The following is a 70751-nucleotide window of genomic DNA, read 5'->3' on the forward strand; positions in this document are numbered from 1 at the left end:
CCTGTTGCTGTTATCTCTGGGCAAAGAATTTCTTGATTATTCCATCCCTTTCTTGAGCTAGTTAAAAAAGTATCTTACATCGCATAGCTTCTATTTTACATAATGTTATAACCTAAAACTATATTTACCACTGAAATAATTACCAATATTTTTTTATTTGGAGGTACTTAGGAATAAAAAGAGGATGTATCAGCATTGGAAGGAGGGTCAGGTCTCTAAGGAAGTATTCAAGAAGGCTGCTGGAGCATGCAGAAAAAAAATAGGGAGGCCAAAGCTCATTTTGAACTTAGAATGGCAACTTCTGTAAAGGATAATAAAAACTGTTTTTACAAATACCTTAATGCTAGAAGGAAGGGTAAGACCAGCCTTTGTTCTTTATTGGACAAGGGAGGGAACTTAGCATCTGCAGATGAGGAGAAGGCAGAAGTGCTTAATGCCTACTTTGCCTCAGTTTTTAGTGGGAAGATGACTTGCCCTCAAGACACCGGCCCGCCTGGAATGGTTGATGGTGTCAGGGAGCAGAATGGTCCCCCCATTATCCAAGAAGAGGCAGTCAAAGAACCACTGAAATGCTTGGATGTTCATAAATCTATGGGACCAGACGGGATCCAGCCCAGGGTAATGAGAGAGTTGGCAAATGAGCTTGCCAAGCCAGTCTCCATCATTTACCAGCAGTCCTGGCTCACTGGTGAGGTTCCGGATGACTGGAAGCTGCCCAATGTGACACCCATTCACAACAAGGGTGCAGAGGAGGATCCTGGTAATTATAGACCAGTCAGCCTGACCTCAGTACCTGGCAAGATAATGGAACAGTTTCTATTAAGTGCCATCACACAGAATTTACAGCATGGCCAGGGTATCAGACCCAGTCAGCATGGCTTTAGGAGGGGTAGGTGATGTTTGACCAACCTGGTCACCTTTTATGACCAGGTAACCCGCCTAGTGGATGCAGGGAAGGCAGTAGATGTTGTTTGTTTGGATTTCAGCAAGGCCTTTGGCACTGTCTCCCACAGCATACTCCTAGACAAGCTGGCAGCCCGTGGCTTGGACAGGAGCACTCTTTGCTGGGTTAGGAACTGGCTGGATGGCCGGGCCCAGAGAGTGGTGGTGAATGGTGCTGCATCCAGCTGGCGGCCAGTCACCAGTGGTGTCCCTCAGGGCTCTGTGCTGGGGCCAGTTCTGTTTAATATTTTTATTGATGACATGGATGAGGGCTTAGAGTCATTCATTAGCAAATTTGCAGATGACACTAAGCTGGGAGCATGTGTCGATCTGTTAGAGGGACAGAGGGCTTTGCCGAGGGACTTGGAATGGTTGGATGGATGGGCAGAATCCAATGGGATGAAGTTCAAAGAGTCCAAGTGCCGAGTCCTGCACTTAGGCCACAATAACCCCCTGTAATATTATAGGCTGGGGATGGTGTGGCTGGACAGTGCTCAGGAGGAAAGGGACCTGGGCGTGCTGGTTGACAGTCGGCTGAACATGAGCCAGCAGTGTGCCCTGGTGGCCAAGAAGGCCAATGGCATCCTGGCTAGTATCAGGAATAGTGTGGCCAGCAGGAGCAGGGAGGTCATTCTTCCCCTGTACTCGGCACTGGTGAGGCCACACCTTGAGTATTGCGTCCAGTTCTGGGCCCCTCAGTTTAGGAGGGATGTTGAGATGCTTGAGCGTGTCCAAAGGAGAGCAACGAGGCTGCTGAGGGGCTTGGAACACAAGCCGTGTGAAGAACGACTGAGGCAGCTGGGGTTGTTCAGCCTGGAGAAAAGGAGACTCAGAGGTGACCTCATCACTCTCTTCAGCGTCCTGAAGGGTGACTGTGGTGAGCTGGGGGTCGGTCTCTTTCTCCGGGCAACAACAGACAGAACAAGAGGACACAGTCTCAAGCTGCACCAAGGGAGATACAGGCTAGAATTAAGGAGGAAGTTTTTCACAGAAAGAGTGATCAAATACTGGAATCATCTACCCAGGGAGGTGGTGGAGTCACCATCCCTCGATGTGTTTAAAAAAAGACTGGATGTGGACTTGGTGCCATGATCTAGTTGAGGTGTTAGAACATGGGTTGGACTCGATGATCTTGAAGGTCTCTTCCAACCTAGAAATTCTGTGATTCTGTGAATATAGCCGGACGGGACGTACATGAGCTTGTCTGGCCTTTGCTGCTTGACCAAAGAGCAGCAACTGTGGAATTTTACCCCAGAGACACTTTTGGCTGGCTGGATGCTGCAGCTGGGCGCTTGGAGGCAAGTCCAGGCATGCAGGAGTTCAGGTTTACCTTTGGTGGAGAAGCTTTAAGGCGAGGTGAAGGAAAGGAGTTGGTTCTGATGGAGGGTTTCGATCCAGAGCTTTATTCCTGGCCCACAGGCCTCTGAATCCATCAACGGCTCCAGGAGAACTCCCAACCGCATGGTTTGCTCGCCCTTTTAGCCGGGGGAGAGGGCGAGGGAAGGAACACGGGGGACCACCAGCCAGGTACGGGGCGGGGAAGTCTCAAGGGACTGAGGACACCTGGATGGCCCAATGTCCTTCCAGGAGGGGAGGGCATCTTTTGAATTCTGCCAATCACTCGCCGCCCTTCTGGAATGCCAGGATTGACAGACAGTGCTCAGCAGGGGTCAGGGTGTGGAAAGGAGGGATGATTGACACACCTGGCAGGGAATTATCAGGGAGGAACCTGGGGTTTCGGAGGCAAACCATGACATCACACCGCAACATACCACACTACTGAAAAAAATACAGTACTACTGACTAAGATAACATAACACATATAGTATATTAATTTATATATATATATATGTTCATTTTAATATCTGTGAAGAGCCTATCCTGTAATATGTACTTTTCATAACACCAAAGAAGCCATTTGCACCTTTAATAGACAGCTGAACACTCAGAAGGAAAGGCTCAGCTTGTTCACAGGGTGAGAAAGAAAGGATTCTTCCAGATGAGTTAAAGTTTCAGAAACTTTATTTCTTTACAATCCTACTCTATAATCCTGTAGGGTGGTATTTGCAGAAAAATGGACAGGCACTAAATGAACCAGCCTAACCTCTGGAGCTAACTAAACTAACTAACCTTCTAGAACTAGGTCAGGTTTTTAATAAAGCTGCATTCAACTTTGTGGATAAAAAGGTGAAGCAGAAGAGTTGCTGACAGACAAAGGGGTAGCAACCCAAATAAAATGACCCTTACAGCATCTACCAATTAGATTAAGGAAAAGATGCGTGCTTGCCTCAGGACAAAATAGAGCTACCAGTCAAGAGATGCTGGACAAAGTGCAGCAACCAACCAAACAATGCATGTCTATAGAAACCTTTAGGATAGGAACCAATTATAAACTATGTTTAGAAGCACAATAAACGGCTTGTCCTTGATTCACATTGAATTGTGCAGTCTTTTGTCTTTTCTCCACATACTCCTACTCTAAATCCTACTCTACAGTCCTACTCTAAATCCTACTCTAAGATGGCTATGGAGAACATGGTCCTGATATGATTATAGCACTGTTTGCTTCTCCATCCTCCTCTTCATTGAGATGATGAGTGGTCTCAGGGTGGATGCAGCCTCGGCTGATGTTACAAATGGATGCTGTTCACAAAAAAACCCCAAAAACCAAAAACAAATACAAAAAAAAAAAAAAAAAGAAAAAAGAAAAAAGAAAAAAGAAAACAAACAAAACCCCCCAAAAAAACCCAAAAGAAAATAAAACAAACAAACAAACAAACAAACAAACAAAAATACAAAAAGACAAAGAACAGTGAAGAGTGAACCATTACTTTCCAAGCTCAGTGCTTCACAGGCTCAATCGGGATTGCTCTGGGTCCTAAAAAGACCCAGAAAGAGGAGCAATGGCACCATCTGCTACCCAGCAGTCATGTGCAGGACCCTGCCATCACAGGCAAACCTGGCCCAGAATCCCACTCATCCATTTATTCAGGTTTCTTTATCTTGTTGGGATCTTTGCCCTGCCAGTGCTCTAGAAATGGTGCTTTCTGTCCCTGGGTTATCTTCCTTTCAGGAAACTCCAATGACTCACATAGGTCCCTGTCTTTGAAAGACAGGCACTGCGCTAATTCCCACAGGGACAGAAAGCAATGTCTACCTTTCCACGCCCTTCCCCTCGTGTGCTGGATGGCACCTTCCTTCCCAGCAGGGCCAGCCCAGTGGCACTGGGTCCTGCAGTTCCCTCTCTGCCACACAACCTGGCAGTAACCCTGGCGCAGTTCCCGTCTGCTTGAGCGTGCCAGGCAGCAGATGGGGCTGGGACAAGTCCCTCCCAGCTGTCCCTGTTTGTGTGCCAGAAACCTCCAAGGGTGGGCTGGGGGGCACAAACCAGGGCCCCTCAGAGGTCACAGTGAGCCCCCACAGCCCCTCCTGCCACAGCCAAATCTCTGACTGCTCAGCTGGGACTGGCTTCCTTGGGTTCCTCCACCACCATTTCATGTCTCTGTACCCTGCATTGCTCTGCTTCAATTCTTTTGCCATTGGATAAAACTGAACACTCCACCAAATTACAAAAGACGGCAACAGAAACAGTCAGAGGACAGAGCACCTCTCCGCTCAGGAAATGCGGAGAAGAGGTGGAGTTATTCAGTTTTGTGAAGAATAGGCCCCAGGGAGACTTTATTGCCACTTTCCAAGACTTCAGAGTAGCTTTGAAGAAAGTGGGGGACATCTTTAACAGGGTCGGTTACAATAGGATATGGACAAATATTTTTAAACACAAAGGGCATCTAATCAGAGTAGGTCTAAGGAAGAACTTGTTTACTCGGAGCATGGTGCCACCCTGGCACAGCTTGCCCCAAGAGCTTGTAGGTGCCCCATCCCTGCAACCATTCCGGCTCCAGTGGCAAAGGGCTCTGAGCAACCTGATCTCTTTAAAGATGTCCCTGCTCATTGCAGGACACTTGCACCACAGGACCTTTACAGGGCCCTGCCAGCCCAGCCCAGTCTAGGATTCCTCACTGTTTTCATTTGAAGAGCACCAAGAGTGGAGGTGAGGAGGAAGGGGGCTCATCTGATGCCTTGGACTTGAGTGGAGGAGGAGCCCGGCCCTCAGACCCTGTTTCACCTGCAGCCCCTTCACATTTTACCTGCAGGAGCTCCTTGGCAGACCAGCGCCGCGCCTCGTCTCTCTGCAGGCAGCAGCTCAGGAAGTCACGCAGGCAAGATGAGAATAGGTTGGGCTGCTGCAGCTTTTGTCTTCCTCCTGTGGCTATCAGGAGTTGAGGCTGGGGAAAAAGGAGACACCAGGCTACACCTGCTTCTTTCCTATCTGTAACTGCTCTCCTGGGTCCCATTGATTAAGCTCCACTCTGCAGTGGCAGTTTCTGCCCTGGCAGAGACCCAGAGATGACTTTCCTTTACCAACCAAAAACCCAAACTCCGATGCAGCCACAGCTTTTCCAACATCCCACAGATCTTGCCTTGGCAGCTGATTTCATTGACTGACCTAGTTAGTGGGAACTACATCACCACAAGCACATTTCCTTCCCTGAAGATTCATACCAGCTTGAGAGGCTTTTTGGAAGAAGGACTTTGCTATACTAACTCTACTATATCCAAGGGTTAGTACATGGAAAAGTATCTCTGCAGTGCTTCTTGGTCCCTTAAGAGTAGCTGCCATAAAACAAAACTAATCAAGCTTTTTGCTTTGTTCTTGAAAACAATGGGAATTGGAAGGAAAGAAAGGAAATCCACCAGGTGTTCCTCAGGTAAGGAAACAAACATTTGGAATCTCATCTTCAACACAGACACATTAAGATGCATGCACAAATGTACTGGGATGAAAACACCTGCTTGGACACACAGGAGCCACCTGCAGCTCTGTCTCTCAGCAGCCTGAAAATTTCTGCTTTCCTTACATGGAAAAGAAAAACTTTTCATGGTCAAATCAGAAGGAGAGGTTCCATCCCTACGGTCACCCTCTACTCATTTGGCTACTCAAGTCAATGCATTAATGGTAGGCCCATCCCAGAAAGTGCCAGGAAACAAATGGGAGGTTTTGGCAGGCTCTCCACATCACCAGGCTCTGGCTTGGTGACATGCAGAATATGGCTTGGGCTAGGAGAGAAACACGATCACTGAGTGTTTCAGCAGCACTGCACAAGAAGCAGAAGAGACTCTGTGGCCTTTACACCCTCATGCCCCAGTTTGAAGCATGTTTCCCAGTGAGAAGAAACTGCACAGTGGGGTAAGTTCCTCTCTAAAAACCAGGCCTTAGCAACTTTCTTGTGTTTGGGCTTCTTTTCTTCATTTCTGGAAATGTAACACCAGTTCTGAGAGGCTTGCCTTGTGGTTTTAGGGGCATCTTCACAGACAGACAAGTGGGAACAACTTGAAACCCAAAGCAAATGTTGCCTGAGAAGAGCTGGGGAGTGTTTGCCTGTGGTGAGGCTTGAGCTGTCTGGCAATCCCTTTCCATGATGTGCAGAAACATCCAGCTGCTCCCCAGAGCTCAGTCCCTCTGGGCACGCCGGCCTCTGGAAACACCTGACGATTCCAGCCTTTCTCCTGCTCAAGAGCATCTAACCTAAGCTGAGCTCCAGTTTCTTCAGCAAGGCCAAGGATGCTCACTTCCATGCAGCTGACAGTGTCCATGGAGCTCAGCAGGTCTTTCTGATACTCCTCAGGCCAAGGAATTACAGTGTAGATTGGCAAGACATTGGCTGATCGTTATCCAGTGTGGTTCGTGTGGAACCAAGCTCTAACATGCTGACAAGTCAGAGGGACAGAGCTCATTCTGCTTTTGCAAGATGGTATTTAGAAACATAGGACATCAACTTGGAACTATTCAAACCTCAACTTGCAGAATCCATCTCAAATAGACAAAAATATGAATGGCAAGAGGCCTTGGAGTCTCCATAAAAATGCCCACCACTGTAACGATAACTCTGTGCTTGTGGCACTGAAATAGATGGTGACCAAAGAGACTTTGCTATTATCCTCTTTAACCCAAAGGAGAATTTCAAATCCAGAAATGGCAATGCACTCCCCTTGTGTACAAATAATTTTTGCGGCTTTCTTTCCTTTTCCCACATCACCAGAGGTGACAAAGAGGGTTTTATCCTGACTCTCAGCTGAGCTCAGCCACTGGCCATGGTGGGGAGCTGGAGTCCTCCCTGTCATTAGAACTGTGCAGGCCAGGGATGGCCCTGCTCCTGTGGTAAAGAAACACAGCACCGGTGTCAACTGCCCACGTTGGATCCCAGCCCAGGCACCTGCCTGCAAGCTCATCAACTTGTTAAAGTACCAAGAAACAGCCAAGGGTTTGGCAAACAATTCTAACTGCAGTCGGAGAAAAACACATCCTAAACTTATCCAGGCCACCCACACACATGACTGAACCATGTACAGATGACTTGAAAGCCTGAAAGTTTCGAAGACCCACAGCATTTGGAAAAGATGCTACAGAATGGAAGAGAAGAGCTGTGTTTCAAAAATGAGAAAGCAAGCAGAACTGCTTGGGCATTGCTTTGGTAGTAGGTTTTTTCTCTTTTTCTTTTTTGTTTACTTTTCTTTTTCCTTTTTTCTTATGTTTTCTATAAAATTGAAACTCGGAAGGTCTAACCTCCATTTCTCAGGATATTTATCACATGTCTACCCTCTCCACTGAAAAATTCTTGTCCTTCAGAAACAGAGTTCCAACATTGTTCAAAAAACAAGTGAGAAATGTCAGGCATGGCTGGAGGCCAAAATGGCAGGTTTCTGAACTGGTTAGGTTTCTGAACTGCCACTTCCCTTTCTGATACAACCAAAGCTACAGCAGATGCTGATGTGTTGCAGGGGCATTTTTAGAAGGAGACCTTGGTGGAAGTGGTGCCAGCAGATGGCAATGGGATTTTGTCCAATGGCACACAGAACATGGGACAGGTGAGAAAGACAGTGGGATCAGTGAGTATTTGCACCTTACCAAGACAGGAGTTGCATTCCAGTGAGGAACTTCTCGTTCCACCATTTCGATGCCCACGATTCCCAAAGACCATATGTCCACTTTGGGGCCATATGGTTGACCTGTCACCACTTCAGGCGCCAGCCACCCAGGAGTGCCGGCCACGCAGCTCCACCTGCCCTGCTCAGGGGTGAGCTGAGCAAAGAGGCCAAAGTCAGCTGCGGAGAAAACAACAAACCATGAAAGCCAGCTCCAATTAGGAAACCAAGCAAAAGAATTCCCCACTCTCAGGCTAAGAATGTGCTGTTGAATCTCCTGGAGAACTGTGCACGCTCGATTTCCTTGGGGCTTTAGCCAAGGGAGTATGGAATTGGCCACTTCCAAAAAAACCCAGGTTTCTTAAGGCTGCTCACAGCAGTGGACTTTATGCCCCTGAAGCTTTAGATTGTAGCTCCCTCTGTCTGGAAGGGACACACACAGAGCAACGCCACTCTTGACTGCTTGTGGTTCCTTATACCTCTGTGCACGTTGCAACTGCGCCTTCAGCTCGCAGCAGGGGTCCCTGCACTGCCACCAGCACCATTTCTGGGGAGCTGGCAGTCACTCCAAGCAGCCCCACACCCACATCCCTGGAATGCTGCACCTGACCAAGAATATACTGACCCAGCTTGACAGAGCCGTCGGTTTTGAGAAGGATGTTGCAGCTCTTCACATCTTGGTGGATGATGCGGTTTGAGTGCAGAAAATGCAGTCCTTGCAGGCACTGAGCGAGAAAACAGAAACAGGAGGGCAAAAATGAGTGATGTGATTTCATCACACAAGAAAGGAAACAAAGAATCTAAAAGATTCCCTCTCCAGGGGAATGGGGAGTAATGGCAGAACAGTAATGGCCACTGAGAGGAAGAGCTTGCTGCTCCAACACTTGCAGAGCAGGACCTTTCTAAGGAAAGGCACGTCAGCTTTTGAAAGAGCAACAGCACCTGCTGTTGTAGGCTGTGCCCTGCAAACCAGCCAGGATGACTCCTGCTGCAGTGGATGTGCTTTTTCCATGCAGAGGACAAAGGAGGGGTTTTGAAAGGAAAAGTCCCTCCCTTTGGTGTGAAGCGGATCACTTTTGGGTGGGAGGCTGCATGACAAAGATTTTCTTGCTGGCCTCAGCACAGGCTTGGAAGTATCCCACCAGTCACTTTCTGGGAGCAAAGAGCATTTTGGCTGCACTACTATTCTTTTCAGCTGAGGACTGTGAGACATGAGTCTTTTTTCTTTGCTGATCATTTCAAATCCTGCCACCAGCACCTTTGCTTTTACAGGCAAGGAATGCAGTGAAGACAGACTCCAGGCAAACATTTAGAGAGGCAAGATGGAGAACAGCAAATACAAATACAAGAGACAGAGCGAGAATACAACAGCAGGAGATAAGAGTACTGGCACTGAGTACAGGGAGTGCAGGGGCACTGGCAGGCCTTTCACTTGAGATGCTTTTACTTGCCCATAGAATAGCAGCAACACAGAAACAAAGCTTGGCACAGGAAATCACTCCAGCTCTGAGCCCCTGTTTCCCAGACAATCCTGCCCAAGCCCTTGGAAACACGGATGGGATTGCTGACCTCCCGACTGATGGCTGCCATCTCATCTTCAGACAGGTAGGTCTTGCTGATGACATTGCTCAGAGTGCCTCCATCCATGTACTCCATAACCAGCCAGAGCTCCTCACCCACAAGGTAGCTGAAAGAAGGAAACAAGGGCGTGGAGATGAATGTACATGGCTAAGTTGCTGTTTGGAAAAGGTGGGTTGATTCTTCTTTTCAGGTCCCTTTGAGACAAAGACAAAATAAAGGAATAGACATTCCCTCTTGGCTGAGCATTGTTTGCCATCTGTGCAGTCTCAAGGAGAAAGGCACAGCTGTGAAAAAGGAGATGTCTTAGATGGGCAGCAAGCAAAATGTGCAGTTTAGTAACAGCCCAGATAAAAAACCTGTCACGCATGGTGTTTCTGGAAAAAAGCACCTAGTCTTCCTGGCATGCATAGCAATGGAAAACAGTGGCAACAATCCAAGGGAAATCCTTGTTAGTTTACCTGGACCTAAGAAGACACTTGAAAAAAATCAAGCTCCAAAACAAAGTGGTGGCTGTGAATATAGAGATCATTGATTTAGTAAGACACGACTCATCCGGGTTTTTGAACAATTTTCAAATACCATGTGCCAGCGAAGACTCATGCAGACAAAATGCAATCTCTTCCCATCCACTGGAGATGAAAAGAGCAATAATAATTAGCCAATAATTACAGCTCTATTTTCTGCCAGTGACCAAAGTGGGATTTTACCTTGCATGTTTGCAATATGTGAACAAACATTCATGGGACAAAAGCACAACTCACCTGTCTAAACAATTGACCAGGTTGGGATTCCTATTCACCTTCATGACCATGAGTTCATTGACTTTTAGTTCCTTCTTCCTCAGTCCTTGAAGATGTATTTTCTTTATGGCCACCTAAAATGACATTGAAAATCAGTAACTTGAGAGGTTGGTGGCACAAGACCACAAGGCACATGGAGCGAGTGATTTTGCAACGACACAGCTGAGCTGTGCCAAACTGCCTTGTGATTAGGCACTGCAGTAATTAGGAACTGACGTTCCAACAGCCCATTTCTCTGCTCCCTTGGGAGCCAGTTACAGGACACGTGGGGCCACTGACATTTTGCCTTGACCACTTGGTAACAGCGGTGTCTCAGTTATCACCCACAAAGCTCTGACCACACTCTCTGCTGCTTTGTTTGCGACTCAGAAGAAGCAATCCATGCCTTAAAACTCTGTGGATACATCTTGGGCTATGGGCAGGGCTTAGGGCTTTCAGGGACGCCTTGCAGATCTCTCCCTGTGTGCAGTTCCCAAGTGCAGCAGGTGGCTAAGGAACCACCAGTAACTTTCAGATGTATTTGCTGGCAGCCAGAAATGAGAATTCAGGACTCTGAAGCTGTGCCCCAAAGAGCAGTGAGGTGCTCGAAGGCACCACCTTTGTTTCAGCAATGGAGAGCGAGTGAGCGCGTCCTTCTCTGAAAGGAGCCGCTGCCCTCCGTGCCTTCCTTCTGGCAGCTGAGGAGGACAAAGTCCCAAATGCATTTTGTGGGCTGGCACCAGTCTGTGCTTCTTGTGCCTTTTCAGCACAGCTCTGCCCAAAGCTCCAGCCACAGCTCACACCAGAAGGGAAGGCCCTCGAGTGCAGCAGAATCTGCAGGTGCTGTTGACAGTTACCTCTCCTCCTGTGGCAGTGTCGAGTGCTTTACAAACATCTCCAAAAGTCCTAGAAACAAAAGAGAAGCAGAGAAAGGAGAAGCCATTTAGATCTTGCAGTGAAAGCCAGCCCACGCAGGAGATCTGTGCTGTAAATGCCTAAGACCTGCAGGACACTGGAAGCATGGAGATGTCTTTGACAATGCCTTCTGAGCACACTTAGAAATTCTGATCAGCACTGACAATCTAAGCCCAGTGCCTGAACACATTTGCAGCTTGTCTGACTTCACACTTGATACCTATTCCACCAGCAAAACACCTGATGCATAGTTTGGTAAAATTAACATTGCTTGGACTCACCCACTGCCAATATTTTCCAGTTCAATGTATTTTATAATAGGATTTTCCATCTTCGCCATTCTCCCTGAGGGAAACAAAATGCAAGATGTTCACTTTAAAGCAGAGATCCCAGCTTCTAGGAGATACAAAAGGCAGCCCCACTGTCTGGGGCTCTGAGCCCTCCCTTTGTGGACAGCTGGCTAAGAACAACAGGAACAGGAACTGGAACAACAAGAAAAGAACAGCAGGTCCACAGCACAAGTGGCTGGCACAGAGACTGATTTCTAGCATCCTTTGAAGTGAGAGACCTCTTGACAGCAGACACACAGGGAAGCACAGGGAGATACATTCATAGACCAGAAGAGAACACCTACCAAGGCAAGTAAGTTTGTCATCTAGAAACATTAAGGAGAGCTGGAACTAACAGTGCCTTTGTTTTCTTGGGAATAAACACTGTGAGATTTAGAAAAGGTTTCCTACTTGCTAAGATTAAATGCACCTGGACATCTAGAATCAATTCCTCTGAACAGATGTCAAGTTCAGAACAGGAGGAATTATTGCCAAGTGTTCCCATCTTTTCCAGCTTGCAGCAGTTTGCCAGAAGAACGCCTCTGCGTTTGTAAACCAGAGCAGCTCATGCTAGAAGCAATCCCGACGGGGCTTTCAGCATCAGGGCTCTCACCCTTTATGAGCAGGCTGAGCTCAAAGACGCCCTTGCCCGTGCCCCGCGTGAAGAACCACGCCGCTTCTCTCCACCCCGACAGCGCGGATCAGTCGCTCCCATTGCACTCGCCCTCTCGGCACCGCACACGTCCCCATCCTCCCAACTCGGCACGGCGGGCATGGGCACAGAGGACAGCAGTGCTCCTCAGGCGCCCTGTGACACAGAGAGCTGCCCAGAGGAGATGCTGACCCTCTTGTGAGTCCGGGCCGTGCGACGCAGCAGCCGGCCCAGAGAAGGGGCTGCTGCCTCAGGCAGCTCCGCGCTGCAGCAGCCGGGCAGCAGCGGGACCCTCCCAGCTAAGGAAGGCTCCAGCCTCTGCACTCCCACCAGCCCTCAGGGGCAGGGCAGCGACCACAACAGGGCTGGCAAAGGCCAAGCATGAGCACTGACAGGCACTGACTGGAAGAAGCCAGAGGGAGCCTGAGCCCTGTACAAGCTGTTGCCCCCATTCAGGACACAATAGGATGGGCTTTGAGATCGGCCACACCGAGGCGCAGATCAGTGCCCTTTTTGTCCCAACAGGTGATGGTAGACACAGAATCCACTGGGCTCTCTTCTCAACCCTACCAGATCTTATCTGAGAGCACAGCACTGGCAGCTGTTAAGGGCAAGAAGCAGATTCATTGGGTTGTGCTGCAGAATCACAAAGGGCTTGATGTGTTCTCCTAGAGACTGATCTCAGCAGGGATTCTGCCAGTGGCTAGGACTCAAGCAGTCACAGCCTTCTGCTGATCCAGGAACAATCCCTGCTTCTGCTTTCGGCAGAGAGGGAAGCCCAGGCAAACTCCAGCCAGTCTAAGCTGCCCTCAGAGGCAGCAGGAACACCCAGAGCTCTCTCTTGCTGCCTCGGAGCAACGCCAGCACTTCTGTGACACTAAACCGAGGAGAACCCTTTGGTACAGCTATGCTGACACGTGCACACAATACACTGTCCCTCGGATAAGAAAGATACCAGACGTACTCAGTTGCTCCAGGGAGTCACCCGCCATCTCCTGTTGCTGAGCAGCAGCTGGGTCAGCACGGGAGGTGAACCAAGTGCTCAGGCTCCACTTCTTCAGCTGGAGAGCAAAGGCTCCTTGGGATGGCACTGCTGCTTCTGCAGCAGCTTCAGTGTCAGAGTCGGTGTAGGTCTGAGACAAGAAATGAGTTTATGTCAGGAAAGTGTGGCAGAGATTGCCCTGAAATGCAAGAGAGATTGCCATTTGAAATGCAAGCCCTTAGGAAGCTGCTGTCAGCCACATGCAGAGCTCTTCAACTGGATTGCTTTGGATGTCCACTTGTGAAACCAAATGGTCAAAACCAAAGGCTGGTTTTACTCAAGGTCATAGCCAGTTTCTTGTTCTAAAGGATGACTGCAGCAACGACCACTCCACTTCCTCCCAAAGACTCCTTTCCCCCTCCTAGGTCTGCAGATACATTTGCAGCTCCTCATTCTAATGTTCTACCTCCTGCCATGAAATTCTCTTTTTCTGCACCTTCCTCGGGAGGTGCTCATCCTGCAGCATCTCTGGATGGTTCAGTTCCTGGGCCTCATGCCAGCCTCGGGGCTCTTGGTTGCCCGTCATTTGCTGGAGCTCTCTGCAGGCTGCCAGGTAGGATGGCAACACTTCCACCTCAAGTCAAACAGAACAAAGCAGTCAGAGACTACAGCTTGTCCCTGTCAGCCAGGAGTCATCGACTGGGAAGAAAGTAAAGAAAAGGACAGGAGCAGATTCACAAGGGATACAGACAGCTTGTAGCTCGTATTCCAGATCTATGTGAGTGACCATGTTCACCTGCAAAAACACCTCAAGAAACAAGGTCACCTGGAAGAAGCCAGCAGGAGCTCATTCGGATGAGTGCTGGCTAAATGGCCAAGGGAGTAATGCCACTGTCTAGAGCATCAGCTGAGATTCAGCAGACCAGGAAGTGCCCTTCAGAGCAGCTCTGACAGAGGCCTCATCAGGATGGCCTCAGAGGCATCACCCACCCCCTGCTGCTCTGCACTGGAAAGGCAAGGAGGGCAGAAACCACCCCTTGGGTGACTGCAGTGGCTATTGCTGTTTCACTCACTTGCTTTTCTAGAGCCTTTTGTTCCTGAAGGAGGCGATTAATTTTCTCTTTGATGATTTTAATTTTTTCGTCTAGCCTCTTCTTCCTTGCCTTGATCCTAGCCTCAGTTTCCTGCAGCTGTGCCTGCACCTGTTCATCAATTTTCTGTAAACAACAACGGAAAGGACTCTCTTTCATGAGTGGAGTGGCTGCCATTCCTTCCTTCACCTGTTTTTGTTGATTGCCCCTCTGCATAGGGAGATTCTTCTCCTCTTGGATGTCTTCATTCCTCCTCTTTGCTGCCATGATGTCACTCTGAGCTTCAGGCAGCTCTGCTTGTGGCTCTGCCTTGATGTTCTGTACACACAAAAGCAGAGCAAGTGACTGAGAGCTGCCATCAAGATCAGCTTTTCCCTCTTTTAGCCTCAAAATCACATTTATTCAGCCCCTTCTTTCTGCTTCCCTCCCCAGCTCTGCTTCCACTGTAACCATCCTGTCCCGGTGCTGATCTCTGCAGATTCCAAGGCTCTGTCCTTTCAGTGCCTGTGGGACTTCCTGGCCTCCTCAGTCCCAGGAGCTCTGGTTTATGCCCCTCTTCCTGCCCTTCCCTCTGTCCCCTGGCCAGTCAGGCTTACCTGGCCATTCTCCTGTGGCTCTTCCACCTGCTGCCTGAGCTGCTCTTCCTGCTCTCGGGCAGGGAACAGCTCTCCCTGAATCTGGCATGGCATCTCAGATAAGGCAGTCTGCTCCTGCTCTTTCTCTAGAAGCACCTGCACAGAAAGCAAGAGAAGATGGGTTTCAACTTCCCGTACGACCTTTGTGGGCCAAGACTCAAAGACTGCTGGGCTCACACGCTCCCAAAGCACTGTGCTCCTGCTCTGCTGGGTCCTTCTCTGCCCGTGGGGAGGCACAGATTCCAAAGTGACCCTGGCCCTACAATCAGGGGCCATCTGGGGCTGAAGCTCCAACAGCCTCTCAGGCAGCTGACAGGGAAGGTGTGGCATTTCTCAAGGGTCTGGTGAGGGCCTCCCTCTGCTTCTGCCATGTCCTCTTTGTCTTTCAGTGGTGACTGACACCCCGCCCTGTCCCACAGCTCCATCCTGGCCCTGCAGGTGGCTTCCTGGGTGAGCTCACTCCTTGTGAGAGACACTTCTGGAGTTCACATTCCCTTCAGGCCTGCACCAGCATTCCTCCTTCCTGACATCTACACTCTTGTTACAAAATGGGGTCATTCAGGAGATAAGGATGCATGCAAAGATCTCTGATGGAAGCCAGAGAACCTCTATGGCCATCTCAGTATATGGAGGAGGACCAAGGTGTTTCTTCTCCCTCTTTTGTCAACTGAGAATTCTGACCAGCAGTAACAGAGTTTCTCATAAGGCCCCATTAACAAATGCACTTACACAGCCCTGGGGATGCCAGCGAAGGAAACCATGTGTCATGTAATGCATGTATGGGCAAAGTCACCAGACCCCAACTACAGCATGGGATAGTTCCACTCCCTTAGGACATGCAAAAATTTAAAGGATAAAAAGAAGGCTTCAGGTCAGAAAAGGCTGGAGTAGGGAAACATGAGGGGAAAAAACAACCATCTCTGGAGGGGGAAACATCTCTGCCTGCTCAGGATCAGTCAATGGAACTTGTCTCTACTCCTCTCCTGAAGGGATGCCTTTAGGTGAGCTTTGCATCTTCCACTGCTTTGGAGCAGAGCCAGGAAGATTCAAATAGATAGATAGACAGACAGATCTCACTTTTATAATCTCTCTTTACTGTACTGTGGTATTTACATTCTTTGAACACAGAGAGATATAATTCTCTCTCCTAGGTTTTTTTTAAGGGGAGGTAGTGAGAAACTTAGAGAAGAAGAGAAAACAATCATTATCTCTACTTGCTGTTCTTGTTGTTTAGTACATGTAGAATGTGTTCTAGTGATTGTTTACTGAAAGTGATTTGTTAATTGGATTTTAGTGATAGTTGTTTAGCTTGATTAGCCAATTAGATAAAAGCTGTGTCATGACTGTCTGGAGACAGTCACAAGTTTTTCTTTAGTAGCTTTTTAGTATAGTATCTCTTTAGTATAGTTTTAATATAGTACTAGTGTGATATAACGTAGCTTAAGAAAGCATTTGTTTAACCTTCTAAATCACAGAGTCAAAGCACATTATTCACCACGTGGGGGGTCACCCTGAATCAATACTGTCCTTTCTGTCGCTACACACATCAACACTCGGTAGCAGTGCCCCGATCTGCAGCCATCCTGAACTTGCTCTCCTGTTGCTTCAGTAACCCACACTCTTGGGGAATCTGGAGCGTGTGGGTCCTTATGGAATGCAATCAGACCCAGAGCGTTGCACTGGGAACTGCACTCTTTGTGCATCTGTGCTCGGGCAAGTTCTTCTCTTGGACTCGAGCACACTGATGGTGCTAAAGTGGCTGGAATCAGAAATGCAGCCCAGCCCCTCCCAGCTCCTCTAATCTCTGAGCACCAGCTGGAATGCAAGGGCATTGATTTCCTGCTCAATTCCCAAATACAACACACACTGATTCCCTGGGCTGCCAAAAGACACGGGAGCCGTTAACCTGAAAGTGATGTGTTTCCACCAGTGCTGGAAAAGGGCAGGAAAGATTGAGAAAAAGCTCCCTTGCTCCCTGGAGAAGGAGAAATTACACAAGGCTTCTCCTTCTAGCAAACAAACAAACAAATAAACAAACAAAATATGAAAGTGTTACCTACTCCAGTGTCTAAAGCACTTGGATGCAGTGAAGGGATGTTTGGCAGGGAAACAGCCCTTGTGCTGAGCATTGGATCTATGGATCTAAGGCAGGGATCTATGGAAGTCTGCCTGAAGGTCCCTCATGAGCCCCCATTGTCCAGGCTAAAGCTCCCTCAGCACCTCCTCGCTGGCCTTGTGCTGCACCCCCTTGCCCAGCTCCCCTGTCCTTCTGTGCACGCGCTGCAGCCCCTCAAGGACTTTCTGCTTCCCAGGGCCCACAGCTGCACCCAGCACTGCAGCGGTGGCCGCAGCGCTGCCCAGCACAGGCCACGCTCGCTGCCCTGCTCCTGCTGCCCCCCTGCTGCTGACACGGCCACCGTGCCCTGGCCCTTCTTGGCCCCCTGGCCACACGCTGCCTCATCTTCAGCGGCTCAAGGCCGCCAGCCCTGCGTCCTTTTGGCCCACGCAGCTTCCCAGCCACAAAGGTGCCCATTTCACTTCAGATACAGCAGGCATCATTGCAAGGTGTACATCCTGGTTTTAGCATTACAAGACAGCAGTCAAGGACTTGCAGCTTTGCTCCCACTCCAGGCTCCAATGCAGTTTTCAAAGCAAACTACACAATAGAAGGTATCAACAGACACATGCAGCGTCTGGGTTTTGCCTCAGAAGAAGGGTTCAGAACTACTCACTTTGTTTCTTTTGCCACACTAGACAAGAATGCCCCCCCCAGCTTCACGGACAACACAGTCATCTCCTTGCAGCTTATCAAAGACCAAGAAACAGGCAGATTCAGAGCACCTATCTGCTCTGCTACTGGCTGCTCTGCCTGAAGAGGCAGAAGAGCAACCTGACAACAAAGGCACCAAAATCCCTGACTTCAAGCAGCAGCTCTACATCCCCAGCGTGTCTCTGAAATAGTCCCAAGTAAGCACACCCAAGAAGTTTGTGGGGACAAAGCACCACAAAGAGCTTGTGTGGTCAGATCAGCATTTTTTTGTGCCTGCAGCTACTTGGCCAGTCCGTGCAGGGGGACAGGTCCCTCCACGCCACAGTGTCCCCTGGGTATCTGACAAGGCTGAGCACAGTGTCTTTGACATGCTCCCTGCTCTGGGATCAGGGAGCATTCATGCTCCAGGCTGGCCCCTGTCCAAATGCCAGGAAGCTGCTGCCTAAGCATGACAGATCAAAGCCCATTGTCCAGCTGTCACAGGCTGGGGGCAATCACCAGGTCCTGGCAGGACTCCAGCACTCAGCATCCTCAGCCAGCCACAGCAAGTGCCGGCTGGTCAGAAACTTGCAGCTCTGCCTTGCACCAAAGACAGTAGCACACACAACTGGCACTTACTGGCTCAGAATGGTCAGGCTGTGGTGTGACCACAGCTGGAGGCTGGCGCTCATCCACCTCATTTGCCTCCTCTTTGGCCTCCTCTCCATGAGCAGAGGGAGCCAGAGGAGAGACTGCTGTTGGTTCTGTGATCTGTGGACAAACAGCAGTGTGAGGGACAGAAAGTTACCTATAATTTATAACCTTATTTCTATTCAGCACTTTATTCTATTCAGCTCTATTTCTACAACCAGCTGTACTAAGGACAAATCAGAAACTTTGAGAACAATGGGATTCTAAGTCACTGCGACTGAATTTAAATGGGCTAATTCAACAGAATTGCTAATAGTTCTGAATTAAACATTATGCCCTGGCTACTATCAAGAAGCAACATTCTCTCTGCAAAATGAGCTTTTCATTCCTTGAAAGTTCTGAAATGGAAAATCAGGAAAAAGCCAGCGATGCCTTTGTTATTGCTGCTGCAGACATGGAAATGGATTTTCTTTCAGCCTACCCAGCTGGCCCTCTACACTCTGCGGCCACAGGCCAAGCTCACAGCTTGCTCTTCAATTCTTAAGCACCAGGAACATGAAATGTTCCTTTCTCACTCACCTCAGGATCAGCACCTCTGAATACACGGATCATGTGATCTGGAGTGGGCAAGGGAAAATGAACAAGGGCTGTGAGAAAACTGCCTGGGCTGCTGAATCCCACAGAAGAGAAGAAGTCAACCCAAACAGAGAGTATTTTTCTTTATCAACATCCCTTCACGTGACATACTTCTTTCACACAGCCAGCAAGAGATCAGGACAATAATCTTGGTTGTGCCTACACTTCGGCCTGTTTAGCCAGTAAATGAATACAAACGTGATCAAGAAAACGCAAATTGTTCTTCAACACTCAATGCTTCTGTTCTGTTCAACAGATAAAGCAGCTCTTGTTCTCTTGTCTTTCAGGTACTTTTTTAAAAAACAGAAGTTGCATGCACTAATTCCCATTAAGTTGCTGAAAACAGTCACCCAGAAAAGCTTCCCCAAAATCCCCCTGAGCTGTGGCAGTTCTACTGTGAAACAGCACAGCAGCAGCTCCAGGGCTCAGGAGCAGACACTCATGGCTTTAGAGTTTGCACTTCACTGCAAAGGGAATCACTATTTTAGCACTCAGTTAAGGGTCAAAATAGACAGTCAAATCCTTTCATTACAAAATTTAGAATAAAAGAAGCTTTCCCTCAGTTCTGGGGAGAACTACAAAGTCTTTAGAAGGCCTTCTGAGAAGGCCTCCCAGTCTGCATTTTGGAAGTTGTCCTGCTTGATCCAGCAAACTGAGGAAATGACAGACTCTGCTGCCACAGACTCTCCCTGGAGGGAACGGAAGCCCTGCAGGTTCCCTTGCAAATGCTGCCCCTGTGGCTACAGGCACCCCCTTTTTAGCTGAACGCCCTGACAGGAGCTTTACCAAACCACTGGCATCCTAATGCTCTTTCTCTTTCAAAATCAACCCAGTCACTAAGAAAGAGCAGGAAGACATGCAAAAGCCAGGTTAGCTTACACCCTAACCTAAATAGAGTTGAAACCTCTACTTACTTGCCAGGCTAGTCATGAAATAGGCGGAATAAACAGTGCCATACATGGTGCAAACTGCAGCAGCGAGTTGCTCAATCATTGTAGCACTGTTGTTCAAGTTTACCCCAACACTACAAAAGCCAAGACTCCTGCAGCTACACACTGACAAAGGCCACAATCAGGAGGATGCTCCTGATCTCAGCAAGCCCTAGGGCTGCTCTGGCACTGAGGCCTTCCGTGCAACAAGGCAACCTTCTGATGTCACCACGACGATGTGGCAACCATGCCCTGATATCACAAAGCAAAGTATGACAAAGCAGAGCATCACAAAGCATGTTAGTCTGTGAATTTATGCAAAGCAGTAACCAACCTCCCCTACAGCAAACACAAAATGGCCTCGGAAGTTCTCCTCTGACACAAAGCAGCACAAACTCCCCCCATGGGCCAAACCCTGTTGTTGAAGGGATCCAAGAGGAACTCCAAGAGTGCCCCAAGCACCTACAGCCTATACCCCAAGTGAGCATTCAGATGGGACCCAAGCAAAGGAAACCAGACCAAGAAAATGGCCCAAAGCATTGTACAGAACCAGGAGAGAAAGCACTATTGGCATAGCAGCTGAAGTAATTCCTAACCAATCACCCCATATATCTGCATGTTTATTGGATGTTCCCAGGGCTGCTGTGTATGTACATCTCTTCCCCTGCTCTGCCTTTCTTCCCCTTTGGCAGCAGTGGAACTGGCAGCATCTGCCCGCCAGCAGCAGCTGCTCCAAGCTGGGAACGCGGCTGGCGGTGCTGATTTCCAGAGGCTCCTGTGTCCCAGGGAAGCCAAGGCAGGAGCAGCTGAACGGCGCTGGCGCTGCTGCTGCTCTGTGCCAGAGAGCCCCGGCTGGGCAGGGCACGGTGCCCACTGCGCTGCGGGCTCCTTCTCCTGCCAGAGCTGGGCACACCTGGGAGCAAGGCATGGCAACCTTTGGGCAAACCAAGGGGTTTCTGGGGCTGCACTGCTCTGCACACACCCAGCTCACCTGCAGCACAGAACCTTGGTCCCCCAAAAGGTAAACAAGATGGAAACAGCTGGAAAAGATCTCATTTCAACCATTCTTTATGCTTCAATAGAAATGACCAAAATGAAAGTTACCGAGCAGGGCCCAATCCACACTGCCAGCTCAGTGTGAGAAAAGAGGCATTACTTTATTTCAGTGCTGGGTGCGTGGGGAATCACTTCCCTGAAACATGCACACCCACGTGTGTGTATCCATGGAACTAAGACATTCCTTTCATTACTTTTATTCATTACTTTGCTCAAACTCACAGGCTAAACATTCTCACAAAGTATTTGACATGTTTAAATCACTTCCCCAAAATTACTGACATTTAGAGTAGGGGTCTCTTGAGGGTCTCTGGTGGTCATGTGGTGAACATCCCATTCCTCAAATTCTCCTTCCATGGTTAAGAGCCTTCTTCTCCTTGAATGCATTGCAGCTACCTCCTCAGTAGGCCCACTGTCTTTATTCTCAAGGCTAAGATATCCACTTGCACACATTAACCACTGGTGTGAGGGAAGGTATGACTCAGCACCGCCTGTTAAAGCTTAACAAATTCACCATTTGTTGCAGGTAAACACTTCCCCAACGTCTCTCCTTCCTTCTCTGGGAATCAAACACAAGCATTTTGTGAGCACTGACCCAAGGCCGCCTCCAACCCTCCTGTCACCCACCAGCCCTTCTCTCTTCACAAACAGCAGGTCCAGCAGTGCCTTCCCTCACTGGCTCAGTCACCAGCTGTGTCACAAGTTCTCTGTCACACACTCCAGGAACATCCTGGGCTGTTTGCTCTCCGCTGCACTCTGTTGCCAGCAGACATCCCCACCCTGTTCCATAGCCCTTGCAGAACCCTGCACCTGCTATCCCCGGGCACCTGGGAAGGGGAGGCAGTCACGGAAGAGATGCACCAGCTGCACCGGGCAGGAACCAAAACCCTCTCGCGGCACAGCTGCTGGCCTGTGTCTGGCACAGCTCCGGCTGCCCCACTCCTCATGGGCTTTTGGCTGGAAATGCAATTGCACTTTCTGCCTCATGTAGAAATACCAGGGCTGCACAAACAACGGCCAGCAGGCCACATCCCAAAGGCACTGCAGCATGGAGTTGAGAAGGAAGAAGACCCTTCCCCAATTCCTAACCATACCAAAAAATACCACCATAATTGGGACTTTTAATCTTCTGAATGCAGAGTTGATTCACAGGGTGACAAGGGAATCTTCCAATGGAGTTGAAGTTTGGTAGAGTTTTTATTCTGAGTCCTACTCAGACTGTTGATTTGAAAATTTATTTTAAAATATTCTTTAAAAGGCTGTGCAGTCATATGGTTTTGTTCTAATACCAAAATGGCTAGATGAAATGTACTGGCATTTTAATTACATCCAAACTGATTAGTCTGTAAAAGCTTTCCTGCAGAATAGCCACTAAACAAGAAATGAAAATCTGTGGACTGTTGACTTTGCCAAATTCTACTAAATTTATCAGACAATGAGGCATTTTTAGTTAGATCATAGAGCAAATTAATTCCTATGGATAACTTGATTTGGATAAACCTGTTGATTTCAAATTAAAATTGCTAGCATGAACTAAGTGGAAATCTGAATACTCACTTCTATGAGGTCTGAATTATTAGATAGTCATTGTTCACCATAATAACAAAAATTAACATTCTGGCTATTTTTTTTACTTATCGTCAGCTCTTCAACACTCTTTGTAACATCAGAAAGAGAGTTTGTAGCAAGGTGAACCATGGGTTGGTGGAGCATTGCAGAAGGCTCCTGTGTCAGCACTAAATATTCACATTTACCATGGCATCACTCCTTGCCTTTAATTCCAAGCTACAGCTCAGTTCCTGCAGTATAGATTCACACTTGTAGTCTGTATTTGCAGCTGGTTCTTACTTCCCTGTCCAGAAAAAAATCATGCTTGGATCTCAAATCAAAATGAAACAAGGAGAGAGTCAGGTTCTGGATAGGTATAGCAAGAACTAAGAGATTCTTTTTGCAAATATGTTGAAAAGTTGTTTGTAGATACTGCAAAAATGGCAGATTAAAGACTTGCACTCTAACTTGCAAGCTGAGGTTTGCCTGTTATTTCTGGACTGATTTCTTGAGGCCAGACACTGAACCTAATCAGTAAGAAAATCAAAACCACAGGAGTAGTTTGGAGAATATTGTAAATTATTCTGTCATGATGCTTTTTGCCTAAAAGTTCTGGCCATCATCCGATTGGAGTAATTAGAGGAGATCGAAGCCATCATTCTGTGCCTGTGCACACAGTTCCTTCCCAGGAGCAATCCATGAAGCAACGCTGACGAATCCACACCAGCAGCTGTTGCCACACAGTCATGAAGCAGAGAATATGTATTTCTGCTACACTTGGACAGCTGAAGATGCCTCTGCTGAGCTAATTTTAGTGACTGCTCACCACAGATGAGACCTTGTGGTCAGTCTCCAACAAGTCAGGGCAGTTAATATTCTGCCTAAATGAAGTAAGTCTAGCAATACATAGGCCATGGAGCCTGAGGAAAGCCAGCAGCTGTGGGAGATTTATTTTGTTTCCGTATCTTTCTTTTTACTAATTTATTGCAGTCAATTATTTAAAGAATGGAAACTTTTGGCATACCATTGGCTGGAAGGTTGGTCAATCTTCCATTCATGACTCCTCTGAAAGCATCACCCCAGTGTTTTTATCAGTAACTCTTCCATTATTATGGCTCACACAGCATTTCCTGCAGCTCTTCCTGGAGTCAGGGAAAGGCACCAGGAGGAGGGGGAGAAAGCTGTGTGCAGAGACTGTGTCAGATAAAGAGACATTTGTTTCCTCTTATTGGACTGAATGGCTGCAGGAACCTCGCTAGCACTGCTAGCACTGCTGGCAAGGTGGCCTTTTGCAGGGCTGGGCAGAGTTTGGGGCCCGGGGTCCCTCCTCTCCGTGGGACACCAGGGTAAGCAGCCCCTGTGCCAGCCAGGAGCAGAGGTTCTGTGACTCTGCCCTGGGCACAGGGACCTGCCACTGTCCTGAGCTCCTGCCGCGGGTCCTCTGGGGCAGGTCCTGCTCTGCAGGGATGATGGGCGCAGCTGGGGGGTGGCTGCAATGGGGGGTGGCTTCCAGTGTGCTCTGTTGGTCTGCCACACTGCAGCCAACAGAGCTTCTGGAAGGAGCCTCCTCTTGTGAGCTGCTGGAGCTGGAGCTGGCGCTGGCCACAGAGCCGCTGCTCTCATCCCTGACAGGACCAGAGCACAGCAGCCTCTGGGCCTCCTTGCTGCACAATGACAGTGAGGAGGCCATGGACCAGAGGGTCAGTATGTATGACTCAGTTTCCTGATAAACTGCGCTAAGAAAACCCTGCATCCCTCCTGCCAGATCTAAGACACTCCAAGAAATCTGTTGGCACATTGGGAACTCAGAATTGTTTGCATTTTGAACAATTGTCTTATGAGTGCTTTTGATTGTTTTTGTCATTTTGTGTTGATTCAGTTGATCCTTCAGAGAAGCTTTCCTAATAATATAAAACACGGGGAATTGTGGAGACCCTGGGGGGGCATTCCCTGGTCTAGGGAGACACGAGAAGCTTCCCTCAAAAAGCTGTTAGAGCCCATTGGCTCCTTCCCCTGTTCCTGTGTCTGCTCCTGTGTTCCTGAGCCACACCTTCCCTATTCCCTGAGTGCCCCCCTTATCTTTGTACTGCCCTGAGATCAGGGTCAGCCCCAGGCCCCTGTGGAGACAAAGTGAGACCCTCTGTGCGTGGGTGCTGGGACCTGAACATCTCCCTGCACAGCTGAATAAAACATCTGTGGAGATGATGCAAAGGTCCTTTTTGCTTCTTTACCCTGGACTATGCTAGCAGCAATTCAGATTGCTCCAGAGGACAAGCTGCAGTACTGGCACCAAGATTTTGGCAACTTGACCATAGGCACAGAGGGCGTGCAGGATGCTGCTCTATGAATTCTTTAACCAGCCATCTCTGGTGCTGGCATATTCCCTCCAGCTTCTGGTGCAGCCAGGGCCACCTTTGGTCCAGTAGATGACATTGTTATTTGAAAAATTCGGCCCACACCTTGGGCAGGAGGCCATCCACAGGCTCTGGTCCTGCAGCCCCTGCTCAGCTGGGGACAGTGTTCCCCGTGGGGAAGATGGAGCAGCCATCTCAGGGTCTTGGGGGCTGTTTTCAGCAAGGTGGCCAGGCTCTCTCCCTGCTGGACTCTAGCAATTGTTTGGGGGAGCTGATGGCAAATTGTATGTAGTCCTGTTCATCCTACTCAGAAAACCTGACAGCTTCTATCATTCTTCTGCAGAGTGGGCATGCTGGATTTCTCTTTGCCCACTGCAGGATGCAGCCCAGGCAGAACTGGTGGTGACAGGGCAGAGAAAAATTCACATCCTTCTTAGTGACCTGGCAGATGGGGCAGCTCCATTCTGTCCCCATGGCCATGTCTGTCTGTCACAGCAGGAGGGAGGAGCTGAGGACCATGAGCTGCTCTCATTTGCAATCTTGCTTGGCGAGAGCCCAAGCTCAGCCAGAGGGCTCCAGGCTCTGTCAGTGCCCAAACATAAGCAGAAAGGGATGTTGTATCACAATCCATTCCTTGGTGAAGGAGGTCCATAGCAGCCTCAAGAGGCACCTCAGACACTCAACAGTCAAGGCAGTGACATATGGACAGGACACAGATGGCAGTTCATGGCTGGGAGAGCATTCGTAGACATATCCAAGGACAAATTTCCCAGGAACGCTCCACAGCTCTGGGATCTGCCCATCGGCTCTGTCAGAGGCTTCAGCAGAACAACCAAAGTCCTAAAAAGCAGCTTCCAGACACTTTTCCTACCATCCTGCCTGAGTAGCCGGGTTGCTTGCTGCAAAACACTCTTTTTCTCCTCTTCCCCAATGCCTGTGGACACTTGCAGCCAAAATAAAAAGCTCCTGGCCCTCTGTGTGATGTGATAATACAGTTTTTATATTTCCATGCTGGGATGAAGGAAAGCTGTGCTGTGGGTCAGGAGAGGCCAGGACCCACTTGGCCTTCCTGCAGGCTGAGGCGGTCCCAGCAGACATCCTGCTGCTTTTTTGGGGAATGTGTGAGGTGGAGTGGAGGGGGTGACAGAGAGGCCGAGATTGTAGAGTGGAAACTCAGCTCCAGAGTGGCAGTGCAGACTCTCCCTGCTGAATGCCTGCTGGGGCTGACAAAGAAGGAAAATGCCCCAATAACAGCCCGGTGGCACTGTGTCTCAGGGACAGGTACAGGGAGGTGACAAGAAACAGCAGCATGGCCCGGTCTCACAGCTTCTAGGAAGCAGTGACAGAGGGGCCTCATGGGCCAGAGATTTCAGAAAGGCTGTCTTCTTAAATGGCCACTCTGAAACCCCTCTCTTTGCCTCTTGGGTTTGTGAATGCTTTTGACAGCCACAGCATCCTGGGGCAACGCATTCCACGATTTCATTAAATACTCCTTGAAAAGCTCCTCCCATTGTTCAACTGAGCTGCCAGCCTGGTCATTTCAGAGACTGCTGCCTTGGTGGAGAGAAAAATCAATCTTCTGCCTTTCAGGGAGCTGAAGGAGAAGGGACTCTTCAGCATCCAACACCTGGCTGGGTCCCATTCAGAGGTCCTGCTTTGTAGACTTCGTGAGGTTTGCTTGGCACTTACCAGCGAGGTGAGAACATTGCTCTGAATTGTCCCCCCTACTTCATACACAGTGAGTAGAGTAGGGATGAGCTTGTTCATCTCCATGTGTGCTCAGGGTCTGCCTTCATTTCTGGTTTTAGACCTGAGATTTCCAATGTCTCTCAGCTATCTGCAGGATCTGTGGGCACATGCAGCTGTATTTACTGGCAGGTCGGGTATCTGACACTCATCTTTGAGTGTGGTGCCTTTAGAATGCAATGTGCAAATGCAGAAACTGAGACACTAATGCTGTTATTTGCCAGAGTCCCAATCTCTGCCCAAGTTGTAATTCAACACTGCGAATGAGTCTGTAGAGCTGAGCCTGTGTTTTCTGTTTCCTGGCTGAGTGCTTCAACTGCTGGTGTTGCTTTTTTGAACAGGAGCACCTGACTCTTTTATCTTTATCACTTGTGCCTTTCTGATTTGAAAGCAGCTCTCGCTTTGATTTTCTAGTAAAAGGGCCTAAAATCAAAGCTGTGGACATTTTAGAAGGGTTAAGTAGAACACTTAATGAAATTTTTATTTTAGGCCTGCAATGAGCAGGTCTGAGGCCAGAAATTGGTGCCAGAGTAAGTGCCTTTCTGTGCTTGTGCTCTCCTGCTCTCCCTGTACTTGTATGCTCCTCTGGACACAGTGGGATGTGTTGTCATTTCCTGGGACTTCTGTTGAAGGCAACTGGTTTTCTTTCCAAGGTGATTCTTCTGTTTCCCCTCATGATTTCCCCAGGTGACCAACCTCCGTTCCAAGGTGTCCTACTCTGCCATTGTCACTCTGGGAGAGCTCTTTGTGACCTTGAAGAAGGACATGGACTCTGAGGTGGATGAGGTTGCTCGGGTCCTTCTCCAGATGGTGTCCAACTCCCCAGAATTTGTTCGGAAAGCAGCCAGTCAGACCCTGGGGATCATGGTGGAGAATGTGACTCCTGCACGAGCAATGACTGCTCTCATGGACATGGGAGTCAAGTAGGTTCTTCTTCTTTTAGTGATGTTCTTCACCTTCGTATGCGTGGGAGGGAGAAGGGATGAGACAGAGAATGGGAATGGTGGGAGGGAAGGGTCCTGCATCCTGCATCTTCCGTGAACTCAGTGACTTGATTCTCCAACCAACCTCACTTCTTTCCTCTTGTCACCTATTTCTGCCCTCCTGCAGCCTATTAGTTCTCAGAATCACAGAACTGTAGAATATGGGGAGTTGGAAGGGGCCCATCAGGACCATCGAGTCCAGCTCCTGGCCTTGCCCAGAACAGCCCAAGGGTCACACCAAGTGCCTGAGATTGTTGTCCAAATGCTTCTTCACCCCTGCCAGGCTTGGTGCTGTGACCACTGCCCTGGGGAGCCTGTTCCAGTGCCCAACCACCCTCTGGGTGAAAAACCCTTTTTCCTGATATCCAAAGTAAAGCTCCTCTGACCCAGCTTCCTGCTGCTTCCTGGAGTTCTCCCAGCCTGTCAGATTTTCCTAGATGTGGTGATCAGTGGGGAAGTGAAAGTGCCTGCAAAGGCAAAGGATAGAGCCTTGTGCTTTTGTGGGAAGAGGGACAATTGCAATTGCAGCTGTGAGCAGTGTTTGGTATTTCACAATTCTAACCACAGAGGCCCTGGGAAAACCATGGCTCCTCATGATGCCATTAACTTGAGAAATGAGGAGGGTCCTTGCTGGGGCGTGGAGCACATGGGGGACAATCTGCTGGGTGTGGTCCAGCCTGCACAGCAGGTGCAGCTCCTGCCAAAGGAGCCTTGTATGACTGTCCTGGCCTTAGAGCTCTACTTTCTATTCAAACTGATGTTTCATGTTAGCCTTGAGATGATGAATCACTTTACAGGCACCTTCACAGGCTGACTGCCATGGGACAGTTGAAGCAAATGCTGCCTTAAATGTTGGTGCTGGGCCTGATAGTTCCCAAGAGACACTCTCTAGAACAGGACAACCTGGCTAAACTGCCTGCCACCCTTTCCTCAGCTTTGGAATAGGGTAAAACATTCGGATGGATCCGTTGCCAAGCCCCACAGAAAAAACAGGCTGCATTGCTGGATATTCTGCAACTTCATGGCCCACAATGTGTTTTCCCTGCATTTGTTGTTTTCCAAAGTTCTGCAGATTTGGGGATAAATGGGTGGAAAGAGCCTCAATCCTGCTGCAGCTCTGTGTACTGGGTGCCCTCTGATGGTCAGCATCAATTGTCCTTAATCTCTAAATTATTCACATGTCATCTATTTCTTGAATCTTTCTCCAAGTAAATACTGTGAAAGAAATTGAGTATCAGACAGTGCAGGGAGACTGAATTCCTCCCTCTTCCGTGCAGGCAGGCCTTGTGTACAATGCTAACTTTGTGTTTACCTGAGGACAGAACCTTCTGCAGGTGTCTGAAGGTGCAGGGAGAGCCCAGGCTCCTTCCCCCAGCACGGGCAGGGAGCAGGCTCTGGCCAAGGCCTGTGCTGCTGCTGCTCCTGGTCCCTGTGGCCCAGGGTTTGTTCTCTCCTCCCCAGCAGCCGCCCCGCCCCGGTGCGGCAGTGTGCGGCCCAACTCCTCCTGTCCCTGATGCAGACAATTGGAGTCACCAAGCTCGCAGGCACAGCCTGGGCTGAGAGGCTGGCACACGTGGCAGGGAAGCTTGCTCAGGACTATCACAAGGACACAAGGTAATGATCTTCATTTCACCTCCTAAAACAGGAAAACCCTTTTGTGTCTGGCTATAAAGGTGAAACCACACAAGAGTGGAAACTAAAGGGAATATGAAGTTACCTCATGGTGTGAATAAGGGTCACAGAATCATGGAATATGCTGAGTTGGAAGGGACCCATCAGGGTCATGGAGTCCATCCCCTGGCCATGTGCAGTGACCCCAAGAGTCACTCCATGTGCTTGAGAGCATTGTCCAAACACTTCCTGAGCTCTGTCAGCCTTGGTGCTGTGACCACTGCTCTGGGCTGCCTGGGCAAATGGCTGTACTGGGAAACCTGAGGTTGGCCAGCAAAAAGGAGCATTGCCAACTTTTTCCTGTGGCTTGAAGGATTCTTTCCTGAGATCAAAAGAGCTCAGATCAGCCAGTCCAACAGTCTTGTTTGGCCTTAGGTGCACAACACAAAGCCAAAGAGTTGGCTAATGTTCATCACTGAAGGATCCCAAACATCCATTTCTCATTAACTTCAGACTTTCCTAGAAATATTTCAGGGGTCTTTAGCCAACATATTCAGTCTTTCTAAACTCGTTCTGCAGATTTCTAGAATGCTGTTATCTGTGGCTCAGTGAGCTCCACATTTCTTCTTGAAGAAAACTGTGGTTTCCTAGTGGCAAAATCAACCCAAACGACCAAAATCTCCTTCCTTTGGTGATGAAATTCCCATGAATAGCTGCCAAGAACACCAGAGCAACTAGCTGTCCCTGTGCATACACATAGTATAGAATAATCAAGAGGATGCATGAGGTGTTTTGTCCTGGCTTCCCTGCCAGTTAAAGAAAGGCAAATTATTGTGCAATGGCAGCAAGACACTGCTAAGAGGCTCTGACAACAAAGCAGATGTGTTTTGCTTGTTTCCTGGGATCCTTTGATGCCACAGAAGCACACCCCCAGTTTCAGAGTGAAATGGTATTTTTCTGTTGCCCCACATTCTCCTCCTGCCTCTTGTGTTCAGCTGGCAGCACTGTGCAGTGTCAAGTGAGGTAAATCTCCCTCTTTGCTGAGTAGGTAATGCCTTCTCATGCAGGGATTACACCTGATGAGTTTAAGGTATCAGCCTCTTCTGTTAACACTCTTCCTGTGTTTGTTCCCTTTTTTTTTCATTTCCTTCCTTCCTTCCTTCCTTAGGCATTATGGACAGGAGATGGTGAAGATGTTGCTCACTCATCAACAATTTAAAATGCTTCTGGAACAATCTCTTTCTCCCCGTGACCTGGAAGATATTCTGACAAGAATTAAGAAGGAAGTAAGTGCTTGGCAGGAGAAATGTCTCCTTTGTGCAAGTATTGCCACTGCTAATATGAGATCAAACATACCCAATCTGTCTTGAGCTCATTCCTCTTCTGCTGAATCATTTTGCTCCTGGGAATGAGCTGTTGATCCTCAGCCTGTTCATCAGCAGGCCACAAAGGAACTGATATTATTAGGGACAAAGTGGGGTTTTGAATATTTTCAATATTGGTCACAAAGAGGGAAGGGAAAGAGGAGAAAATGGGTTTACATTTAAGAGTAACCCCCACCATGCTCTCCCTACTCTGCCCCCTGTAAAGCAATTAAGTGAGAATTGTGCTTCTGAAGATAACAGAGTCTTTGCAAAGGACACTGGAAGTAGTAGCACCAAGAAAATTTCCAGATTTACAAAAGATGTCCAAGTCAATCCTAGTTACTACAATGACTGTCTGTCTTTTGGGAATGCTGCCCTGCTGTCAAGCCCTGTGGAGCTGGAAGAAGCTTGGTGAATTCAGCAGCATCCAGTGGAAAATCCTTTGTTTGTTTGATGGGGGGGATTTTATTTTTTTTATCGACATTACAGAAGGGAGCCTGCCTTTGTGCAGGCACAGGGAGAGTGAGTGTTGAACCAAATCAACTTCCAACACAATGGGCCAACCCCCAAAGAGTCCAGTTTGTTCTGCTGCTTCCTTCACAAACACTCCTTGCCTGCCCGTTTGCATTATTCCCATTTATGCTCAAGACTAAGGAATTTGGGATTTTAGACTGCTGCTCAGTCTGGTAGCACCCATAACCTGCCTTGGGCTATTGAAAACAAAGAGTTGGCATCACTCAATCTCTGCTCTGTTTCCATCTGTAAGTTAGGAAATGTTTCCCTAAGCCTTGGTAGCAGTGATCCTGGTTCTAACTTGTGTTTTCAAGAGGGAATTTCCTGTTTTATATTCTAAAGATGGATGGGGTTTCTCTATGTCTTTGTAGGGCATGGCAAACCAGAAGGCTGAAGGCCCATCTGTCAAGGAGCCGGTGAAGGAGAGGAACGATGGCTCAAAGAAGCCCCAGGCCACATTGTCTTCTAGCAAACGGTACTGGGCACTTTTGTCAGATGAGACAAAGCACATGACAAGCTTTACATGTCTCTTCCTCAGGAAAATCTTCCTGGAAGACATGACCAGTGCCACAGATTGTTTCCTTTCCCTACAAATGCTCTAGGATAAAAAATGTCGACTTCTGCATTGTGCTGAACACAACTTCTCTGGAGGGGTTTCCACAAAAATGGAGAGACAAAAAGACACCCATTGGTTGCAGCTCAGACGATGCAGTGCAGTGGCAAGGGCAGTGTTGTGGAGGCTGGGAGAGGGCCAAGTTTCTGCTGCCTGACTTGGGACAAGTAAATTCAACCAGGGCTTTTTTTCCATCTGAGTGGAGTCTTTTTCAGATGGGTGTTTTGATGAGAAATCTCAGTCTGGATGCAAGATGCCATTCCACAAAGATGCAGATCTCATCCATGTGGTTTGGCCTGGCTGAATCATGGTTTTCTTACCCTCAAACAGTACCAAGTTTGAGTAGTAAGGAGCAAGGCAATTTCTGAACAACTTCAGTCAACAGGTGTCTGAATGTGGACTTTTTGTCTTGATATTCCTGTCCCTCATGTAATTTGCTTGATGGACAGCATGTTTGGTTTATTTCCCCCTGTGCTGCAATCAGCATTTAAGACAGGAATTTGCTCCTTGCTGTCTCTTCATGCCACTGGCAGAGCTACTTGTACCTGTTCTCCTCTGATAGCAGAGGGGATTTCTTTAGCTCTGTCCTGCTCAGCAGTGGCAGGAAAGTGACCACATGCCTCAGTAGCACAGCTAGCATCTTCCTGTGCTCATGGAAGAGACAGGTTGATCAGGAGAATTGTTCCCAGTGGGGTTGTTAAGCTGTGCATCTAGTCTCTAGGGAAGCAAATGAAATGTGAGTGTAGTTCTGGCATGTCAGGCTTCTGTTTTTATCTCTGTTACTGATTTTCTGAATCCTTCAAATATGGCCCTGTTTATCTGTTCAGATGCATCTGAGCTACTTTTCCAGATTGTCATGCCTGGTTGTAGAGACACTTCTCCAGAGTGATGAGTTTCCTTATTGTAAGACACACACATCCCATATGAGGAGGCATTTAAACTTGGAAGTAGTGTCTCTCTTTCTCCACAAAGCAATGTGACCTGTGTGCCCTGGCAGCCATCTGAAGATAGATCAGATGCATCTCATCCTTGGTTTTCCTGAGTGAGCAGTGCTGAGAATGTCACTTGCAGATTGTCTGCCATAATGATTGTCATGAGGTCCACGTTGTTCTTCAGAGCCTCATGATTTTCCAGCTTGAAATCACATAATTGGGAAAGCTGCTCAAGATGTTTTGCTCACAATTAACTGAAGGTATTGTCTGTGGCTGCAGCTCTCTCCATAGAGAGGAGCAGGCACAACTTTCCCAGGCATTGTCCTGGGGAAGGCTGTGAGAAGATCAGAGAAAAGAATGAGAAACAATTCTTATCTGCACTTGCTGCACCTCTTGTTGTGAACATGTGGAATGTGTTATGGAGATTTGTTTACCAAAGGGTAGTTTCTTAATTGGCCACTGGTGATGGTGTTTTGGATTCAATTGACCAATCTGGTCTGTCTGTATCAGACTGTCTGTAAGGGCAATGAGTTTCAGTATAGTATAGTATAGTATAGTATAGTATAGTATAGTATAGTATAGTATAGTATAGTATAGTAGAGTAGAGTATAGTATAATATAGTATAGTATAGTACAGTATAGTACAGTATAATAAAGTGATTGATCAGCCTCAGCCTTCTGGAATCATGGAGGCAATGCTAATTATTTCCTTGATGGGGATGCCATGCTATGATAATTACCACCACCAGGTCCTCATTTGGTTTTATTTTCCAGGGTGAAATCTCCCTCTGATGGACACCTCCTACACCGTGCAAAAGCCCAGGTCACGTCACCTCCAGCTGTGGAAGAAACGGAGCTGCTCCAGAAGCTTTACCATCTCCTGGAAGCCAAGGGGTTTCAGACAAGGATGGAAGGAGTGGAACTCCTCCAAGACCTGTGCAGAACAAACCCCCAGCTCATCTCCACTAACATTGTCCAAGTATGTAGGGTATCTTCACTGCTCCTTTCCTTTAGCTCCTTTCCTAAGCCTGTAGCAGCAAAGTTAATTCAGTGTGTCTTGGCACTCTGTCCTGGCTGTTTGGGACATGCTGGTCCCTCTTACCCAGACAAATGTAATTCAGGTCCAGGCTTCAGGACAAGTTATTTCAGTCCAGCTGTATTTGTCTGGCAGGTGCCTATTGATGCTGTTGATCAGATGATGGCAGAATTTTCTGCTGGTGTAACTGCTGCTCTCTCCTACTCCCAGTTGGGTCAAGTGAAGGGAATCCAGCCCCTGAAGGCAATTGTTCTCTAGACCAAAAATGGGTTTGCATAGGGAAGAGAGGTATCAGGCTTGGTTGATTTAAACCCAGTTGTTTTTTTTTAAAGAATACTTCTATATACTCCATCTTGTCTTACACAGGACCAGCTCTGGCTTCTCATTTCCACCCTTGTTCCTATTCCTCTTGGTAAAGACAGTGCTCACCCTTCTTGGGGGTCTTTTTTACTCTTTGGAAAAGGAGGAAAACAGTGAAGGACTCATCTCTGCCTTCTCCTCCCAGTAGCTGCTTTTTCCCTTTTTCCAGGAAAAGGTGCCTGACAATGAGGCTGTCAAGGGACTGAGCCTGCTCTAATGAGAGCTGTACAGCACATGACATTTCAGAAGTCCACCTGTTACTTAGAGAAATGGTCTGGATGCTGGAAGAGTCTTCTCCAGACACAGGCTCTGAGACAAACAAAAGAAAACACAGATCTCCTCCAGCCATAGTTTTGGAAAAATCATAAGTGCCCTCAGTACTTGAGGCAACTGCATAGAAAACCGGGCATTGTAAACATCTGCTTCCATTCAAAGCAAAGGTACTCTTTAGCATTAATAAATGGAATTGATTTAATGATTTAGAGATGGAGAGAAATGCCATAGGAACTATTCTGTCCCCAGCCAAACCTCCTAAAAACAGAAGAAAATCTTTCAACCAGCATGAGGTTGGGCCACCATTCCAGTGAGTGGCCCACAGGAAAACAGTGCAATTGTGCAAGCGAGTGCTGGCCTGAGAGAAAGGAACACTTTCATCTTTGACATTGCTGACTGCTACAGCCACTCTTCAAACAAGGACATTTGAATCCAGCTTTCACGTTGCTTGTTCTCTTCACAGATTTTTGATTATTTTGTCCTGAGAATATCTGACAGCCACAAGAAAGTGAAGCAGAGGGCGCTGGACGTGCTGGCTGAAATCACAGAAGCCCTGAAAGATGCCTTGAACCCGGTGATCATTGGTTTGGTGGAAGGAATAACAAAGAACCTGAATTCAAAGGATCCCAGGGTTCGTGGGGCAGCTGTGAAAGCACTGGAAGAATCCATTGCTCATTTGGGTAAGGCTGAGCCCTGGCAGGGACTCTCCTCAACTTCGTCTCTGTCTCTCCTGCACAAGAGAGCGCTGAGTGCCTTGACAGCTGCTCTTGTCTGTGGAACACTGCAGCTGACACCCACCAGAAGCTGTGAAGCTGCAGTCCTTATGCACCATCCCCAACAGGCTGGAATGTGATCAGCATTTCCCAACAGTCCCAGGAGCCCTTGGCTCTGTGCTGCTTGTCTGAAGAGCAAGTCCTGGGCTACAGCTTTGCTGCAGTTCAGAGGCAAAGGGGGCTTGGAGTTTGCTTGGGCCCCGTCTGACTTCCCAAATGAACAGCTTTGCTGTTGGCATGAAGGGACACTGACCCATCAGAGCTTCTGCAGAGCAGCCACCTGCAAGGCTCTACATTAGAGGCATCAGCTGCCTATTTTCCACTTTTCTTCTTTGTCTTCTATTTTCAAAGGGGAACTGATGATTCACCAAGTTCATTTCTTTAGAACAAATGGGTATAAACCCAGCTGTCAATGATGCCTTTTTCCACATGTTGCTTTGCATGGGGCAAGATGGCCACAGCAATTAACTACATAGGCAAGGGCTGCTCTAAATTCCTCTGCCACACAGATTTATGTCAGCTCTGAGAATGCTGCACTGGGGAAATATGCCTGGAAAAAGGAGTGTTGAAGAGGCAGGTCTTCAAGGGGAGTTTGCACTTTCTCCTCCCCAGTTGCTCTGTGAACTCAGGAGCTGCCTGACTCAGTGCCTTTCTGTGACCCAAGTATGGGCTTCTTCCTTTTTGCTCTGGGATGCAAAACCTTTTCACTGCTTCCATGTGACTGAACTCTTGAGGTCCCTGATGTGAAATGGTTTAACACAGCTCCTGCTACAGCAGACAAGTTTGCATTAACAAATGTGAAAGGAGAGCTTTTCTTTTGGAATTTAAAACCCTGCCAAGGAGGCTGGAAGGAATGAAGAAAAGGATTCAAAAATCCACAGAAATGTACTTGATTTTATAAAATGGGGTTGGCCCTGCCCTTTGCCTCCCCACTGTCCTTTCTCCTATGACCTGAGAAAAGTGAGCAGAACCATGTGTTTCCCTTGTAGATCAAGTGTCACTGCTGAAAGAGTTCAGCTACCAATGGAATCACCTGAGTGGCCAAGCTCTGCTGGATGTCACCGAGCGTATCACAGGTATGGCCTCCCCTTCTAAGGCAAGAGCTCTGCCCAGGGAGTATTGACAGGGAATGCCTGTGAACAGACAGCAGAGCAGCTCCTCCACATCAGGAGGTGCTGAGCTTGTCCCTGCTGCCCAATAGCCCAGGCAGGTGGATTTGGCAGGTTTGCCCTGGCTGCTGCAGAGCTGGGCAGCATCTGAGATGGGGGCAGCGCTCGGCCTCGGGGCTGAGCTCTCACTGGGGCATCTCAGAACCACCTCCAGCAAAGGGAGGGGCTACAAATACCCCAGCTGGCTCCTCTCTGGGAAGCTCAGGGACATCTGTGATCTTTGAGGGGAAATGGTGGCAAATGCTCTTTCAGGGCATCAGTTTGTTTTGTCCTCACGGAATTCTTCTTTTTCTCTTGGAAAGTTTTGAGGCTGAACCGTGCAGAGCCTGGGGGTCACAGCTTAGGTCAAAACTCAACAGAGGCATCAGAGGCACGGGTTTAGTGCAAGGCAGCCTCTGGGGCACAGGGACAGAAGCAGAGGGCTGAGGCTCCCTGCCTGTGCTGTCCAAGTGGCCTTGGACTGAGCCTTTCAGGGTGTGCAAACAGTGTCTGCCTGTGCCAGCACTGTCCAAAATGCTACAAATGCAGCTGATAATTGATTCCTCAGAGGAGCTTGCTATGTCAGCAATAGCCAAGGAATGGAAAAAGGATAATCTCAATATATAGAAGATGATTGATAGCCTTGCTTTACCTGGGGCTAAATCCACTGCTAATGATGCCAGCATCTTTGAATGCAAGGTTTAATACACTTTGTGTCTTCATTAGGAATCTCAAAAGGGCATGTTCAGCAATTGGGAATGTCAAAGGCCCTTTAAAGAGCATTTGAATAAAGTAGATCTCAAGCAATAGGGAATTTAGTTTAGCAGTTCTTTTGATCTCTTTTTCAAATAAAGGAATTAACCATAAATTAGGAGTACTTTAGAAAGAGCAGATGCTCTCTCTGAGATTTAGTAGGAACAGACAACTGTTCCTCACGTTCAGTAGTCACAAATGTCTTTAATTGCATTTAAACTCAAATGAATTCCCATTTTAAAATGGGTACCATAACCCTTTCCTGCTTAGCAGAATTGGTTTTGGGTACTTGCAGGAGCTCTTTCAATGTTGATGACTGCTGGTGGATTAACAGCATTGAGAAAATGAAGTCTCTTCCACCACAGAATATTAAATGGCTGCCAGATAACATTTTGTCTGATCAGGAAATAAGAATGGTCTCCAGAGCATTTCAGGTTTTGATCTCTCAACCAAATCTGCCATGCAAGAAGCCTGTTGGTAGTAACTTTTTGTCTGTGTTTGATACAGTTCAGTTCAGAAAACGGGCAGAGAGATTTCAGAGACAATATGAGAAAACACTCGTATTTTGGCTACATTTCAGTCCCCTGTGTAGCATTTTTCTTTCTCTATGCCCCTATTCCAGTGGACATTATAAGAAAAAATGCCGTTAACATTGGGAGGGGAAGTGGCATTAAAATGTGGAGATGCCCAAATGCCACAGCAATGGGGTCTGGGTAATTCTCTAAGACACCCTGAGGTTTGAAACAGCTCTTTGTAGGAAGCCCCAAAAGCATTCTGCCAAAGACACCAGCTGGTCCCTGATGTTTCTCATCCAGCTGTCAGGCAGCAGCCATCTCTGGTGGGCTGGAGTTTTGAGGTGTGTTCTAATCCTGCCCTTTGCTGTGTGCCACTGAGCCAAGGGAAGAGCCAGATTAGGCATTTGGCACTTGGCATCAAAGGTACAAAAATGGAATCATCCCTTTTATTAGAAATCTCTCCATTTCCTCTCTGTGGTGCAGTTCCAAATCTTCAGTGTGGGTTTAGACAACTTCTTAATGGAAATAAAAGGCAGTTGGACATTTCATTCATTGTTCCTGCAGAAAGAGATTGTGAAATAATTTAGTAAAGGTGCAAAGTCTGCCACAGGGACAAGGCTCTGGTTGGAGCAATTAGTCCTGAGGGGTTGGTGGTTCTGTTTCCAGGATGATCAGCTGCTTTGCCCGTTTCTGGATCAAGGGGCTCTGTGTGCCGTTTTGCTGACCTTGGCCAGAGAGGCTTGCCAGAAGCAAAAGCAGAGGTAGATGCTTGTTTGCATTGAGGTTGTGGCTAAGGAGCTGTGTCTCTGTCCCGGCAGTGCTTGTGCAGTGGGTCCATGCCAGGAGCCCTGCAGTCGTCCAGCGCGACGCCCTGCCCGTGCTCTGGTCCTTCCTGGAGAACAAGGCGCTGCCCGTGCGGAGCGCCAATGTCCGCACCGTGGCCACCAAGCTCGCCTCTGCCCTCTACAAGGTGATGGGCACCCAGCTGAAGAAATGTGCTGCCAGCAAGCCTGCACACGTGCGGGAAAACCTCTCCAAAATGCTGGGCTGGTGAGGGCGAGATGTTCTCCAGAAAGCTGAGGAAGCGCTGAGTTGGACACCTCTGGATTTGCCTTTTTAGCTGTGCCAAAAATGACCAAATCCAAAGGAAGGGTTTGCATCTGCCCCTGCTCTCTCCATTGCCCTTCCTGGTCATGGCATGGGGGGCCTGGAGCAGCTCCAGATGGAGGACAAGGTGAAGGGAACCATGGCTCAGCCTCACACAGAGGTGAGGGGGGAGCTGGGCCAGTCTCTGTTGGGAGGAAGGGTCTTGTGGCAGCGCAGAGAGGCTGTGCACATTGCCAGGGAACAGCTGTGCCCTGCATGTGCCCTGCAAGGAGCTGTGCTGCTGCCAGTGCCCCTGGAGCTGCAGGGCTGCTGAGCTGTGGGGCAGGCAGAGGAGCAGGAGGGTGCATGTGCAGCTGAGCCATTCCTGGAGAGCACAGGGCTCTGGGCTCCCTGCTGTCCCAGGGCAGCCCAGAGGCCAGGCTGTGCCTGTGCTAGCTCTGGGCAAGTGGCTCAGGGTTTTGCCCTGGCCTGCCTCAAGTGTCTGCCAGCAGGAGCATGTTTCCCTGTGCAGCTGTTTAGAAGTTTCCAGGAAATGTGTCCCATGAAATATGGAGCTGCAGCTGCTTTAGGTTTGCATGGTGGCCTCTGTTACATTTTGTGTCTCCACTTTGCAGGCCTGACTGGTTACAGTCTTACCGAGAAGTTTTCTCTGGACACTTCCAATGTTCCCTCACCCACAAAGTCCTCGCCTCCCGTCCAGAAGAGCTCTCTTTCCTCCAAGCTCAGGAAGAAGCTGCCACCTGTATGAAGAGTGTTTGTAGAACAGGATGGATGCCTTAGGCTTTGTAGTTAAAGCTGTACATATGTTCTGATCTTTAGATGTAGTTTTGAATTAATGTGGTTTGATTCTGTCTTTAAAATTTGATGACATATTTTTAATTGTATATATTTTCTTTTGATGATGACAAAAAAGTAATTAAATAAATAAATAAATAAAATTTAAATAAACCAAAAGGAGTATGTGAGACCAGGACCTGCTAGCCTAGAGATTATGGGAGTGCAGCTCACTCAATGTGCCAGTGTCTCACCACATCCTTTCCTCATTGGGCCTCTCCTCTTCCTCTTTGGCCATGTTTTCTTTGTGTCATTTGTGCTGCTCTTTGTTACTTGGCATTACAACAGGGTCTCCTGTTGACCTGTTTGGGGGACAATGGATCCAAAAGATCCTGTCTAGTCAAAGGTTTTCTACCTAGGTGTGTTCTGGGCTCACCAAAGGCCTGAGCAAAGAAACCAAGAGAAGTGTGCCCAAATGCCAAAGTTTTGCTCCTTTGCAATCTCCCACAGATCTGGCTCACAGGTGTCTTCAATCACAATTCCATAGGTAAGAAGAGGTCATGTCTTTCCCTGGGAAATGATGCATGGCTTTGGCAGAGTCACCTGTATGTATATTTACCCAGGACAGCAGTCCAGCTGTGTTGTTTGCACCTTGTTTGCAGAAGGATGAGTGTACTGGGAGGCCAATAACAAGTGCCAAGGGTTCCTCCAATCTGTACTGCAGCCTGGGTGCCATTCAGCCCAGAGCCTGGGGATCATTTGTTCCCATGGACCAGTGCTTGCCAGTGTAATGAATTCCTGCACAGCTGGAAGAAGCAATTCTGGATTCAGCTCCAGCTCTTGGTGGGCTGCATGGTCATTGACAATGCTGCCCTCCCAGAAATTATTCTGCAGTTTCCTTTCATAATCATTTGAAGCTTTTAAACTTCACATTTCAATGTGCTTTGCCTTAGGGAAAAACACTTCTGGGCCCAGTGCAAACTGTAACCTTTTGACAGCAAAGTCCTCATGGTTGCCAGCTTCTGATGTCACACAATGTCACCTGGCTGCATGTGTTTGCTGAGCTCTGGGTCTAGTCCTGGCCTAGTAAAGCCCAGGCAGGGTGGCATGTTGCAGGGAAAACGGGTCCATGAGCTTATGGGGTTGCCATCAGCAGCAGAGTGAATGTGCCCTTTGGGGATTTCTCTGGAGACAAAATTAGGGACCTACTCCATGCCACAATATTCTCTTAGATCTTTCTGAAATATCCTAGAAAAGGCTGTGAAACTTCACATCTCCTTGCACACCCACTGTTTGAAGAGGGGCATTTTTGTCCCTCCTCAAAGCCATTGCTCTTGCACACCAGAAACATGAACATCCACCAGCAGGAATGATGCATGGTCCTGCTGCTGCTGCTGCTTCAGAGCACTGGGCAGTGCAGACCTGGGTATTACCAATATGAGCACTTAATTAGCATTTCATGCTTCTTCGAGCTGTCCAGATCTCAGGGCTTTTTGTTTCAAAGCAGCCACTGCACCATCTCTAGGGAAGAACAGGAAATGGGAACCAGCGACTGCCAGCCTTGCAGGGGTGTAGGGGAGAACCTGAAGTGTCTGCATCCAAAGATGAATGGGAAGAGTGTAATTGCCAAAGCAAACGCTTCATTAGCATAGCAGGACCAGTTCTTGACTGCATGCTTGCATGAAGATCATTTGGGATCTCCTTTTTCTATCTCATGCAGAAAAGGAGCTCTTAATAATACCACACTACTTAAACCAGATTGGGATGTGGCTCTGTAGTGGTTCACAATGAAGCAGACTGCCTGTTTTGTCACTGCCAGCCCTGGTGAGCCTGTGAGGGACCGTAGTGTATCCCATGCCTGTTTTGCCTCCAAGAAAAGCTTGGTTTTCCATATTAGTGTGGAGTAAATACAAGAGTAATAAAATGGACAATTAAACTGGCCACTTTGGAGGATATGCTCATGCTTTTGCATGTCAGTCCTGTACCTTATGCTCCCAAGGCTTGTTACTCCTCATGAAATATTTTAACAAAATAAAACCCTCAGGTCTCTTGTTACATTTGAATAAAATTGCATCAGATCATCAAGAATTCTGCTGTCAGGAACAAGACAAGAGCCTTGCAACACTCACTTGCAGCTGGATTTCTGCAGCCCTTTGTGAAAAGCTGCTGCAGACAGAGTGTTTGGAGTTGGTTTGGGCCTTTCTGGGAGATCTGTGGAGCAGTGTGCAGGGCTCTCCTGGCAGAAAACTGTTTGTCCAAGCCCAGGGACATGGTGCCGGCAGAAGCGGAGCGGCCCCGCTCCCAGCCCGAGAGTCTGTGAGCTGAGCCACGCCGGGGAGAAAAGACAGCGAGGGGCTCCAGCCCAGCTGCTTCCCCTGCCCTGACCGTTCCATGGAGCTCTGCCATGGGAGAAAGTCGACGCCGCACGAGCCACCGAGCTTCCATCAGCTGCTGGAACTGCTCCGTGACAGCTCCTGTTCTTCCCGAGAGAGAACCCGGCGCCTTCTTGGAACGCGTGTCATGGGGGGATTCTGTTTGTTAATGAACTGCTGGGGTTTTTCCACTTTCATCTATTAGTACCAATTTCCTATTGCTGGAAAGGGATTGCGGGAACACTTTAGAGGAGATGACTTATTGCACAATATCCTGTTTTAAGTTGTCTCAAACTGTGTGAGACAGATGGCTTCACACAGGAGCATCCCCAAGGCTGCTGAGGGGAAGGCACAGAGGAAGACAAACCCAGTATTTCTGAGGGAAACTCCTTGACACCAAACCAACCTGAGTTGTCAAACAGCAGACCTGACGTTTCGAGTCATGGCCCAAAGGGGAAACCTTTCAGTGTGTTTGGTCCAGGCTGGGTTGTGCTCGAGGCAAAGGTGTGTCAGTGTGTTGGATAATACTCTTTTCTTGACCTAGAGACGGGGACACTGAGAGGTGTTTTAAAAACTTGTATTCCATTTTCAGTCTCATGAGAAGGGTGAGACAATACAGATGTTATAATTCAATCAGAAGCTGACTATTTCCTAATTACAGTACATTATAAGTGTTTCTTGGTCTGTCAGCCTTTTGCCATGCCATGTTGTAGATGCCTTAAAGCCAATTATTTCAAACTACCCCTTGTGGGTCCCTCTACAATGCATCTTTCCTAGCTCTATTTTTCCAAAGTCTTATTTGCAAGGCCATCTTTTGAAACTTTTTTCCAGCTCCATTCCTCTCTCAACAATATCTGTCCTAGTCCATGGCATTTTTAAGTTAGCATTTCTTGTCTCAAGGTTTATAAACAGATTCATACTGTGTGGGCCTTCTATTAGGCCCTAAAAACTTTCTACAAACCCATTTCCCACATCAGTGCACTTGGCTCCTTCTCTGCTCATTGTGCCTGGCAAGCACAGGAGCCCAGAGCTCCTGCAGAACCCATCACAGCACTCAGTGGGAGCAAACTTGTGTCCAGTCCTCACCTGGAGCTCTGGTGCCCAGCATTCCACCTCACTGGAATGAGGAACTGTTCCTGCTCTTTCAGAAGGAGCTAAGGAGGTTTGGCCTTCAGATCAGCTCCTTCCCAGCTCTTGATTTGCTGCCCTGGGGGAGCTGCTGCTTGTGGCAGCACTTGTTTCACAGCTGACAGCCCTGCTCTGCTGGCCAGCAGCCATTGCAGGAGCTTTTGCTGGTGACATTGAACGTTTCAGATCTTCTTAAGGAAAACTCAGGGCAGAACTTGTCAAAAGAGCATTGCCTGGATGATGTTTTTAACATTAGATCTTTCCTTCACCCAGTATTGATGTCCATGGGCCTGTGACCCCGAGTGGGTGCTGCCTCCTGAAATCCCAAACAGGGCAGGATGTCTCCCAGCTCCAACCTGCCTGCTCCAGGGGCAGTGTGCTCCGCTGGTGACGGGCACTGGCAGGGGCTGTCCCTGCAGGTCTGTGCAGCAGCAGGGCACCCCCCAGCTCGCCATCCCCACCTGGGGCAGGGGCACGGCTCTGGACAACCCGGGGACATTCTGCTGAGGAGGTGTCCCTGCAGGGGATGGGGTCCCAGGAGCTGGGTGATGTTGTCCTTCTCCCCTGTTTATACACAACTGCAATGGGGTCCATGATAGGGAGGGGATTCCTGACCAATGGGGGGGTCCTGGTGTGGGTACACCCATCAACATGGGGGGAAGGGGAGAGACGAGTGCAATGGAGGGCACAGAAAAGGGAGGAGGAGAGGTGGGGAGGTGGCCACTTTGGGGTGTAAGGGCAGGAAAACTTGGAAATGGAGGCAACAAAATGGTGGGGCTGGATATGTTGCTGGCACTGTTTAGTGGGGAATCAACAGGAGGGGGAAGTGGGTAAAGGGGCACAGGAGGGAGGATGAGGGGAAGGTCCAGGGCAGCAGACGCTTTGCTGTCCAGGCAAAGGGAGAGAGGGGATCGGGAGGCGTCAGGGGATCGATAGCAACCCTGGGCCAAGTGACAACGACTGCCAGCCCATTGCCCCTCAGGTGAGGAAGGGTTTTGGGTACATGGGGACAGGAAGAAGGGGAAGTGGTTTTGATCTGGGGACCAAAAACTTTTCCTGAATTTTCCCCCAAATTTTTAACTGAATCATAAATAGAATGAAAATAAGGATAAATGGAAAAGAGGATAAAACTTCCCCACTTTAAAATTTCCCTCCATTTGTAAAACAAATAACTTGATCCCAACCACATCCAAAACTCAAGCAATAAAACCAATTCCCTTGAAACATTCACCAAGTATTTGGAAAGAAAATGAACAAAAGCTTTCCAATTTCCCTTAGAAAAACAATTTCTCCAATCAACAAGGGCACCCACAACCTTGGAATAGACGTGTCTTTGAGGAGGACTCAGCTTAGGGTGACTAAGTTTGTTGCCCATCCTCAGACTTTGTTCCCACACCCAGCAGAAAAAGGAAAATGAAAAAACAGAAGACCCTCAAATATATATATATATATATAACTTACAGTTGCTCTTTGGGCCATTGCCCATCGGGTCAATGAAAATCTGCTGGGCAGGTGCTCAGCCCCTCAATTGGCCTCCGCTACTCTGGGAGCTCTTCGGCCTCTTCAGTCTTCGGAGGGTCCCGGTCGCCCTTCGGACAGCCCCCACTAAATCGTGAGGGCTTCTCCTGGGGAAAGCGGCTGCGCCAACAGCGACTTTTGTCCTGCAGTGGGAGGCTGCAGGAGACACTTCTTCAGGGATCTCTTTGCAGAGGCTGCACGCTGGGCGCCACAGGTTGTGGCAGGTGGTGCTCAGAGCGCTGCAACCTTCCCGAAGAAACTTCTTGAAGAAGACACCTCGGGGCACAGGCAATGTCTGTGCTCATGCCGAGGGATTTCAGCTCTTCTGTGATCCCGGCGACGCAGGAGGAGAGACGGGGTCTTGGTGTGGGGTTCCAAGGAGAACCTTTCCTGAGCTTCATCCTCAAAAGGGTCCAGGGACAAAAAGCCACTCAGGCAGGGAAAGCAGGGGTTTATATTGGGGTCTCGAAGGGCAGGACAGAACACTAGAGTGAATGGGATCAGGGCACAGGGGCAGAGCAAAGGGGAAGGACCAATGGGTTGCAAGGGATCAACATAAAGCAACAAAGGATTTTGGGGGTGATCTTTTTCCTCTCCCTAACGAGAGGTTATGGCTTAGGGGTTGGTCCTCCAGGCGAGTACAGCAGGCTTTTCCTTGGCCAGTTCTCCAGCCTCCACACAAAGTACCTTAAAAATCTTGAGTATCTCAAAGTATTAATGAGCCCCACTGAGTGTCAGTACAAAGCCCTCAAGGGACTCCTTAAAGCAGATAATTGGGGCCATGCTTGCACAAACCTCTCCCAGAGTCTGTATCAAAAGGGAAACACCAGGTACCTTAAAATAACTGAAATAGTACCCTGAGGCATGAATGAGCCCCACTGAGTGTTGTTACTGACAAAGCCTCTCCAGGGACTAATTACAGCAAATAATTGGAGGCCATGATTGCACAGACCTCTCAGAGACTCCAAGGCAAAAGCAAACCCCAAAGTCCTTTGAAAAACCTGCAGTCCCTGGGAGCATTCAGGAGCCCCCAGGGCCATTCCTGAGCAAGCCTCCCCTGGGACTCCTTCCAGCAGATCCTTGAGGCCACTGGGATGTGGGCTAGGGGGGGATGCTGAGGGCAGGACAAGGGGCTGGCAGTGCCCAGCCTGGCTGGGGCTGTGCCAGGAGGCCCCAGGGCCTCAGGACAAGGTGTCTCCTCACAGCCCTTGGTGGCACAGACCCTGCTGTGCCCCAGGGCACCCAGAGTTGGCTTCTCTTTGTCCCCACCTGTCATCACTGCCTCCATGTCCCTGCTCTGCCTGGGGCCTGGGGACACTTTCTCAGTCCTGTCCCTCACAGGGACCCATTAAAACTTCAAGAAACTTTGGAGTTGGATTCTGACTCGGAGTTCTGGAGAGGTTTCTTCAGCTCCCCCTCAGGGACTGATGTTCAGGGCCTCAGCACAAAGCCCCAGGGGCTCATTCAAGTCCTGGTGCTGTGTCTGTGCTGCTGAGCTGGGCCGGGCTCCTGGCCCAGAGGCAGCTCCTGGCAAGGGCAGCAGAGCTGCAGAGAGACAGCTCTGGCCAGGAGCAGCTCCTGTGCACAGCCCAGCAGGGCTGGGGCACTGCCTGCAGCCAGCCCGGGCACAGCACAGAGGCACAGAGAGCTTCAAGCACTCAGGGCTGGGAAGGGGCTGAGAAGTGCCTGGGGCACAATCACTGCCAGCCCTTGGCACAGCAACCTCTGGCTGCAGGACAATGCAGCTGCAGCTCCTGCAGTGATCTCCTGAAGCTGCAACATCCCAATGCCTGCAGACTCTGGGAGTACCACTCTGGGTATTTCTGGTGCAGGGGAGGTGAAATGCTCATGAAGCTCTGATGTACTGAAGGGTTCTGATCAGTCACAGAATATTCCCAAGACAAGGATTTTGATAAAAATGAAGAAATTTCCTAAGACTTTGTATTCAGTTTCCTACTATTGGAGAATGGCAGGGAGGAGGGATAACTATTAAAGGATGATTATGGATTTTGACAAGTGCCTGAGACACCTGAACTGTTACTTATAATGATCAATAGGTTCACAGGAGATCCCTAATGTGCTTTCAGCCACTCCTCTGCCCATGGCCGGACCAGCATCACCTTTGTTGGACCCATGAGATTCAGTCTGAGCTGTCCTTTCTCCAAGCTGCAAACAGAACCTGCCCCCAGCCCATGCCCTGCAAACAGGCTGTAGGGGCACAGGGAGTGCACAGAGATTTGGGGTCTGTGAGTGCTGGTGTGGAGAGATCGGGCACAGGGAAACACCTGCAGGAGGAAAGTCTCCAGGAAACAGAGAGAAGATCAGGGAAGGAGAGAAAACAAAACCCAGCAATGCTGTGGCAGGCTAAGATTAGAGATGTCCACAGGATCCCCTGCAGTGCAGCCCCTCCCTCTGAACAAGCCCCCTCCCTCCTGTGCCCCAGCCAAGCCTCTGCCCTCAGGGCCGCGGCTCCAAGGCGCGCAGCCCCTCCTGTGCAGGCAGAGCTGCAGCAGAGCCGTGGGGCAGCTCTGCAGCCCCGGGCCCAGTTCCCTCTGCAGAGCACAGGGCTGGGAGCAGCTGCCCGGCCCTGGGGGCTCTGGAGGGGGCACAGCTGGCTCAGGGTGACGCTGTCCCCAGGGCCCGGCTCTGGGCAATGCTGTCAGTGCAGCCAGGGAAGGAGCTGCATCTCCCACAATCCAATGCCATCAGAAGGACACTTGGGAGTCACCCTGAGATTTCAGTCCAAGCTGGGAGCTCCAATCCAGGGTGCAAACCTGTCCTAGAGCATCTCGGAGTCATGAGATTGATGGGGAAAGGCAGAGGTGTTCTGACTCTGAAAATGCTGCTGGGTTGGTGAAATGAGCAATGCCAGTCCTTGGCTACAAATGTGCAGCTGGGCTGGGGTGGATCCATCTGCTCTCAGCAGTACCTGGTGACATTTTAGGGGAAGCATGGGAAGGTGATCACCCTCCACCTGAGACAGGTTAAAGCCCAGAGAAACTCTGAACAGGTCACAATGACAGACCATCTCTCCTCAGTCTCCACTCATCACTCTGCCTCACAGAACTTGCTCTGTTCTCCCTGAGTGCAGCAGAAATGCTGAGGGCTTCTGATATCCAAAAACACCAGAAGAGATATGAGGAAACTTATAAGAAAAACCCCAGAACTCTTGAACACAAAAGGATGTCTCTGTGTGTGTTTTGGGGAGAGTGTATGGGAAATGGCTTTGATTTTGGTTACAGGGATCTCCTCTAACTCTTCACTGTCCTTTCTCCATGAACAGGTCCCCGTGGCCAGCCCCAGCAAATGTCCAACAGCAGCTCCATCAGGCACTTCCTCCTGCTGGCATTGGCAGACACGCGGCAGCTGCAGCTCCTGCACTTCTGCCTCTTGCTGGGCATCTCCCTGGCTGCCCTCCTGGCCAACGGCCTCATCATCAGCGCCGCAGCCTGCGGCCACCACCTGCACACGCCCATGTTCTTCTTCCTGCTCAGCCTGGCCCTCAGCGACCTGGGCTCCATCTGCACCACTGTCCCCAAAGCCATGCACAATTCCCTCCGGGACACCAGCACCATCTCCTACTCAGCTTGTGCTGCTCAGCTCTTTTTCTTTCTGTTCTTTATCACAGCAGGGTATTCACTGCTGACCATCATGTGCTACGACCGCTACGTGTCCATCTGCAAACCCCTGCACTACGGGACCCTCCTGGGCAGCAGAGCTTGTGCCCACATGGCAGCAGCTGCCTGGGCCAGTGCCTTTCTCCATGCTCTCATGCACACAGCCAATACATTTTCCCTGCCCCTGTGCCATGGCAATGCCCTGGGCCAGTTCTTCTGTGAGGTGCCACAGATCCTCAGGCTCTCCTGCTCACACTCCAACCCTCTCAGGGAAGTTGGACTCATCACAGTTAGTGTCTCTTTGGTATTTGGTTGTTTTGTGTTCATTGTTTTCTCCTATGTGCAGATCTTCAGGGCTGTGCTGAGGATCCCCTCTGAGCAGGGACAGCACAAAGCCTTTTCCACCTGCCTCCCTCACCTGGCCGTGCTCTCCCTGTTTGTCAGCACTGGCATATTTGCTCAGTTGAAGCCCCCCTCCATGTCCTCCCCATCCCTGGATCTGGCCCTGTCAGATCAGTTCTGTACTCAGTGGTGCCTCCAGCCCTGAACCCCCTCATCTACAGCCTGAGGAACCAGGAGCTCAAGGCTGCAGTGTGGAGACTGATGACTGGATGCTTTCAGGAACATTCATCTGCTTGCCAATTTCTGAAAATCACTTGTAATAAAAGTCATCTTTAATACTTCTTGTTGGTTTCAGTTTGGCACTTCTTTTTCTTTGTTTTAGTTTTTTTTCATATTGTCCACAAAGAAATGTCATTGTTTGTGCCGTTTCTCATTTTGTTTCTCTCTGTCTTCCCTGTGGCCACAGACTGTGTCAATGAGCTCTTGGTGCCTTTAAAGGAACTAAAGGATCTCCCAGCAGAGTTTTCTGCAGAGATGCCCTTTTGTTGCCTTCTCTGGAGCGGCAGCAGCAATGTCTGTGTGCAGAGCTGGGGCAGATCAGGGCTGGCCCAGCAGCTGTGCCCAGCAGCAGCAGCAGCAGCACTTGGTGTTGCCAGTGCTGCTGCCGTGGCCCTGCCCCGCTGCCCTGGTGGCCCTGGTGTTGCTGCAGGGCCTGAGTGCTCTCGGGGCTGGGCACAGCCCTGGGGGTGGCAGTGCCGGGGCTGCAGCAGGGACAGGCCATGGGCACTGCTGGGGCAGCGCTGACGCCTCAGGCCAGGCCCTGGGGGCTCCAGGCTCCTGGCCCAGGCTCTCTCAAGAACACGGCCAGGCCAATGCTCAGCACAGAAACCCCCGTGAGCAGCCCCAGGCTGGCCGTGGGCAGACTGGGGGCAAACAGCATGGCTGGGGCTCTGCAAGGGCCCTGGGGCAGACGGGAAGGAGCAGCAGAGCAGGGGCTGATCCATGCCCAGTGCACTGCACAGCCCAGGGCAGCGTCCCAGAGCGTCCTCATGCAGCTGCCAACAACATCCCCCCTCTGCAGCCCTGGCCTCTCCCCCAGCTCACACCCGTGCCCCATCCTTGCAGGCACAGACACGGCAGCACTGCCTCAGCAGCCCCTGTTTGCATTGCCCACAGCAGGGGCAGCACCCCCATGCTGTTGCTGTGGGGACATGAACCTGAGGGAGCACAAATGCCATCAGCCCCTGGGGCCAGCAAGGGCTGGGGGACACCAGGGAAACCACTCAGCTTTGTCCTGGCCTCTGCAGTCAGCCAGAAAGTTTGTTCCCATCAGCTGGGAGTTTCCTGTGCCACTGCAGACGCTCTTGCTCAGAGCCAGGGCTGCCTGGCAGCCACCCCCAAACTGCCCTGAGCATTTCCTTGGCTTCACCTTTGCTTTCTTTCCTCTTCCTGATACAAATGTCTTCCCATTGCCCACCCCCGTTCCCTCCCCTGCAAACAGCCCATCCCTGGTTGCCCTTTCCTCTCTGGCCCCACTGCCCATTGCAGTTCCTGACTTGGCCCCATGGGAACGTCCCTTGGGCAGCAGGATCATCCTACAAGTGCTGCAGGAATTGTCTGCAGGCTCCTGCAGTGCCTGCTGCTGCTCCCTTGCCAGAGGCACCCCAGGCCAGGGGGGCACATCTGGGCTGCTGTGTCTGCCTCTGGGGCTCCCTGTTCTGGGCAGTGAGGAGGAGCTGCACACGCTCTGCACGACTGACAGGATGGGCTCTGGGGCTGCCAGGAGAAGCTGAGGGCCCTGGGCTGCTGGAGCTCCTCAAGAGGAGGCCCAGGGCTCATCCTGCAGCTGCTCCAAGGGTTCTTTCAGAGAATCCCAGAATCAGCAAGGCTGGAACAGGCCATGGAGATCATCAAGTCCAAGCTGTGCCCTGACACGGCCTTGTCTCCCCTGGGCCTCCTCTTCTCCAGGATAAACAAGCCCAGCTCCCTCAGCTGCTCCTCAAAGCTCTTGTGTTCCAGACCCCTCCCCAGCCTTGTTGCCCTTCTCTGGACACGCTCCAGCCCCTCCATGTCCTTCCTAAATTGGGGGCCCAGAACTGCAAACAGCACTCGAGGTGCTGCCCAAGCAGTGCTGAGCACAGGGGAACAATCCCTGCCCTGCTCCTGCTGGCCACACCATTCCTGAGCCAGGCCAGGAGCCATTGGCCTTCTTGGCCACCTGGGCACACGGCTGGCTCATGTCCAGCCTGCTGTCCATCTGTCCCTGCAGGTCCCTTTCTGCCTGGCTGCTCTCCAGCCCCACTGGCACCTTGTGGAGGGAGGGCGGCAGGGAGGGAACGGGTCCAGATCCAATCCTTCCTGAAATGTGGTGTTTGCTGGCACTACCAGTTCCCAGATCTTGATATTTCCATATTCTGGCACAGCCCAAGTGCAGCAATTTTCTGGCAAACAAAGCCAAAAGCCAGCAGCTTCGCAGGGCTGCCACCAACACCACCCAGATCTGGTGTTTGCAGCCACTATCTGTGCTCAGATCTGGATATTTCCCTGTTCTGGCAGAGCCAAGTCCAGCAGTTTTCTGGCACAGAAAGCCAAATCCTGGCAAATTCCTGCTACCGTCATTGGCAATGCCAAGATCCGGTGTTTGCTGGCACCACCAGTGCCCAGATGCAGGAATTTCCCAGCTGGCACAACCCCAGTCCAGTAATTTTCTGGCACAGAAAGCCAAAACCTTGCAAATACCTGGTTCTGGCCCCACCCAGATCTGGTGTTTGCTGGCACTGCCAGTGCCCAGATCCAGCAATTTCCCGGTGCCAGCACAGCCCAAGTCCAGCAATTTTCTGGCAAAGAAAGCCAAAACCAAGCAAATACCTGGTACCTACAGCAACCCAATCTTGTGTTTGCTGACACCACAAGTGCCCAGATCCAGAATTTTTCAGATGCCCGCACAGCATAATTCCAGCAATATGCTGGCACAGAAAGTTCACATTTGGCAATTTCCCGGTGCTGGCACATTCCCCACCCAGATCTGGTGTGCGCTGGCACTGCCAGTGCCCACATCTGGCAATTTCCCTCTTCTGGCACCGCCCATGTCCAGAATTTGCTGGTAAAGAAAGCTAAAACCTGGCAATTTCCCCTTGCCAGTACCGCCCAATCTGGGGTTTGCTGGCAGCAGGACCCCAGGAAAGAAGGAAGGCAAAGAAGAAGGCATCCAGATCCAGTCCTTCCTGGAGCCTGGAGCCTGAAATGGGCTGTTTGCTGGCACTGCCAGTGCCCAGATCTGGAAATTTCCCCATTCTGGCACAGCCCAAATGCAGCAATTTGCTGGCACAGAAATCCAAAAGCCATGGCAGCTTCCTGCTACTGGGTCTGGCACCACCCACATCTTGTGTTTCCTGCACTAGAACCCAGATTTGGAAATCTCCCGGTGCCAGCAGAGCCCAAATCCGGAAGATTTCTGTCGCTGGCAACAACACCACCCAGATCTGGTGTTTGCTGGCAGTGCCAATGCCCAGATCTGAAAACTTCCTGGTGCTGGCACAGCCCAAGTCCAGTGATTTGCTGGCACAGAAAGACAAAATTTGGAAAGTTGCAGGTTCTGGCTCCAGCACCACCCAGATCTGGTGTTTGCTGGGACAGCCAGTGCCCAGATTTGGAAATTTTCTGATGCCTTCACAGCCCAGGTCTAGCAATTTGGTTTTAGCTAGCTGGGGCAGAGAAGTTCCTTTGGACTGTGACTTTCCTTTTTCTTGGAACTGTTTAAACCTGCTCTGGACTGAAAACCCAGAAAAACACCAGCAGCTCACACCTGTGGCCCACCGAGCTCTGGGACGCTGCATTCCAGCACCAAAGAGACTTAGAAGAGACCGAGTGAGCCAACTACAAGCCACAAAAAGGACTTTCTGAATTTGCCATCTCTTCAGCACTGTCAGAGGTTTCATTTAATATTATTCATTTTTCATCCTTGTGAATACTTTACTTGTTAAATAAACTGGGTTTTTTTACTTTTCTCAAGGGAAGTCTTTTCCTGAACTAGTAGGGGGAGGGGCCGCTTGAACTTGCTTTCTAGATGGACCCTTTTGGAGGTTTCCTCCCAAAATTTGCCCTAAACCAGCACAAACAGTCATAATGAAAACTTCACCAGTGGCATAATTTCCTGGTGGCAAATCTTGTGACAGAAGCTTGACCTTGCTCTCCACGAGAGATTCTTGGGAAGAGCAGACAGGAGAAGATTCCTGGAATACTGAAACAGCTTTCCAGAAGTGAAATGAAAATGAAAGAAACAATCCAAGATGTTTTCCTCTATTTATTTCTATGCTCCCCTTTTCCATGTAATTCCAGATGCACCTCACCTCTAAGATCGGTGACTTAGTGATTTTTAGACACTCTAAAATACCATGAGCCACACACAGTTTTCCTTCCCCTGTTTTTACGGGAAAGCAACACTGGAGGCGTAAGTGCAGTGCTGGGGTCAGGTAGGAATCCTACACCAAGGGAAGGTGGCCCGGCAGTGTTTGACCCTCAGCAAGGCCAATGCAGAGCAGCAAGCGAGGGCATTGCTGTGCCAGTGTGCAGGAGTCAGGGCTCTGCATCTGGGCTCACCGCTGCAAAGTTCCCGTGTTTGGACAGACTCAGGGGCTGCCCCCGGGGCGCGCGGGGCTCGAACGTGGGGCTCGTGGGGCGAGCGGGGAACGGACACGGGGACGAACGGCCCCGGTGCTTCAGTTGCAGCGGCGGCAGCGGCGGCAGCAGCAGCGGCGGCAGCAGCAGCGGCAGCGGAAGCACAAGGAGATAGAAAAGAAAAATCTTTCTCTTTCTCTCTTTCTTTCTCTTTCTCTTTCTTTCTCTTTCTCTCCCTTTCCCACTGTCGGGCACCCTTCTCTCGGGGTCCCTTGCCCGGCGTCCCTCTCCTCTCCCCGCCTCCCTCTCCCCTGCCGGGCCGGGCCATGCCCCCGGCCCGCCCCCGGCCCCGGGCGGGGCTGCCCCGTGCCCGGCCCCGGCCGTCCCGCCGCGCTCTCGCCTCCGCCCGTCTCTGGCCCTACTGGCGGTGGCGCTGCTGGGCGGGCATCAGTTCCTGGTGCGGGGGCGGCATCGCCGCCCTTCGGCTCCGCCTGGTCCGGCCCCGGCCCCGGCTCCGGCCCCGGCTCCTCCCGGGGCCCACGGAGGACACAGGCGGCGCGGCCGCTCCCGCCGCCTCCGCTGCGGCTTCCCCGGCCCGAGCTCCGCCGCTCGGCAGCGCGGCCGCCGGCCCCGAGCCTCCCGTGCCGCGTTCCAAAGAGCGAACGCCTGGGCATGGCCGGCCCGGGGCGGCTGAGGGGCGCTCGGGGGCCGTTGCTGGCCCCGGGCCGAGCGCTGACAGCCACGTCCCGCCCGCAGGGAAGGCGCACCAGGCCCTGCAGGAGCGGCACCGGCGGGGTTCGCTGCTGGGGCGCGGGCCAGGAACAGCCATGGAGCACAGAGCCGCGAGAGTGCCCAGGCTGGCCTGCGTGGAGGAGGAGGAGGAAGAAGGCCGTGGAGCTACCCCAGCACAGGCGACGGAAGAGGTGGTGCCGTTCCATCCACTGCAGGAGGGTGAGTGGCAGAGCTGGGCTGCAGGGCTGGAGCCATGCCATGCCATGCCATGCCATGCCATGCCATTCCCTGGGGAAATGCCCACGGACAGGACGGAAGAGGGGCTGGGCAGACACCCCGCAGTGGCCGTGCTCCATCCCCCTGGAGCATCCCGGGGCTTTCCCTGCCTGGGAGCGCAGGGCTGGGCTGTGTTCTTCGGCCTCTCCCGCAGCCCCTCAGCTCTGGCTGCGCTCGCTCTTTGCCAGATGCAGCCCTGGAGCGCACACAAGAGCAGGAACGCACCCGTGGCCGCTTCCGAAGAACAGCGCAGGTACCTGCAGCCACCCCCACCTGGGCTGGGCCTGCTGTCCCTGCTCAGCCCAGCACCGTGTGTGGAGCACTCATTGCAACATCCCTGGCTTCTTGCCCTTCTGCTACAGATGGTGTGCAAATTCATGAAGAGGATTCGAGAGGAAGAGACCAGCGTCACGGGCACTGTGGTCAGAGCGTACCCTCCCATCTTCAAAACCAAGAGCAGTGCTGCCCTGCTGGATTTGCTTGTGGAGGAGGGACCTTCCAGTCCAAAGCAAGTAAGCAGCCTGTGGCCTGCCTTCCATCCTCCCAGCAATTGCTTGGCCTCCCAAGCCACGCCTGCTGCTCACTGTAAGCCTTGAGGCCAAGGCAGTGTGGTGGCAAGGGAAGTACGTTTCTGGGGCAGCTGGGCACATGACTCCCTCTGGCAGCTTTCCAAGTCTCCCCTGCCTTCTCCAGGTGCCCGCCATGGTGAGGTACATCCACCAGTGGCTCGAGGCCAATGAGTTTCCTGAGTACAACCTGTACAGGCCCCTTCTGGATCTGACAGAGGCACTGCCCACTGATGTGGTGATGGCTCTCCTGCGTGTGGCCCCATCATGTGACAGGTACGGGGCCCACGTGCCCACAAGGCTCAGGGCTCAGCAGCCCATCACTCTGTACAGCCTGTCCCAGTGGTCTGACAGACAGAGAATTCCAGGGCCCTCTGGCTCCTCCCTTTGCCAGTCCCCAGCGTGCTGCCATGCTCCCTCCCTGCTCCTCAGGGGCCAGTCCCCACGGGGCTGGGCCACCTGCGTGCTGAGGGACAGTGGGCAAAGGCAGGGCTGGCAGCCAGCTCAGCTCCCCACTGCGGCCCAGGCCACAGTGCTGTGTCCCAAACCCCCCTGAGACAGAGCTCTGACCCCACAGAGCTGCTACCACCATGTGGAAGACCATCATGTGCTCGTGCAGGACTGCAGAGACGGCCATGCTCGTACTCCTTGACGTGCTGGCCAACTGGCCAGAGCACAGCACGTGCACCTCCGATGGGGACCACACGCCTGTCCTTGCCCTGGCTGTGAGTTTCTGCAACTGGCCTTTGCTCAGCCCAAGCTCACCTCTCCATCAGGTCTCCATCCTCCCTCCACCACGGTGTCTCGCTGCCTCTCCCTGCTGGGCTGAAACCTGGCCCAGGGGCAGCTTCAGAGCCACCAGGCCCCCTGCTCCCCCTGCGTCTCCGCTGGCCTCTCCCTGCCACGCTTGGGCCCTGCCACACGGACACCTCGGCACTGAGCTCGGGCTGCTCTGTCCTTTGCAGGCAACTGTGGTGATGTGGAAGATCCTCCAGATGCCCTATGTCCCACATGTGGTGACCGTGCATTTCCCCCGCCTCTTTGTGCATCTGCTCTTCCAAGTGCTCTTCAGCACCTTGGATATGCCAGAGGTGGCCGATACCTTCTGGAAGGGATGCCAGCAGCAACACGGCCTTGCCACCGAGCCCAACAGGTGCTCCATGCAAGTCCTCCCGTCCCTGCCACGTGCCCAGGGCAGGAGCCAGTGCTCCCAGCGTGACCTGGGCTTTGCTCCACACACAGCTTTGCAGAGCAGACCCTGAAGGCCCTGCTCTGCCGACTGCACTATGAGGATGTTGTGGTGGCAATGGAAGACAAGCGTGGCTGGGACACGCTGCTCTGTGCTGACACCCACCACTGTGCTGTGGGCATGCTGGCCAGGTGAGACCCCCTGCTCCCCAACTGCCCCTGGCATTTGTGCCCTGTGCCCGGGGTGCCCCACACAGTGGGGCCCCGTGGTCGTGGGCCACAAGGCCTTGTCACCAAGGGATGGCCAAGGAGACTGCAAAGGGCTGGGAGAGGGGCGTGCCCAAGAGCAGCCACCTCCCAGAGGGCCCGGCTCCCCCTTGCTGGGTGCTGGAGAAAGGCCAGACCACTGTGAGTCAGTCCTGGCAGAGCTTTAGCCCTGCTGCCTCAGGGTTTTGCTTCCGATTTCCTCCTATCAGAGAAATGCACCACGCATCCAAAGCCTCGTGTTCCGCAGTTGCATTCCACCTGCTGGGGCTGCTCAGGAAAGACATGCCATGCCGGGATTTGGCCACCATGGCGTTCCTTGTGGAGGTGAGCCTGCAGGCCAGCGCTGCCTGGCTGAGCTGCCTCCCGGCTCTCTGCCCTCTCGTGGCCGCAGCTGCCCGGGACGGTGCCCGCGCCCTGTGCTGCTGCCTGGGCCCGGCCCTGTGCAGCTCCCCCGTCACCGGCCTTGTGCCTCTCAGATCCTGGACTGCCTGAACTTAAGTGAATGCCGTGACAGCGTCCTGGAGGTCATGTCCAAGAACCTGCAGAGCGAGTGCAGGGAGATGCGTCGCTTGGCCCTCAGAGGCCTCCTGGTGCTCGGCACCAGTGTCTCGGTGAGAAGAAGGCAGCGGCTGAAGCTGTGCTGCCAGCGTGGGGCTGGGGAAGGCAGTCGCTTGGCCTTGCCTGGCCTTGGGGCGCTGAGGCAGCTGCTCCCAGCTCTCCTGCCTCCCGCTCCAGCTGCTCCAGTGCTTTGGCACAGGCCTTTGGCCTCTGGGCCCTGCGGCAGCAGGATGGCGTTTCACACACTCGTGTTCCACACAGGCCGCAATAAGAATGTGGAGCCTGCATGAAAGGCTCGTGGAGCTGCTGCAGGAAAATGACAGCAAGATGCTTAGGATGACCATGGTTCTCCTCAGCCGTTTGTTCCTGTGCAATGGTGCCCCGCTAGCCAGCCCCCTCGCCCTGCAGCTGGCTGGGGCGCTCCTGCCGCTCTTTGACAACGTAAGGCTCTGCGCCTCCAGCCACGGCCACCGGCTGCTGCCTGCAAACTTTGTGCCCTGTGCATTTTCAGGCCTGTGCCCAGATGGGTGTGAAGCAACCGATGCTGAGGGCTCTTTTTCTTCCTTTCATACAGGATGATAGCCAGGTGCAGGCGTGCTCCATGTTCATCTTCCGAGAGATACTGTATTTTTCACCGGAAGAGGAAAAAAAGGCCCTGAAGTCATACGTGCACCAGAGCCTGCTCCCACTGCTCTTCCACTGCCATGATGAGAACCAGCATGTGGCAGAGGTGAGGACTCACCGGCTGCCGCTGGCCCTCTGGCAGGGGGCTCGGCTGCCTCCTGCTCTGGCGCCTGGTGGGCTGCAGCCTCCTCCTGGCCTTGGTTCAGGGACCTGTGCGGGTCCTGGGCCCTGGGCTCTGGTGCCATCTCCAGGTCTCTGCTGCTCTCCAGGACTCCCGGGAAACGCTGCATTCTTCAGCCACATTCCTGCACAGGAAGGATCTCCAACACATGCTGCAGCTGGGTCAGACCTGGAAGTTCAGCGAGGGCCTGGTAAGGACGGCCTGCAAGCCCCAGCCTCAGGCTGGAGAAGCCCCCTGACCGCGCTGCTCAGCGAGTGCGGCTGGCAGCTGCGCTCCTGCCCAGCGCTGCAACCAGGGGTGCCAGCCTGCGCCCCACAGGCCGCTGCCTTCCCTGGGTCGCGCGGGCTCTGCTCCAGGCTCCCGTGGGCCCGAGCCGGGTGCCCATGGAGCCCCAGCCCGGCAGGGCTGCGGGCCGGCACCGCGGCTCCCCGGGCAGCAGCCGGCCCGCTGCCCCCTGCCCTCGGGAGCCCTTGGCCAGCGGCTGCTGGCCGCGCCTCAGGGCTGTGCGGGCAGGGGAGGCCGGGGCTGGGCGCAGGCAGCGCCCGGCCCAGGGGCTGAGCCCGCACCAACCCTTCCCTCCTGCCGCTCTCTGCAGCTGGCAGAGGACAGGAGCCGAGCGGCCGAGCACGTGCGCCGGGCCCTGCGCTACCTGGAGAGCCCACAGGAGCCCCTGCGAGAGGCGGCCATCAGGTTCATGGGTGAGCCACGAGCCCGGGCTCCCTCCCCGGCCCGCCGCAGCTCGGCCCCGGCCCCGCCTGCTGCCCCGGCAGCGCCAGCCGGGCCCGGCGCCGTGGAGCCCCGCCCGGCCTGGGCATTGCTGCTGCCGCCCTCTGGCAGCCGTGCCCTGGGGCGGCAGCGTGCGCCAAGGGCCGGGCTGAGCCCTGCCGGGCCAGCAGCCCGTGTGGCCACAGCGCCGGCAGCGCCGCTGGCAGGGAGCTGTGCCGCTGCCGCCGTGACAGGCTCTGTGTTCACAGGCATGGCCGGGCGGCGCCTGAGGGGGCAGCAGCGAGAGCTGCAGCTGATCTGCAGAGGTGAGTGAGGGCAGCGGGCTGGCAGCGCGGGCTGCCGGGGGGAGAGCTGCAAGCCCTGCCCCGGCTGCGGAGGGCTCTGCTCCCGTGGCCAGAGCGCGCTGAGCTTTCAGGGCCACGTGGGCCATTGGTGGCCAGCAGCTTCGGCCTGATCCCCTTGCTCCCTGCTCCCTCCTGCCCATGGCAAGAACCGGCTGCGATGGCCCTTGCAGGGGGCTCTCCTGGGCTCCCCGCAGATCCGGCTCTGACCGTGGCTCTGTTCCTCTTTCTTGCAGCCCTGGAACGCCGGACGAAGGACAGGAGCAGTGCCGTGTCAGAGCTGGCACTTGAAACACTTCATGTCCTCCTGGCAATACAGCGTGGGCGATATTCCACCATGCAGAGGCTGCAAGATCAGCTGCGCAGGGCATGGAGGACTCGGCCTCGCCTGTCAGGGCTCGGCTGCCTGCTCTGCCGGATGACTGAGGAGGAGAGCTGATCTGGGAGGCTGTCTTTGCTGGGGCAGCCTGAGCCAGGGGTAATTTTCCTTTTCTTTAAGATTTTTCTTTTCTTCTTTTCCATTTTTTGTCTATATTGTAAGTAAATAAATTCTAGAGTATATTATAATTATATATATTATTATAGATTACTGTAAATAACTCAATTCTAGAATGTGTTATGATATACAGACTGCCAGGAGCTTTTCTTTGCTGCCCAGGGTGTGCAGGGCAAGAGCCAGGAAAGGGTGAAAAGGGTGCTTGTGCTCAGCAGCACAGCAGGCTGAGGGGTGGTGGGGCCCTGAAGGGGGAAAGGGTGCTTGTGCTCAGCCAGCTGCCCAGGCGTGCAGTGGGCCAGGGGAAATGGCCAGAAGTCCCTTGGCCTGTGGTGGTTCTGCTGAAGCCTTTGTGGTGCTGCCAGAGCGGCTGGGCAGGGCCGGAGCTGCGGGGATCCCTGCCAGAGTGGTGCCTGGAGATGGCCACAAGCCCTGTGCCAGGCAGGAAGCGCCATCCGTGCCCTCCTGCCCGTGTGCTGCTGGCTGCCTTGCTGAGGGCTCCCAGGTGCCTCTAGATGGGGCTGCTCTGGAGCTGCTGCCGGGCAGCTTGGCCGGGCTGGGGCAGAGCCTGAGGGGCTGGGGCGCTGGCGAGCCCTGAGCAATTGGCTGTCAGAGGCCACAAGCAGCCCTTGTTTGCTTTGGGATCACCATGATTTTGGGGGAGGCAGTACAGGGGGGAAGAGAGAAAGAGTGGGCTTCCCTCAGCCATGGCTGGGTTTTTCCCCGCCATGTAGGAGTTGGGCCTTCCTCAAGGCCCTGACAGAGATAAGAGTTTTTACTGTTTTTCTTGTTTTGCCTTTTTGTCTCTAATCTCTTTTCAATAATGTGTTGTTTGTTTTTCCAGAGGAAGCGTTCGAGGTGGTCCAGTGTGGATGGGGAAGTGCTTGGGAGCAGCTGTGGCATGGATGGGCCGGCCCTTGGAGAAGGCTGAGGCCATGGTTTGGGAGCAGCTTTTCTTGCAGCCGTGGGTGGCGTGAGGTGGGTCCCTGTGTGCTTGGCAGGCTGGGATCAGAGCTTTTGGGAGATGGCAGCGAGCACAGGAGCATCCTGCTCTGGGCAGCTGCTGAGGGCTGGATGTGCCGTGGCTGGCTGCAGGCTGGGCACATGTCCTGCCCTCCTGCTCTGCTGCCAAAGGCAGCAGGGATGGGCAGCTCTGGGCACAGCTCTGGGCACAGCCAGCATGGCCTGGGCCCCGCAGGCCTTGGCACAAGGGCACAGGAGCCCTCAGCTGACGGGTGGTTTCTGCTTTCTCTCCTTGCAGCCGGGCTCTGCGGGTGCTGAGGCTGCTCTGGGCTCTGCCAGGGCTCTGCTGGGCTCTGCCCTGGGCCCAGCTGGGATGGCTCTGCCCTCACATTGCTCTGACAGCTCTGCATCAGACGAGCCCATTGCGAGCACAGCACCTGAGCTTTCTGCTTTGGCAGGTGAGTGAGACTCTGCTGCAGGCCCAGAGATTGCAGCTGGGGACACACATCCAACTGGCAAGGACCCAAACTCTCCACAGTCCCAGCTGAACGCCTGGATCTGCACAGGGTGTTTTGTCTGTCCCATTCTTCCTTCTTGATTGGCTGGAATTGTGCAATTGCACTTTCTTCCTCCTCTAGAAGTGCCACGAGTGGGCCAAAGCTGGCGAGTGGGCCGTGCTCCTGAGGCCGTGCAGTCTGGAGCTGATGGATGGAGAATTGCCCTTCTGCACTGCCAAACCAGAGCAAAAAGCTCTCAGTGGGACTTTGTGACTCTAAGAAATCCCTGGCAGTTTCAAAGGGAATGTGCAGCTCATTCCCAGGCTGAGAAGGAAGGTCATCTTCTCAAGGATTTGGGCTTTGACAGAGTTTAGATTCCCAATCCTGCTTGGAGCTGGCAGGGCACAAGGCAATTTCTTCTTCCTTCACACCAATTTCACCACAATTCAAAATTACAGTATTGGAAACAAACCCCAAAATCTTTTTTAAAAAGGTTACTGAGGCCAGTAAGATGGATCCATGCCATTACCACATTTACAAAATAAATACCTGAGTTCTCTTTTTAAGAAAGATCAGTTACCTCTTAATCCAAAGTTATGCACTATTTTTCTTTACACACTTGGGTTTTGTTTTTATCTTTCACATTCTCTTCTGTGTTTTTATTAATTTCTTTGTCTTTCTTTTTTTTTTTAACAGAAAACATGTCCTACAAAAGGAATGTCCTTTGCTCCTGGTTCCCGTGTGGAGCAGCTCCCTTCCTGCTGGCTGAGCTGCTCAGGCAGAGCCCGGCAGCTCCTGGCCCTGCAGGGCTGAGGCTTTTCCCGTTACTGGGCACAGACTGATGGAGCAGCACTGCTGAACACGGGCACACAGAGGGACCAGCAGCAGCTGCCTTTGGCCACCTGAGGCTCCGAGGCCCAAACTCTGAGCAGCCAGGGCTGGAAGAGACTGGCAGGATCTCATCCCTGACTCTGGGCCAGGGCTGCACAAATGACCCCACAGCAGCAGCAGCAGCAGCAGATGGAGCTGACTTTCAGCACAGCCCCTGCCCTGTTCCCTCCCGTGTGCAGCGGTGTCACAGCAGCCTGAGGCACCTGGGAGCCCCCAGTGCCAGCAGGGACTTGAGATGGCAGCCCTGGGCTCCTGGAGGCTGTGCAGGGAACGGAGCTGGGCACTCCCTGTCCATGGGGAGCTTCCAGATGGAAAAGGCTTCTGTGCCCAGGCAGCTCCAAGGGCACAGAAAGGAGGGTCTGGAGCACTGGATCTGTGCCAGTGCCACAGTCCTGGGCAGCAGCCAGCCAGCCCTGGGGGAACAGAGGGCACAGCAAGAGGGACAGAAGCAGGCAAGGGCAGAGACTGGGAAGAGCCAGGCCCGGGAGCAGGAACAGCTGCTCCATTGCACTCTTGGAGAAAGCTCCTGGCTGCTTCAAAGTGCTGAAAGGCGTGAAGGGCAGAGAGGAGGCCACAGCAAACAATGCTCCTGTTTGCACAGCCTCCCCTCTGCGTGTCCCAGAAGGAATTGGATGGACTGTGTTCTTCTCTCCGAGTCATCTCATTCAGCATGAGCAGCTCAGCACCAGGAGCTGAAGGAGCTGAAGCCTCAGGCCACAGGAGCTGGGCAAGAGGAGACTTTCTGAGCAAATGAATGCTGCTAACATGGACCCAGCTGAATGCAGTGGATAGAATAATGGAATCACAGAATCCTTTCTGTTGGAAAAGCCCTCTGAGCTCACCCAGTGCAGCCGCTCACCCAGCAGTGCCAAGCCCAGCACTGAAGCACGTCCCTGAAGTGCCAAGGCCTGGACAGCAGCCCTGAGTGAGGCCTGAACAGCAGGCCCTGAGCCAAAGGTGGCCTCTGGAGGAACCTTCCAGCCAAAGGTTATCTTTGTATCTGCTCCCTGATGAGATATGCATGGTCATTAGCACTGTGATAGATGCAGCCACTCCTTAGTGAAACATGTATTGACCTTTGTGTATTTAGAAGCCAGACAAGGCCATGAAATCTGACATCTGGCCTTGTTTGGGGCTGTATGGTCAAAGTCAACTCCCTTGGTTCCTCCTTGAGTCCTGGCCAGGCTTTGGGAGGGGCCCAAGGGGAGGATGAAACCAGATGTTGCCACACTAGCAGTGCTGTCAGTTTGTCCATTCAGCACTGTCAGAGCTGGGCCCTCTCCCAGCGGGCTTGGAGCCTCAGCTGGGGCTGGAGGCGCCTGCAGGAATTGCCAGTGCCCAGGAGTGGCTCTGCAGCCCTTGGCTGTGACAGCTTCCCCAGCTGCTGTGTGCATCTGGGGGATGGGAAAGGCTGAGGGTAAATGCTGCTGGATCTTTCTTAATCACTGCAGGCAATCTTTGGTGGGGATGATTGGGTGCATTGCTGAGCTGCTCCTTTTGTGATTCTTTGCTGCTCTGAACTGCAGGAAATGACACTGATTCCTTCAGTTGGAGTCTGTGTCTTTGGTGCTGACTTTGGCCACTGGTGAAACAAAACTGGCACAGTCTGGCCAGATCCCAGCAAAATGTCACTTGTTCAATGTAAATGTGAGGAATCAGTGCCATCAGAAATCCCCAGATGGGAAGCCCTTCCCTGGAGTTCCCTGGCTCTGGAGTGGGCTGAGGTCGGAGCCCCGTGTGAGCACTGGGGCAGTCGGGTAAAAGAAGCTGCAGCCCTGGATGGCTTCAAATGCATCCAAAAGTTGCACATGGAAAAGACCTTGTGGGTTTGGGCAGACAAAGATGAATTTGTTGAGAGTACATAGGAAACAGCACCTTCAGAAGGAACAATTATTGTTGGAATGCTCCCACATGGAGCAACAGAAGAAGGTTTTTTTCTTGAGCTCAGATGCATTTGTGCAAGTGAAATATTGATATATTGTATCATTATATACGTATTTATAGTATAAGACATTAATATATATATTTATATATGTATTTATATATTTTTAATATGTATCTATATTTCGATATGTCTATATCAATATCTACATAAAAAATAGGAATAATGTGAAATAGTGCTGACAGTACTAATTTGGTAGCTTTGGCTGCTCAGGGATGTAACACTAAATACCCTACAGAACAGGATTGGCCAGGACCCTAATGTCAGTGGTCAACATTGTGAGATTGTATACAATGAAGAAAGGAGGAAGGGAGGAAATTGGTGATTTTTACAGGGTGTGCTGATACTGTGATGCAGAGTGCTTTGTCTGTTCCTGTGAAAAATACAGTGATTAAGCCTGCAGGGTTTTTCATGTACCAGACTATCCACAAGCTGCAGGATTGGTTGCACGGGTGAAGGGGTTATTAAAAGAGCAGTTGAACAAATGAGGAGATGGGAACCTTTGCCCATGGAGAACCCATCTCCCAGATGTGCCCCATGCCCTCAACAATGGCCCACTGGGGAAATGGAAACCCCCTGGCTGTGCACGGCTGCCCCCAATTTGCAAATCCAACCATGGGCAGTGAGACTTGGGCTGCCTGGGAAATTGTTCTGGCTGTGATGGCCCCTGGCAGGGCCAGCCCAGAGGCTGCAGGGCTGGGCCTTCATGCATTGGAATTAATGAGGAGAAATTCAAAGCAAATGAGAGCTATCAATTCTGCAACAGGAATTCAGATTCCTCCAGGACACTTTGCTTTGGTAACTGCTCCCTTGGAGCTTGGCCTTGCAAAGTGTTCCTGTCATGGCAGGAGGAATTGATGCAGAATATCCAGGAGAAATTACAGTAATTCTGTTAAACAATAGTGAACAAGATTGGATTATTCAACCCCATGACAGGGTAGCACAATTATCAATATTGCAATTTTAAGAACGATTGTGAAAAAAGGAGATCCAGCTCCAGTCACCACCGTTTGTGGAGATAAAGGGTTTGGATCCAGCAGCCCTAATAATGGAGCCAGAGTGTGGGTCCGGAGGCCAAATGGCCCTCCCGAGGCAGCTGAAGGAGCAGCTCCTGGGAAAGACAACTGAGTCCTGAAACCTGGGCAGGAACAATGGGGATGTGTCCCTGCAGCCAAGGATTGTGTGTGAGAACAAGTAGATCTGACAGGATATTGTTTTACACATCCTGCCAGACCAGATCTGCCTGTTTGCCCCAAGGGCCCCTTTGGGAAATGCTCTGATCCACGGGGCTCCATGTGAAGGCTGCTGTGACACTGAGGGACTTGCACAGGAATTGCATCCAGGAGCCCGGGTGCCCCTCAGGGACTGGGACCCAGCCCCTTCCAGCCAGAGGGGAAAGGGCCCTCCCAAGCCTTGTTGGCCACAGACAGCATGGTAAAGCTGAACAGCAAAGGGCCTGGGGGCATTATTCTGGAATTAAAAAGGTGCCAGCTCCATGGACCACAGAATTCTTGTTCCTAATGTGAATGAGATTGAGAAAAAAGAATGAAGAACGGTGTCACTAAAGTACTACTGATGTCTGTAAGGTGTACCTTGATAGTCAGCCAGAATCTTTGTCTGCCACAAACACCTCTAGTGTTTCACCAAGGGGTTAGTCATCAAAATGTAATGATGAGCTATGAAAATGTAAAGATCAGGGTAGGCAAAGTGCTGCATGTCACCAATTGCTGGGTGTGTTCTCAGCTGGAGTTGGCAGGAATGGGGCTCCCTTGGAGGACCCACCCTATGGGGTGGCCAGAACTCTGTCCATGGGCTCTGACTCGTCACTGTCAGGGAAGGGACAGTTAAAGAGAACACAGGAATACCATGATCACTTGGACAGGATTCCCTAAGATTTGCCTTCAGGAGAAACCAAAGCCTGTTCTAGTTCCAGAGGCCACAGTGTGAGAGGATTTCTGTGCTTTTGCATCACTGCCAATGTCAGTAGAACTTGGGCTGCTGGAGCTGCTCGGTGTCAGTGTCACACCACTCTTGGCTGCAGGGCCACCATTTTGGGTCCTTCAGGAACAGCCACAAGGAAGAGTTGGGGCCCAGAGAACATTTTCCCCCCAAGGAATGCCTTGGCTTTCAGCAAGCAAAAGATTCTGGTTCATCCTGTGGCCCATGTGTGCTGCCCCATCGTGTGGAGTTGACATGAATAAGCTGAATGGATGATTATAAGAAGTAGCAAATGATGCTGTTAAAATGTCCAATAGCACATCCTGTGAGCTCCAACAAACACAACTGGGGACTCCACAGAACCCCATGGCCTTGGATGATCTGCCTGCTGGCCAAGGAGGAGCCTGGGCTCTCATGGGACAGGAATGTTGCACTGCTCTCAGGGATGGGTTTGAAGGCCAGCAGTCAGCAATCACCTTGACACAAAGAGCAGTAGAAGAGTGGCAGAAAGAAGAAAATTCTTCTTGCTGGGATTGGCTTCATGGCTGCCAAATTGGAGGCTGCTGTGACATGCATTTGTGGCAGTGCCTGTCATCATTGCAGCGTGTGCACTTGGTGTGCACTCTGACATTCCATGTTAGAGTTGTTGTGATGCTTTGTGCTGGGAAGTGGAGTATTGGGACTTGTCTTAAAAGAGGCAGTCTCTAGAAAAGAGAGGCATTTGATAAATAACAGAGAATACCAGCAACTATTTAGGCATGTTTCAAAAGGAAGGTGAATAGCTCAGAGTAATGCAATTAAACAGCACTTAATTGAAGCACAAGAGGAGATGCCTTTATGCCTAATGTCTCAATCTAAACTGTGTTATTGAAAGAATGGTTAGGAAGGTTGTAGTTCATTGTAGGTCCCAGGACTGATCAAAGTCCCAAGGCCTGAACAGGCCCTGAGGCAAAGTTCACCTCTAGAGGAACCTTCCAACCAAATGTTGTATTTGTATTCACTCCTTAAGGAAGCATTATTAACAACATGATCAGTGCATGTGTTCCTTGATAAAACATGGATTTATCTTTCTGTATTGAGAAACCAGACCCGGCCCCATCTGGCCTTGTTTGGGGCTGAAGGATCAAAGTCAACTCCCTTGGTTCCTCCTTGAGCCCTGGCCAGGCTTTGGGAGGAACCACTGAGGAGAATGAAACCAGATGTTGCCACAGTAGCAGTGATGTCAGCTTGTTTGTTTAACAGTGGAAAAGCTGTGTCCTCTCCCAGCAGGCCTGGAGCCTCCTTGCCTGCAGAGGTGGAGGCACCTGCAGGAATTCCCAGTGTCTGGGAGTGGCTCTGCAGTCCTTGGCTTCCCCAGCTGATGTGTGGGTCTGGGTGATGGTAAAATCTGAGGGGAACTGCTGATGGATCTTTCTTTAATCACTGCAGGCAATCTTTGGTAGTCATGACTGGATGGATTGCTGAGCTTCTTTTGTAATTCTTTGCTAATGATGATGTGCTTTGCTGAGCTTATCCTTTTGTAATTCTTTGCAGCTGTGCATGATATAAATGACACAATTCCTTAAGTTGGTGTCTGTGTCTTTGGTAGTGACCCTGCCCACTGGTGAAACAGGGCCCCCTCTTGCCTAAGCGTTACCTGGGAAGGCAAAAGCCCTCGCTCCAAAATTCCCCCCTTCCTCCTTGTTCCCCCCTTTCATACCCTGAGCATGATGTGCTGTGGTCTGGGCTGTGCCCGGGGTCAGTTGGGGTCACCTGTCCTGGCTGTGTCCCCTGCCAAGCTCCCCCGCAGCCCCAGCCCCTCCCCAGCGTGGCTGGACGAGGGGCAGGACAGGCCTTGGCTGTGCTGCAGCTCAGCAAGAACAAAACCATCTCTGCGTGCTCAGCGCTGTGCTCAGCACCCGGCCCAGCAGTGTCTCAGTGCCAGGGGCTGTGCCCTCAGTGCCTGCCAGGGCTCTCCATGGCAACTGCCAGGCCAGGTGACCCAGGTGTCCCCCCAGTGACGGTTGCCATGGAAACAGTGCCCAGCCCTGCCCCTTTCTGTCTGGCTGACCTGGCCTTTGGCCCTGGCAGTGCCCTTGGCTGCTGGTTCCTGGTGCCTGAGTGGCCAGCGCGGCACAGGGCAGGTGGCCATGGCACAGCCCCCAGCAAGGGATCCCCTCTGGCTCTGGGCACTGACAGCAGCCCTGAGCAAGGGGCCCAGGGCAGCTTTCCATGGCCACCAACCATCACAACGGGTCCGGGCATTGGTTGCCATGGCACCTGGTGGCACCAACGAGTGTCACTGCAATTGTACCTGGAACAGCCCTGGCACTGCTTTGTCCTGAGGGTTGCCATGGCAGCTGAGGGCAGCAACAGCTGGGGCTCTGCAAGGGCCCTGGGGCAGACGGGAAGGAGCAGCAGAGCAGGGGCTGATCCATGCCCAGTGCGCTGCACAGCCCAGGGCAGCGTCCCAGAGCGTCCTCATGCAGCTGCCAACAACATCCCCCCTCTGCAGCCCTGGCCTCTCCCCCAGCTCACACAGGTGCCCCATCCTTGCAGGCACAGACACGGCAGCACTGCCTCAGCAGCCCCTGTTTGCATTGCCCACAGCAGGGGCAGCACCCCCATGCTGTTGCTGTGGGGACATGAACCTGAGGGAGCACAAATGCCATCAGCCCTGGGGCCAGCAAGGGCTGGGGGACACCAGGGAAACCACTCAGCTTTGTCCTGGCCTCTGCAGTCAGCCAGAAAGTTTGTTCCCATCAGCTGGGAGTTTCCTGTGCCACTGCAGACGCTCTTGCTCAGAGCCAGGGCTGCCTGGCAGCCACCCCCAAACTGCCCTGAGCATTTCCTTGGCTTCACCTTTGCTTTCTTTCCTCTTCCTGATACAAATGTCTTCCCATTGGCCACCCCCGTTCCCTCCCCTGCAAACAGCCCATCCCTGGTTGCCCTTTCCTCTCTGGCCCCACTGCCCATTGCAGTTCCTGACTTGGCCCCATGGGAACGTCTCTTGGGCAGCAGGATCATCCTACAAGTGCTGCAGGAATTGTCTGCAGGCTCCTGCAGTGCCTGCTGCTGCTCCCTTGCCAGAGGCACCCCAGGCCAGGGGGGCACATCTGGGCTGCTGTGTCTGCCTCTGGGGCTCCCTGTTCTGGGCAGTGAGGAGGAGCTGCACACGCTCTGCACGACTGACAGGATGGGCTCTGGGGCTGCCAGGAGAAGCTGAGGGCCCTGGGCTGCTGGAGCTCCTCAAGAGGAGGCCCAGGGCTCATCCTGCAGCTGCTCCAAGGGTTCTTTCAGAGAATCCCAGAATCAGCAAGGCTGGAACAGGCCATGGAGATCATCAAGTCCAAGCTGTGCCCTGACACTGCCTTGTCTCCCCTGGGCCTCCTCTTCTCCAGGATAAACAAGCCCAGCTCCCTCAGCTGCTCCTCAAAGCTCTTGTGTTCCAGACCCCTCCCCAGCCTTGTTGCCCTTCTCTGGACACGCTCCAGCCCCTCCATGTCCTTCCTAAATTGGGGGCCCAGAACTGCAAACAGCACTCGAGGTGCTGCCCAAGCAGTGCTGAGCACAGGGGAACAATCCCTGCCCTGCCCCTGCTGGCCACACCATTCCTGAGCCAGGCCAGGAGCCATTGGCCTTCTTGGCCACCTGGGCACACGGCTGGCTCATGTCCAGCCTGCTGTCCATCTGTCCCTGCAGGTCCCTTTCTGCCTGGCTGCTCTCCAGCCCCTCTGTCCCCAGCCTGTAGAGCTGCAGGGGTTGTTGTGGCCAAAGTGCAGGACCCGGCACTTGGACTTGTTCAACCTCATCTTGCTGGATTTGGGCCCTGGATCCAGCCTGTCCAAGGCCCTGTGCACAGCCCTCCTACCCTCCAGCAGATCCACACTCACACCCAGCTTGGTGTCATCTGCAAATTTGGTGATTTTCTATTCTTTTTCACACATGTGATAATCATTTCCCCAAAATCCTTAACATATTTCCCCTCCTCTTAACCCATGTGTTCTTCTGTCCTGGGGGTCTCTCTGCTGGTCCCTGGTGCTCGTGGAGCCCAATGTTCCCGTGGGCCTGGCTGAGCTGGCAGGACACTGAGGCTGCTGAACTTCCAGTTCCCCTTCTCACACAATGGGCATTGTGTGCTCTCCACAGGCCTGGGGTTGTGGAGAACAAGCTCCAGGGGTCAGCTCAGCTGGTGGAGACAATTTATCATCTGGTAACATGAGGTCACAGAGTGGGCTGTGACATCACAGAGTGGATCATGTGAGGTCATCGAGAAGCTGTGGCATCATAGACTGCATCTGTGACATCACAGAGCAGGTTTTGACATCACAGAGCAGAGGTCTGACATCACAGGGCAGACTATGACATCACCGACTCTGGTGTGACATCAGAGAGCAGCTCTGTGACATCAGAGAATGGTCTGTGACATCCCAGAGGGGCTGTGTGACATTAGAGAATGGGCTGTGACATCACAGAGGAGGCTGTGACATCCCAGAGGGGCTGTGTGACATCCCAGCAGGGCTGTGTCAGGTCACTGGGTTGCTCACTCTGCCCCAGCTCTCCCTCACCGTTTCTCCCAACAAGTCCAATGCTGTCAGTGCCCAGCGGGGTCCCTGTCCCCCGGGATCCCCCCGGCCCACCTGGAGCCACAGCCTCCACCAAAGGATGTTCCACAGGATCCACCCCAGAGCCTGACAGGGAACAAGGGGCCAGGGCTGTGTGACCAGGACATCAAGGACGGGGATTCTCCAGGTCACTGTGGCCTGGGTTGGGTTGCCCAGGGCAGGAAAGATGTCTGGCAGCTGGAGCAGGGCCTGGGAAGGGCCTCCAAGGTGGGGCTGGAGCCCTTGGGCTGTGAGCAGAGGCTGAGGGAGCTGGGCTTGTCCAGCCCAGAGCAGGGAAGGCTGAGGGGCTCCTCATCCCAGCCTGGCAGTGCCAGCGAGGAGGGGATGGAGAACACAGAGCCAGGCTCTTCACAGGGGGGCTGGTGGGAGACAAAAGCCAATGGGTGGGAGGGGAAAGAGGGGAGCTCAGCCAGGGCATGAGGAGATGAAATGAGTCAGGCTGCTTTCAGCATTTCCTCAACACCAAGAGCAGCCTGACCTCCCTTCTCCACCCACCACTGGCAGCTTTGCAAATCAGGAATTGTTTGAGCTGTTGTGCCCCCACACCAGGATGAGCATCCTGATACAAGAACTTAATTGTGTTTATATCTATTACCACATTTGTCTAAAATTAATTTTAGTATGGAAATCACCTGTGGAGGGTGCACTCATCAGACATTGCTGGGACATTGCACATAGCTCAGGGAGGAGCGTGATTGTTACTAAATTGTGTCCTGTTCAACTATGGCCTGCTGGCCTTGAAGAGAAACTTTCTGTGCCTCTGAGTCCCACCAGTTCCTGGTCCCTCCAAGGACACAAACCTGATGAGTTGTGGTTCCCACTCCAATGGTGGCACTTGGACCTTGCTCCATAACCAGAGCAAAGCTTCTTGTCCCAGAAAGTGCCTGGCAAAGGAGGGATGAAGGAAACAGGACAGGCTGTGGGGATCAGGTGCAGGGCAGAGCCAGGGAAATGAATGACTTTTGCATTTTACAGAGCTGTGCCTTCCCTTGGCTTTGCTGGCTGACAATAAATGAACATCCCTCTGGTCTCTGGCAGCTCCTTCTCCAAGGAAAG

The 70751-nt window shown here is 51.6% G+C and overlaps 1 protein-coding gene across 1 annotated transcript; it reads right to left on the reverse strand.

Annotated features, from left to right (window-relative positions):
* Window positions 1–3371: 3371 nt before the first annotated feature.
* LOC139604254 (serine/threonine-protein kinase PAK 3-like) lies at window positions 3372–20154 on the reverse strand. Its single transcript, XM_071455349.1, is given in 12 exon segments — window positions 3372–3585; window positions 5091–5228; window positions 7910–8106; window positions 8552–8651; window positions 9496–9613; window positions 10269–10381; window positions 14238–14573; window positions 14852–14986; window positions 18279–18410; window positions 18870–18907; window positions 19841–19988; window positions 19990–20154. Coding segments are annotated over 12 exon segments (1713 nt in total). The 3' UTR covers window positions 3372–3492.
* Between the last annotated feature and the right edge of the window lie 50597 nt (window positions 20155–70751).

Source organism: Agelaius tricolor, unplaced genomic scaffold, assembly GCF_023055355.1.
Source record: "Agelaius tricolor isolate 1412-34295 unplaced genomic scaffold, bAgeTri1.0.p SCAF_48, whole genome shotgun sequence".
NCBI classification, from domain to species: Eukaryota; Metazoa; Chordata; class Aves; order Passeriformes; family Icteridae; genus Agelaius; species Agelaius tricolor.